Source organism: Cajanus cajan, chromosome 5 (genome assembly GCF_000230855.2).
Source record: "Cajanus cajan strain Asha chromosome 5, NIPB_CcT2T_4, whole genome shotgun sequence".
Taxonomy (NCBI): domain Eukaryota; kingdom Viridiplantae; phylum Streptophyta; class Magnoliopsida; order Fabales; family Fabaceae; genus Cajanus; species Cajanus cajan.
This window is the reverse complement of record NC_138521.1, coordinates 6,714,166-6,779,660: the sequence shown is the minus strand read 5'-3', so window position 1 is coordinate 6,779,660 and position 65,495 is coordinate 6,714,166. Positions and strand designations below refer to the sequence as shown.

The 65,495-nt window shown below is 30.6% G+C and overlaps 4 protein-coding genes and 1 pseudogene across 9 annotated transcripts in view; all 5 read left to right on the top strand.

Moving 5' to 3' along the window:
* The window catches only part of LOC109809427 (SAUR-like auxin-responsive protein family), an 805-nt gene extending 795 nt beyond the window's left edge, over positions 1 to 10 (top strand). The window contains exon 1 of the mRNA XM_020372735.3: positions 1 to 10. This exon is cut by the window's left edge and continues 795 nt beyond it. The gene's annotated coding sequence lies outside the window, so the exon portion shown is untranslated.
* Positions 11 to 14,007: 13,997 nt separating this feature from the next.
* LOC109809619 (putative complex I intermediate-associated protein 30) lies at positions 14,008 to 16,698 on the top strand. Its single transcript, XM_020372976.3, has 6 exons — positions 14,008 to 14,183; positions 14,252 to 14,365; positions 14,469 to 14,614; positions 14,922 to 15,002; positions 15,112 to 15,210; positions 16,412 to 16,698. The coding sequence occupies exons 1-6, from the start codon at positions 14,132 to 14,134 to the stop codon at positions 16,598 to 16,600; spliced, it is 681 nt and encodes a 226-aa protein (XP_020228565.1). The 5' UTR covers positions 14,008 to 14,131; the 3' UTR covers positions 16,601 to 16,698.
* Positions 16,699 to 28,264: 11,566 nt separating this feature from the next.
* LOC109809460 (uncharacterized) lies at positions 28,265 to 31,652 on the top strand (annotated as a pseudogene). Its single transcript, XR_014433859.1, has 6 exons — positions 28,265 to 28,726; positions 28,835 to 28,928; positions 29,086 to 29,153; positions 29,927 to 29,983; positions 30,540 to 30,776; positions 31,292 to 31,652. The product of XR_014433859.1 is annotated as an uncharacterized LOC109809460 (transcript).
* A 23,753-nt stretch (positions 31,653 to 55,405) lies between these two features.
* On the top strand, positions 55,406 to 58,089 carry LOC109792215 (large ribosomal subunit protein uL23). 4 transcript variants are annotated; one of them, XM_083074845.1, is made up of 5 exons: positions 55,406 to 55,560; positions 55,988 to 56,039; positions 56,442 to 56,530; positions 57,206 to 57,572; positions 57,862 to 58,089. In XM_083074845.1, exons 3-5 carry the CDS (start codon positions 56,515 to 56,517, stop codon positions 57,944 to 57,946), a joined length of 468 nt encoding a protein of 155 aa, XP_082930971.1. In that variant the 5' UTR covers positions 55,406 to 55,560; positions 55,988 to 56,039; positions 56,442 to 56,514; the 3' UTR covers positions 57,947 to 58,089. The 4 variants fall into 4 exon arrangements, with proteins under 4 accessions (XP_082930971.1, XP_082930970.1, XP_082930972.1 ...); XM_083074844.1 differs by having other exon boundaries at positions 55,407 to 55,560; positions 56,462 to 56,530; XM_083074846.1 differs by lacking the exon at positions 55,406 to 55,560 and having other exon boundaries at positions 55,570 to 56,039.
* Positions 58,090 to 61,128: 3,039 nt separating this feature from the next.
* Positions 61,129 to 62,354, top strand: LOC109809467 (Dormancy/auxin associated family protein). 2 transcript variants are annotated; one of them, XM_020372794.3, is made up of 3 exons: positions 61,129 to 61,567; positions 61,700 to 61,771; positions 61,927 to 62,354. In XM_020372794.3, exons 1-3 carry the CDS (start codon positions 61,339 to 61,341, stop codon positions 61,929 to 61,931), a joined length of 306 nt encoding a protein of 101 aa, XP_020228383.1. In that variant the 5' UTR covers positions 61,129 to 61,338; the 3' UTR covers positions 61,932 to 62,354. The 2 variants fall into 2 exon arrangements, with proteins under 2 accessions (XP_020228383.1, XP_020228382.1); XM_020372793.3 differs by having other exon boundaries at positions 61,133 to 61,567; positions 61,700 to 61,790.
* Positions 62,355 to 65,495: the final 3,141 nt, after the last annotated feature.

Below are 65,495 nucleotides of genomic sequence, written 5' to 3'. Positions count from 1 at the left end.
TGTTTCTGAATTTGTGAGATTGTACTATCTGAAATTAGAAAATTTTTAAATAGTCTTTATAACTTAAATCATTATAATCTCTAACAAGCACTAATCGACCTGAAATTCTTGGGATTGATTTAAGATTGATTTCTATTAATATTAAAATAATTTTGGATCAATAAAAATCATGATTAATGAATATATATTAATTTTTAATTATTAATTTTAAAACTACATAAAATGTCCGAAATAAAAATTATTATTAACAGTAGAGATTAATGCAATTAATAATAAATTTCAATTTCAATAATTTATTAGACAATGTCTCACAATTTAAGGACTAAAATATGAGTTTAAGGTCTAAAATATGGGTTTATTCAAAAATTATCTTAGGAGTGTACCAATAATTTCATCATGATTAAGGAAGGAAATAGTTCAAACTTTAAATAATGACCTATACCTATATAATATTTGGTCTAATGACCTATTTAAAAAGTCAGATTTAGGTTTTTAAGAAAAGTTTATTTGGTTAAGAAGACTAAACTTAAGTTTATAAAAAAGTTTTTTACATTTAATAAATTAATTTATTTATCGATATAATATAACAACAATTAATATACATATTACATTATTAACAATATAATTAAATAAATAAATTTATAATACAAAAAATTAAATCATCAATATTTTTACTATACTTAAAACGTTTTAGTTCTCTATTTATAAGAAATAAAAAAATTAAAAATAAAGACTCTAGGGTCACATCTTCATCTATTTTTTTTTCTTTGTTCTTTATAATTAATTATTTAAAATATTTCAAATGAGATATGAATAATAAATCATAAATAAAAATTAATATTACATTATTGTTAATTTCTACATTTAAGATTAACTTTCTTTTCCACAGTTAAGTTTTATTTTTAGTTTATAACAATTATTTATTACAATGAATATATTATTCTATTTTTATATCTATGTATTATATTTTATTATTTTATAGTATAAATAACAAATTATATTTTTATTTTAATTTAAATTATAATTTTAATCTTTTATCTTATTTTTAAATTTATTTTTATTTTTATCCATTATTCATTTTGATTGTTTATCTTTTATGTTTGAATCAATTTAGTCCTTTTGAAACAATGATTAATTTTAATTTTATGGCATCAATTCAAAACTTGAAACTTGTAACATTAAATTCATCTATACGAAAATTATAAAATATAATTGATGTTTAAATTTAAAAAGATTATAAATATAATAAAAATTGTGTAAAAAATATATCTTATGAAAAACTAAAAAATAATATAAAATAAAATTTTAAAAATTTTATCATATTTATAACATATTTGAAAAATTTAATTACATTTAATAGTTTTTATGTAAGTGAATCTTATGAGACAAATTTTAATTTTTAAATAAGTCAAAAAATGAAAAAGACTAAATTAATATAATTTTAGAAGATAAAATATTAAAATATACAGTTTAAACAATAAATGATCAAAATAAATGTAAAAAATAAGATAATTTTTTTTTAAATTTATAACAATTAAAAAAATTCTATTAACTTGTTATATAAATTAATTTATTGTGATAATTTTTAATTTTTATTTTAAAAGATGATGAACTCATAAATTGAGCCCTTTAACAAGCAGGGTATCCAAAGTCAGAAATTTCAATCTGTCATTTAATTAGTCAAGTCCTACTCAACCTAGAAGTGTGTTGTTCATAGTTGGTCAGCTCAAATAGACCCTCTGAGTCTGAACCCTAAACCCAAATTCACAGCTGTAACTTATACAAAAATTTATTATTTTTTAATTCGTGACGTGTTAGTATTTGAAGTGTGTCATGTCGAAGATTGGTGAGAGAGTGCGGCAAATGATATTAGAGGTAGGCTTTTGGTACCAATAGGCAATAATCCCCTCTGCTAGTGCTGCTTGCTTGGGGGCAAAGAGAGGATCATTAGATTTAGACCACTTACTTTTTACTGATCATCGTGGCTGTTAGTTGAGTAACTGTAATTATGGTAATTATTAGAATGTTTTTTCAATTTTTAATGAAAGTGGTCGATGTTAAGAGCAATTAAGTTTATGTTCATTTCTATCTATTCTTCTTTTAATACATATATGTTTTGCTTCTCATAATGTATATAATATCTTTTATCTTACCAAATTTTTTTAAAGATACAATTATTATAGTGCTGTGGGATACAATGAATAAAGAACTTCTTTCAAACTTATGAATAGAGTTTGAATTATAATATAAATTTTTTTTTATAAATTTTGATATAATAATTATTTCAAAAAAATTATATCTAAAATAATGTTTAATTAATTAATAATATAAGCATCAAAATTAAACTCACAAATAAATATTCATGATCTATATCTAAAAGTGTTTACTCCAGCAGATTAACTTAAATTATGATGTACTGCAACATTCAAACCGAATATATTTGAACCACTTTTCTCCAACCTGTGATCCAAATTCCAAAACAAAAAGTGAAATAAATTATATTTGCGGATGGCAAGGAAAGAAAGAAAAGTGGGATTGATCTTTAGCTCAAACATTAATAGATGTCCCCAAGATCTGATACATTTAATTGGATCGACCAAAGACAATGATGTTTGACCTTAATTTTTTTGTCATGAATCGTATTTGACCATACATTGAGAATATGATTCAAAGATTGAAAGTATTGGACAATGAGGACTTGTCTTGAATTCAACTGTACATCAATATCCAATAATATAAAAACATGGTGATTAGTGTTTTTCCTTTTTTGTTGGACGTGAACATGGGGATTAATGACAAACAAGAAAAATGAACTACTACACGCAAGCATAAGTGCTTTTGATGTTTAATTAATTGTACAAAATAATAGTGTTTAAGATGAGACACTAACAAAGATCTATAACGAAATTACAGGATCTAGTCCTCCTAGTTCGGTAGGAATTAGTGTTGTACCATTTGTGGTCTTTATTTTTCATATCTTTTGCTTATGAAATGGAGATGTTTTGTTGTTTTAAATTGGCTTCCTTAGTTAATACTCAAAACTTTTGTTCCCATCTCTTTAAAAAATTTACTCCTTACAAGAATCAGTTAAGAATTATTATTGAATATAATCTCACACAGAAACATGATTTCGTACAAATTTTATTATTGGAGTATTCTAACATAGAATAAGAATCATTCTTATCCAATAACTTTTAAGAACAAGTTCTTAATAATAACAAGAGTATTTTAATTTTTAACAAAATAATTTTAAGTAAAAATAAAAAACAGTGGGATAACTTATTATAAGTAACTAAGAACTAAGTTAAATTCATCTATCGGAGAATAAAATAAAAAAATTAATTTTAAGTAACATTAAAAGTCACAAAAAAAAAGAAATCTAAAATGAATTTTATTACCATAGACACTATTATAGATAGAAGTGAATGCTTCAATGTATATATCTCCCGATAATTCTAATAAACTTTGTAGGTGTATAAAAAATTTGGAAAATTCAAATTTTACTTTGGTTATAATTACATTTAAAATTCAAAATTAAGTAACATATATTTTCTCAACATTTTCTCTGAAATTCTAGCTGGAGTTGAATTAATTTATTTATTTATAGTTTATTTTACTTTTGGTGTGTGCATATATAATCCAGAACATTCATTCTCTTGTTCATTAATTTTGTGTCTTGCAGAACAGAACTTTATTCACAACACAACTGTAAATGCATCCAAGCTAGCCTGTCTTACTTGTCGACAGAAAAGGCCAAGAGGAGTAGAGTATCACAGTTTCTGTTTCTTTTTCTTTTTCTTTTTTATTCTTTTCATTTCATCCATTGTCATATGTTATGGTGGGCCTAGCTTCGCCCACTGTTTCACACATATATGCATATATATTTTTATTTATACAAAAAATATGAATGTTTTTAAATTTAGTCATATTTAAAAAATCAATAAGGATGACTATATTTTTGTTTGAAATACTTTGAACGGATAATAAAGAATTTTCCATTATCCAAATTGTCATGCACTGAAAAATGAAAATAAGAAAATAGAAGTTGTGTCCATACACGATTCTTTCTTTTATTTGTGGAATGTTGTAATTTTATAAACACTAAAATATTGTGGTATGAGACTCACGGCCATACGACATCAAAAGTTGAGTCATATAAATGTTGATAAGATTTGGTCACAGATTTGAGCCTACTAGTTGTGTAAGAGGTGATATGTGTAGGACATCAAATTTGTACAACATTATTGTCACAACTGCAAATAGATGATACACATTGCTTTATTTAAAATTAACGCCAAATAAAATTGTTTTTTTTTATGCATATTATATGTGTAAGTACGTAATATTTTGTTTGTATGTCATGGAAGGAAGAATCAACTAGGAACATGTTGAAAGAGTACAAACCAAGTGGGAAATGATAGCTGTTATAGCGGAAAATTGTAACTCATACCCAATTTTATTCTAATGGAATACATTATAAGAAACTTCAAGAAACTCAATTTTATATTTTTTAACTTTGACTTAATTATGTACAGTTGCTTGACTCTCACTAGGTTTAAAATATTGTTTTTGAATGGTAAAGAACAATTATTTATTGAAGGGATTGAAGAAAAAAAATTGAGTAACTTTCATCTGGAATTGCTCCAACAAGAAAGTTGCTTCAAACATCTGAAACTTCATTGAAACACCTCCGTAAGCATCTCCTAGTGGAGATGCTCTTAATTATAACTTTACATTTATGTAGTTAATAATTAGTGGATTCAACTCGCATAACTATCAAATATTATGCTATGTTAAACTTGCAATTTATAACTAATTAACCCCCTTTTCCTTTGATTTAAATGTAACACTTCTTACAAAAGGGATATAATCTTGACATGTGACTCTACTGCTCATTTAAGTCTCTTCGCTTCTACTAATTTGGACTTGAGATCGAATATAATTTTTGTTGTAATTTATATCTTTTCTACGAACTTACGTTAAAAATGAGTAAACGATTTACAATCTTACTAGAAATTTTTAAAGACGTTAGTAGCTCTGGTCTTTTATTATTAAGAACAAAAGAATCTAGTTAATTATTATTTGAATAAAGTGTGTTGCTTAAACAATTTCAATTAGCTCCTCTTATTGTTAAAGAAAAAATAATAACTATTTATGTAAAACTACATGTTTATTAGTTATTATTAATTTTGTTGAATTATATGTTGTGGTGATATTGTTGTTTATGTGTTGAGTAACTATGAAAAATTTGGAATTCTCCGAGTTTAGGAAAAGATACATAAGATTTCTTTTAAGAATTGAACTTTAGAAGTTCATTCTTAAGAAATCTTAGAGGATAGTAGAGAGAGAAACTCTAAGAATTCTTCTTTTTCTTTCTAGTCTTCTCGAGTGTGTAGAAGATCATAGTGAGCAACGACTTGGTGATTCAAGGCTATTAAAGTTGAGAATCCAAGTGGGTGTTGTGTGGTGTAGAGCTTCTTGGAGTTAGCTTAGAACCTGTCTCATTCTTCCTCTTCTTCCTTTGATTCTTGTTGATTTTGAGGTAAAGGAAGCTAGAACTATAGTTCTTGCTAAATTTTGAAGTTGCTTATGGGTTTTGTTCCTTAAATTTGTGGTTGTGTGATTGATTTGTAAGTTGAATTGAGCATGTGGTGCATTTGGAGTTCTTTTGAGTATGTTGGAGAAAATTGGTGATTTTTGAGAATCTGATGTTACATGTTGTTTTTTATGATTGGATTTGAGTTGTGTATGGTGCTTATGAATGTTTTAGTACATTGCATGTTGGAGTTTCAGAGTTTCAAGTGTGAATGGACCAAATTTGTGAATTTTCTAAGTGTAGATTTCACCGTCATCTCGAGCTCAATTTCATGGTGTTGGACGTGACATTGGCTAGAGATTCTTTACCTCACTGACGCCCTACCTATAATAGGGTCAAACGTGGGTTTAGCCATGCTAAGCGTGATTGCAATAGAGGCTCTCTGCCTCATTCATGCCAAGCACAGGTTGAGTAGCATTGAGTGTGGACGAGCCTGAGAGTTCTTTACCTTAATGACACCAGGCATGGAAAGATTGGAGTCGGGCATGGGTTTCCTTATGAAAATGTGTTATTTTCTTAATGAAATGTTGAACATGTATGTGGTAGTTGTATCTATTACATGTTGTATGAGGATATGCATTACTAGTTATTTATACATTGATATATGATAATGCACATTGATGATTAACTTGTTGAAATGTTGAGGTGATGGCGTTGAGAATGCTTGAGGCATTAGGATGTGTTGATCAACTTAGGACTAGTGGAGAGAGTATTTTAGAAAATTGGGTATTGTGAGGATATTATTGTAATGTTCTATGAGTCTAGTTGTTGAAAACCTTTCTTGAGTAATTGACTCTTGAAGTGGTAGTTGAGTACCATCTATAAGTGATCATAGTATAAGGATCAGGTCGAGCTATATTGATTATAAGTGATCATTGTTGATTTGTATAAGGGTTAGGTCAAACTATACATGTATAAATTGACCAATCAAGTAAGGTACAAGGTCGAGGGTCAAAATTTCTAATTAAGTACTAGCAAGGGCGTAGTATTTGGATAATAGTTGGTGGGCTAATCTCATAAGACGTTTAGTTATGTATGCTAACGTCGTGATAAGTTTACACCCAAGTTATTCTAACCTACGAGAATATCAGACTTTTCTAATTTAAGTGGTGAAATTCAAGAAAATCATGTTGTTGTGATTTTTATTCAATTTGACTGTTGATCTAGTAGGTCTAAAAAGATCGCATTGTTGTTGGTTCAGTAGGGTTAAATAACTTAAATTGTTCACATTCTTTATAAGAGATCTCTTAGTTGAGTGTGTAACAACACATGTAGTTGAAATGTTATGCATATATTGTCTTGATTTGTAGTATTGTTCATATGCTATGCAGATTTGTTGTTGAATGGGATGGTTATGGTGTAATTTGAAATTTGTTGTCATGTGATTAAGTTGTTTACCTTATAAGGTTGTGGAATGTCATGTTGATGTGTTATTGTTGTATTAATAAGGTTGTTAGCCATATTTGTTGTGTTTGTGTGGTTTACATGATGATGTTGGTAGTATAGATGCATTTACTTTTATACCTATTATATTATTCTTTGGATACTAACTAGGGACGACAAATGGATGAAATGAATAATTTTTTAGCTAGATCATAAGAAATTGGATAAAAATAATTCATTAATTCATTTAGATCCATTAAAAATTTACATAAAAACCCAATCCATTTAAAGTGAAAAATCCACCAAATCCATCTATTAACAATTTTTTCATGGATGAATATTTAATCCATCCATAAAAGTAATGTTTTAAAAATTACATAATTTTTATTTTTTGAAATATTTTATTTCTCTATCTTTTTTTATATAAGTTGTTACATTCTTATATAATCTTCTAAAATTCACAAAAGTTTTTTTTTCATGTCAAAATATTCTTTTAAAATCTTAATCCAATAAACATCTCATACGTAATCCAATAGATTCTAAAAAAGTGGTGATTGAATCACTAACCATTCGTAAAATTAAATGGATGGAATGGATCTGATCCATTATTTATTTTTATTGTAATGGATAGATTAGATGAATTTACTTATAGATAGATTAGATAGAGGATGAATAAATGGATTAATTTGTCACCCATAATAGTATAATACTAACTTATCCTTACATGTTTCCTTATAATTAGATTGTGATAATTATACTTGATATGAGAGTAGAACATGAATAAGTTGTAGGTGGAACTTGTGTTGAGGCCATGTTGGTGATGGCGGTATTGATCTTTTTGAGCTATCTTCGTAACTTATTTAGTTGTGTTACTTGATCGACAACTATAATTTTTCATACTTTAGTACCAGATTATTATATATATATATATATATATATATATATATTTTGGTTAGATGCTTTCAATTATTGTTATCTTTTACTTATGTATATATTATAATATGTATATCTAAGTACTATATATGCTAATCTTAAATAATTGTATTTATATTTTTCATTATTAGTAGTTAAATTGTTAAGTGTAGAGATTATAATGAGTTGTTGTAATTTAAATTGGAACGAATCATTATCTTGATTCATTAGAAATTGGATAGTAATTTTTTTTTATTGAGTTATGCACTTACTTAAAGATAAATAAATCTCAATTAAAAAAATTATAAATCATTCTAAATTTAATAATTTTTTATATGAATAAAATAAAAATTCAACACCGTGATCATAGTTACATATTCCACGAATCATTTATGTTTTAAAAGTTTTTCTTACACACTTTGGTTGTAAATTTGAGCCCCGGCCCCTCTACCTCTAGTATATTGTGGATTCTCTCCCTTTCAAATACTGTATGTTTTTATTCTTTCATGAATTTATTTAAAGTTTATTTAAATGAATTAATTAAGATATTTAATATTATATATTTGATATTTTCTCACTATAAACCTATAAATACACAATAATAAGACTCCATTAATTAAAAGTTTAAAAACACGCATCCATCATCTACGCACTATTAAAATTTAACTAAATAAAGAATGAGTATAATTATAATATGATATCAGTCTAAAAATTGTTATATTTACAGATAAATATAAATTAATTTAAATGTAATTTTAAAATAATTATTACAAAAGTTAAATTTTAATTATACATAACAGTTTATAATTAGATGGAAAAAAATTCTTACACCATTAATATATTTTAATTAAATTCATGAAAGAAGTATACTTTGATATTTACATTAAAAATCATTATCCTACTTTACATTAGGATTGAATGGTATTTTGATGAGTGTATAGGAATGAAAATACGTTAGGCAACTCGATAGAGATTTATGATTTAGTTACATAATGTTTAAGTTAGGCTAATTTTTTTAAAATTATATGTCATATTAAGATTTTTATTACTGTTTATATATATTTTTTTAAAAGTTAGGCTTTAAACCATTAAAAAAAACCTATTAAATCTACTTGACTGGTCTATCAAAATAAAAATACATGTAAATATTTATCATTATAATTATATCAAATTTAGTATAATATATTAAAATTATACATTTATTTTTTAAAAAATACTAAGCATGTTAGTTTATACAAAAGTGTAGCTTATAAGTTTCCAGAAAGATAAATTTGTATCTTATTTAATTTTTTTTATTACAAAATAAGATTTAAAATAAATTATGTCATATTAAACCAAACACTTGTTCATAATAATGTAACTGCATATGATTAATTTCTTTATCTACTTGCTCCACTCTTCTTTCACTAAATATTGGAGGCCTATAGTAAATAACGTGATTGTTTGGTGGTGGTGAATCGAGAATTTGAAGAATTATCATTAGTAGAAAGTGGTGGTAGATACATAAAAATATAAAGATTTTGAGAATTTGTACTAGAAGTGGACAGAGGTAATGATAGGTTTTGCAAATAATTAATCTTTGCAAATTATATCTATTTGGATCCATGTGCAAGAATACTTAAAAAAACAAAATAGAGATAAGATAATAATAGAAGAGAGAAAATTGATTGAATAGTGACCATTTTATAGAGAAGATTTTTTTTTGGTGCCGTTGGAAACTAATGTTCGTATTGCAGTGTTAATTTTCCAATGTATTGCAACAATTATTTTCCAACGTTCATATTGCAAAATTCAATTAATTTAATTTTTTAATAAAAAAATTATTAACGATTACTTCAACGTCTCTTTTATCTATTTTTAGACTCCATTTTCATTCTCCACTTTCATTCAGGCTGGGCGGGGGATAAGGGAAATTAGGGAGAGGCGCACGAAGAGACATGCGCAGAGGCGAGCTCGAGGTGGGAGGAGGTCAGCTAAGGGATCAACGGTGCACGGAGGAATGCAAAGGCCGACTCAGGGACTGTGATGCACAGAGAGGCGCGTGCCGAGGTGGACAGAGGCACGCTAGTTCCTTCTCATCTTCATTTTCGTTTCATAATTTTCTTTTCTTTATGGGAGATGAAATCTTCATTTTTCTTCTCAATAAACCTATTTTGGAAATCAATTTTTTCTCTTTTTTTTTTTTTTTAAGCAACAGAGCTTCTGTAAACAACATTGTTAGGATTTAAAGAACCCACTTTGCTACCTAGATTATTCCCAATGCAAAGTTTTAAAAAGAAATGATGAGATAATTTTAAGAAACGGATAAACAATTCCTGTTAGAGATGCTCTAACGTACTTATGACATTTATTTTTATATTAATTTATTATAAAGTAAACTTTTAAATAAGTTTGTAAGTTAGACAATTTTTATGTTGGTCAAACAAAGTTTTTAGAAAAGATTTATTACAGATAAATATGTCAAAATCTAACTTAACCTAATTTATTTAAGTCTTATTGATAAGTCATTGACTCTATCTTGTGTATTGTATTTCACACAATCTTATTTTGTAATCACCATTTTTTACCCTTTCATTATGTTAAAGACTATATATTATTCATAATAATGTAACTATTGATAGTGTAAAAGATTTTTACATATGATTAATTAGAATTAAATACAAGATTTCTAGTTTAAGTAGTTAACATCTACATCAAGTCATCTAGTTATAATCACCACTTAAGATACAAGATAACCAATCCTAAAGACACAAGAATAATTTAAATTCTAGCAATATCTATTTCCATATCTAAAAAAAAGAATGTAAATAAAAAAAGGCAGTCCCACAATAATAAAAAGAATAGTTTCCTTAATCAAGTTTGGTTTCACCCTCCTCTTACTTACAATCTAGCCATTATTGGACTTTCTGATCAACCACTCTTCAAAGTGTTGTGCTTCAAATGGGATCCTCAGAACCCCCTCATTCCTAAACCCATATTCCTCTTCAGACCTACCCAACAGCTCGCAGAAATATGCATCACCAAGTGCTCTGATGGGAACCATAAACCGCTTGCATGTATCATCACTTTTGCCAACACAGATTGGAACATAACCTTTGGGCACCAATAGAGTGCCCTTATCCTTTTTCCTTAACTTGTTTTCTTTAACTCCCATTGCCAAACCCCTTTCTATATTTCAGAGTCAAATGTACCCGTGAGGTACGTGATGATGTACTTTCTTCATTATATTATATGGTCCATGTCTTATAAAATAAAGTTGATTTTGAAATTTAGTTCGTTTTCCTATGACGATGATACTGATGGTAATGAGTTTTACTTTGTGCGAGTTGCATCGATGCTGAATGCCGTAACAACAATGTTGGCAGCTATGCTTATTTTGTTTTAAGTTGTTTCTTATAATTTTGCTACATTGGTAAATGGATTTTTAATAACAGTTTAACATTCTTTTATACAGTCACAAAATTTCCACAACCTTCCTAATAAACTTATTTAGATTTTTTTTAATGAAGCGACCTTATAATACAGTAATATACTTCGTTATTCTATCCAATCCAAATATAGTTCCTTATAAAAGATTTTACCTAGTACACACAGAGTACTAATCTTTGAGGTAATTAGTTGGCCGAAGAGTGGAATTTTGTCTTTTTCTTAAAAATATAAAAATATATTTTTTGATATATACCAGAATCTCCTACGTACTAACACAAACTTTTAGCATACTATAGGTACACATTTTTAATATATAAGATTGTATTTAATGCTATTAACTTTATATATGTTATATGATAACATATATTTATATATGTATTTTAAATATTATTTTATAGTTAAAATAAAGTGATATGAATTATTAAATAATTTTAAAATACTAAAATTTTATATGTTTAATCTAATGAATAATATCATTAAATATAACGATTATATTAACTTAATTTGTATTTCATAAAAAATATTAAAGGTATTATTTAGCTAATTTGATACTATGAGAAGGGTTCAAACGATATCGATATAATTTTTACTAAGTATTACACTGCTTAATAACTTTATATTAAATATGAATTTTATAAATTTAGTGTTAGATTGAAAATTTTTAACTCTTAGATTATATATACAAAATTTTATATTAATCTAAGATAATTTGATACTTTATTCTTATAAAACAAAATTGCCGTAATATATATATACATTTCAAAATATAATAAAATATGAACACTTTGATTACCTTTAAGTTGTTCAATTTTTATAAAATTTGATATATACATATAAAGTGATATGAACTTTTAATCTAATGGTTGAATTTATAAAATTCACATTTAATATAAAGTTATTGAGCGGTGTAATATTTAGTAAAAGTTATACCGGTGTCGTTTGAACCATCCCCTCTTTCTCTCTCTCTCTCTCTCTCTCTCTCTCTCTCTATATATATATATATATATATATATATATATATATATATATATATATATATATATATGAGATTCATTAATTCTAGAAGTAAGCTTATATAAACTTATTTTATTCAATAATTTATGTTTTACATCAAATTTCAACGATTTACTTGTTGAATTAAAAGTTCTTAACGCATAAGTCAAGTTTTCAAATTTTTAGAAAATTTAAAAATTATTTGATATTTTGTTTCATTAATTCAAATTAATGTATAAAATGTTTTTATAATTATTTGTTAATTTAAATTATTGAAATGAAATATGAAATAGTTTTCAAATTTTTTTAAAATTTACAAGCTTGATCTATTTATTAAAAACTTTTAATTAATTTAATTGTTGATTCTGAAAGTTGGATGTAAAACATGAGTTATTAAATAGAATAAGTTTAAGTAGATTTATTCTTAAAGTAAGTAGATCCCTTCTATATATACTAATGGGCCGAGACACTTTCGTACCTCTATTGCACTTGGTCTTTAAACCTCAAGGTCTTAAATTCGAGTTTTGTATTTATAAACATAGTTAATTTTTAATATTATTTTTATTATTTCAAATTAAAGAGTAAAATATTCTAAAAAAATATGTACACTAAATCAAATTATCGTCTTTATATATATATATATATATATATATATATTATATATATATATATATATATATATATATATATCGCCTTTGTAACATATATCTATAATAAAATAAATAATTATGATATATATTTGGTGTAAAAATAAAATAAATTATTTTATATATAATTAAGAATATTCTTAATATTTTTAAATTATAAGTGTGCACGAATTCTTCGTGTTTGTTTCATTATTAAATGATACTCATTTAATTATTGGTAGATTTTATCTGTAGATATTTGTAAGTACAAGGTTTTTTTTGACATCTCTAAACTTAAAAGTTGAGTACTAATCACATAAAACTTGTTTGTTTAATTTGTTTTAGAAAAAAATGTTTTTTTTTAATAAAATAAACAATTTTCTATTTTTTTAGTGTGTGTGCCTAAACTATTTGTTTTGTTTTTTTTTTTTAAGAAATAAATTCTTTGCTATTTTCTATTTTCTATCATGGTCATCCGTAGACTCAATAAATGCCATCCAACTTCCAACCCTATTTTGATAATCAAAATATGTCAATAAATATCTCTCAAGTAATTAGTTGTATCAAGCATGGTTGCTAATCAACTATAACACTTTGTTTAAATCGGTGAATTTAGGGGAGAGAAAAATAGAAATTAGAGAATCTGGAGAAAATGTACAACATTGATTATTTGAATTAATGATGATTATAAGGGGAAAAGAAATTTTTAGAGTTTAGAATTTATATGGAGAAAAAATATCCTCACTCAATGAAAGATATTTGGTTAAAGAAAAAAGTGTCAGAAGACTTATAAAAAACGATTTTTTATTATATTTTCTATCCTATTTTACTCTCTTACTTATCATATATTTTTAATTGAATTTGATGTTTTTAAACAGTTAATCAAACATTATTATTAATGTGACTTTTTATTCATTTATTATAAAAATTAATAATTTATGATAAGTGATGATTTGTAATTAGATAAGTGTAAAATGTGTTTCACCTATTTTTACATTTAATTTTTGTAATTGTTTTTGGTCGATAATGTTTTTTTTTCATTGTATTACACAAAATTTTTGGGTGTGTAAAGTTGGGCCAGGAAATCCAAAGAAGCCCAAAAGAGAAGGCCATGCCCCTTAGGCCCATCTAGTGATATGGTTGATGGCTGAGGCTGTCACCGCTTGTTGGGGGTGGCGCTGGACAGAGAGAGATGTCGAGATTGCGAAGATTGTTCCAAGCTTCTGTTGATGCCACTAAGAGAGGTACCTTCTATTTGTTCTTCTATCTCATTCATTCTCTCTCTAACTCTTTCTGTGCATTGGAACAAAAGCTATATCCGGTAATCTTGATGAATTGATGCCACCACCTGAAAGACCCATATTCAGCTTCAATTCCAAGCAAGAGCTAAGCAAGTGGCATTTGTATTCTGATTCTGAATTTGGAGGTGGGGTGCTTTGCTTCATGTTCCTACTTCCTTGGTAGAAGTAAAGTTTGGATTTTTCATTGTTTTAGTTTTCGGGGTTTTTAATTTTTTGGGTGTTACCCAGGTTTGTCCTCTGCGTCTCTGCAGATAACAGAATCGGAAAATGGAGGAACTTCTGGAATCTTCTCCGGGAACCTCTCTCTCGATGTCTGTGAGGGCTCTAAATGGAACATCACTCGGAGTGGCTTCTGTGGAATGCGCTCAAAAAAGGTTGCTTTTTTAAAAAACAAGCATGTTGGATTTAATTAATGTGATTATTGGTGCTTAATTTTGTTTTTGATATTACATAATTTAACTAAAATGTAGTGACTGTATAAAGGCTTTTTACGATGTCATCTAATTGTAGTGATTGTTATCTTTGAAATATGATAATATTGTTTAGTTTTGTACTATCTTAAAAATCATAGCTAGGGTGATTTCTATTTAGTTGATAGAGTAAAAATGTTTTCAATGACAGTGTACAAAAATTGAATTCTATGTTAAATATGTTGTCTTTATACAATTCTTTGCTTTGCAGTTTGATGGCTTTATTGATTTGGATTCATATGATACTATTGCTATGAAACTTAAAGGCGATGGAAGAAGTTACATATCTACTGTGAGTGCACTTTTTCGTATTGTCAGTTCCTCAAAGTTAAGATAGGAAATCTAGAGGGCCTAAATTTCATTTATGGGGTATACTTGTGAGTGGGATGATTTTGGTGCAGATCTACACGGAAAATTGGGTCAATTCGCCTGGACAGATGGAAGATAATTCATGGCAAGCTTTTGTTTATGTTCCTGAAGGCAACTGGTACATTACAAAGGTAAGTTCTATTTGCGTCTCACTTCTTGCAACCTAATGACTCATGATTGACTTGGCTTTCATAATGTGTTGTGCAAACTTGTTATTTTGTAGGATGTCTGCTCAATAATTGAGTGACATGTACAATGCCCTGTTGTATAGTAGTTATGTTATGACTGTTTTTCCGGCCATAGAATGTTTTAGTAGTTGTGCCATATTAAATGTCGAAAACTAGTTACCTTGATGTGAAAGGCTTTCCATTAGGAAAATAAGGACTAACACAACTTATATAAGATGCAACGAAAGTTCATGCGCGTTGCCCCTGTACCTTTCCATCTACTTCCTTAGTTCCTTAGAAGTCTTAACACTGCAATGTTTATGAAAGGTGTAGGTATGATTATGAATAGTATAACATTTTGCTTTGATTATACAAATCTATAGAGCATTAACAGTTTAACACTTCAATAGGCATTATAATAGGAAGCCAGGGAAGTATTACACTCTTCAATATAATAGTCATGTTTGTGTCATATAAATCATAACCATGTCAGACCATATGTTAGACATTTCACATGCACTTCATATACTTCTAACTGTATTCCCAATTTTATTTGTAGTTCTATTTTTAAAATTTGCCATGTTCCTATTTTCTAGTAGTGTCATATATGTGCTTTGTATGAGGCACCTTTTGTGCATAAGAAACACGTTGCATGTTTCCGTGGATCTTATGCTTAACATTGGAATTCCTGTGTTGCTTTTATTCAGAACCACTTTTGTCAATTTTATCATCTGTCATGGTTGCTACTCATGAAAGTATCAACATTGTTATATGTTAGTGAATAAAGAAGGTCTTGTTGGGCTCTGATCTTTTACTATTTGAAATTGAGTGGACAGCATATCAACAAAAAAAAAAAAAAAATTTGCTAGGTTTTGTACCTAGTGGATTTCCGGTTATGGTTTTATAATTGGTCCCAGCCCAGGTAAAGGAGAAGGGTTATGTTAGTTCCTCAGTAGCCAGCATAAAACTTGTCGATATACTAAACATGGATCACTCATGGTCTTTAACTGAGTCCAATGACGTCCTGTGATCCATATACCCGAATTATCTAGTGGCCTAGTTGGATAATGCTTTTGTTCTTCTTGTTTGCAAGTTGTAACTAGCTGATGTTGCATATCAACATAAGTGATGGGTATGATATGTTGTATTAATTTTGATTGACCAGATTCCTCTAGCTCGATATTTACCTACATGGAGAGGGAACGTTATAGATGCACAAATGGAAATGAATCCATCCCGTGTTTTGGGCATGTCTCTATCTGTCAATGCTGAGGGTGGTGTCCCAGGTGCTAGATCTGGACCAGGTGATTTCAGAGTTGAACTTGATTGGATCAAGGCCTTAAGGACAGAATGAAGTATTGGTTACACATAAAAATCATGAATTTTGCTCTTCTTTTTGTAATAATGATGTATCACTTTATGATCCATAAAGGAAAATATAATTGGTAGTTATCCCAGTGTCTATACTCTTTTGGTATTAATGAGTGCTATAGTAGGGCCAATAGTTGAAGCACTTGCAGAAACTAAATTCTTTTCATCATGTTCATAGCAGAAGAATCAAGACTTATTGTCATATTGAAAATATTGCAGACATTGAATTTAGTGGGGTGAATTTGATAGAAATGTGCATTATTAGTAACCTTGTAATAGGGCCAAATTTCATTATCAAATTATCTTGCTACTCTGGTTTGCGAAATTAGCTGTTGCCTTCGGCAAAAGTGAGGGGTTCTAAAGGGGATTATACATGTAAAATGCTATAATATATAACTTTTTTGAAATTGGGGCAGAAGATTTTATTTTCCTTTTTGAAATATATGCCACTACCTACTCCTTATTATCTTGATAGGCCGGTGGGACGTTGATTTTTTCTATGACTAATCTCATGCATTTTTCAGCACAACAAGTATCTATCACGTCACCGTGCTATCAGTCGCAATGACTGAATATCTCAAATCTCAAATCAAGATAAAACTAAAAAATTCTAAGGTGATACTGTTTGATTAGATCGGAATACACTTTCTAATAACAATCACACTCCAGTTCAATATGATTTTCTTTCGATTTAAATTTACGAACAACTGTATTTAAACTGTTGGCTCGATTTGGTTTAAAATTTTGATTATGCTACATATTTTATAAAAAAAATTATATACTTAAATTAATTAATATACAATATTATTATTTATATATAAAAAGCCATGTATTTAAATAATCTATTTATCATATGATAGATAAAAAAAATCTATTTATCAAATCTAGAGATGACAAAAAAATTCATTGTGGATAAAATTTGTTAAAAATAATAAATGAGTAGAGTATGGATTTTTTTTTATCCATTATTGAATAGAATGAGATGGGTATAGTAATATGTGAGTATTAGTTAAGTAAAATTAGATAAGTATTTACATATGTATGTTGCATTTTTTAGTATTATTTTGAAAATTTAAAAAAAAAATAGTGTTAAAAAATTAATGTTAATTGTTTATCTTTAATATTTCAATAAAATTAACTTATACAAACCTAAATTTTGTATTTTTAAAAAAAATTAAAAATTTTAAATATTCATTGATATTTACAAATATTTATAAAATTTACAAGTAGTCACTTAATGGATACCTAAATGAGTATGAAGCAAATATTGGGTAGATTTTTATTCAATGAGACAAAAATGGTGTCTTTTTACCCACTCTCACAGAGTTTCATTATCATCCCTAATCAAATTGATTTATAAGTCAAATTAGGTATATTAAATATAGTTCATAAATCAAATTTAGTAAATTAATTATTAAAAAAATGTTAAGGTAGTTCAGTTTATTGTCGGTCTTATTGTTTGATCTTATATTCAATACTAATATTAAAATTATTCTTAGAAAAGGATTTTTTTTAATATAACTCACTTAACTTACGCGTTTAATAATGAATTGGGTTTTTATGATAGGGTTTGGACAGGGTTTTTATGGCTGTCAAAATCTTTGGAACAAAAATACGCAAACAAATCACTGGAATTGGGTTAGTAGTCGAGGTTTGGATGGTTTGCATGTAGTCATTTGTTGATGTTTAAAATCTCTTATTATCATTATAAATAAATAAAGAAATAAAAACTACACATAAGCTTTCATCTTCAATGCATTCATTAATTTTATACAGAAAGTCGATTTTTATCAATTTAACTGTTAAAATCTATTTTTTTTATCAATTTTATCGATTTCTTTTCTTCTAAAAAAATAAAATAAAACTGTTAAACTGTAAATATTTATTTGTAAAATTCAAACAATAATAAGAAATTGATTAACTGTGTGTTTGTATCAGCGTCAAAACGTAGTTTTTCATGCTTGAATGGAAGGAAAAAATAGCAACTTCTCCGTAAATTGATACTTAGACGTGGAGAGAGATGAAGAACTTGCGTTTAAAAATTGAAACCAAACACAAACTAAATATGGTTCTTATTTGAATGTTTCAAAAATACATATAATATATCGTGTTAATCCTAATGTATATTAATAAAGTATTAAATAATTTTAAATAAACAAATGATTTTATAGATATAATTTACAAGATAAAAAATAATTTAATAATAGTTTTTAAAACAAAATTATTCAATATTGCTAGAATCATTTTAACTTAGTCAACCCTCTTTCTCTATATATATATTGATTTATAAAAGGAAATCAGTCAACAGCACTTGTAGAATTTACTTTCAAGTAAAGCAAAACTAAGATCAAGTTGTGTTTAATTTTGAACTTTGGAATTGAAAGGGACTTGGTGAATTGATTCTTATACTAATAATAAAGGTCACACTAATGCCACTTGATAGTAAATTTTATACTCTTGCTGCAACTTACTATTTTGGATTATTTTAATGTTATTTCCATTCTTTGATTTGAATCATTACAAAAGTTGGAAATGTGATTAAAGTTTATGGGGCCACAAAGTAAGTAAAGAAAAATGGTTGCATCATGGCTGCGTTAAACTGGCAATTGGTGTCTCTCACTCTCAGAATGCAACTTGTGAAATAGTTGCATTTGCCATAGTAGTTATTGTCTTGTTGATATTTTGGTCAACTTTAGGCACCTAAATAAAATAATAATAAAATAAAAACATGTTGGGCAAATGTAGTGGCCCACAAACTTTTAATCGATTAATTATAAGACGAGGAGATGAGATGGGAATTTTATGGACGTCGTGGACAAATGCCTTCCAACAACATTAGCCAGGAAAGGATAGGGTTTTTCTTTTCCTTCCAAATATGATAACCTAATTTTGGAAAGAAAAAAACAGTGAGACCACTATATACAGGAATGTGTGTCTTTTTATTTGAATAATTGTTAGTGCATTGTAATATTTTTTTTAATGTAAAATGATTCATTTTTATCATTTAAATATAAAAAAAAAATTAATTTTAACGAAAAATAGTCATTCAACCCATTAACATATACAATAATTTCCATCGAATGTGTGAATAAACTATTGAAAGGCTATTTTAACTTTATTGTTTTAACTCCATAAATATTTGAAAGAGTTTTTCATTCGAAAAATCTAATCTAAATTGAATAAAATTGTTTCTATTAAAAGATACATGTAAATTGTAATTTGTATATTAAAAAGAATATTTTCACTTAGTATATAGATAACTTTATTTATTAATTAATTTTTTATTTTAAATATCAAAGTACATATTAATATTTATTTAACATTATTTATAGTACAATTTAACCATTATATAAAAAGCATAAAAGGATGAAATTGATTACATATAAAATATGAGGAATTCTTTTTAAATGGCATAACTTGAAGAATCTAACATAAATGGATTTTGTTAGATTTGTATTTTGTTTGTTCTGCCATGAATATTTTTAATATACCGGACTAAAAATCAATCTTGTTTGACTCAATAAATTTCTGTACATAACAAGAACCAAACACGAATTTTTCACTAGATATAAATATATTTGTATATCAAAAAGTTTTTGGTGAAATTTTTTTACTTACACGTATTTTTTTTTTTAACTTTTGTATATAATATTATATATATTTTTTAGAATCTTTTTCATTTAATGAAAATAACTACACTCTCTCTAATCATAAAAACATATTTCCATATTCTCTTTTCTTTTAAATTTAATTTGAATATTTAAAAAAAAAACCCTTGAAATTAAGTTATATATATATATATAATACACACCGACGCACACGTTGATCTAAGACTACATTAGAGTACAATTAATTTTAACTTTCTATATTTTTTTTATATCATTCTTTAACTTTTTATGTTAGATCAAATGATCAAAATCAACTAATTTAAATTCTATATAAGATCATGTTAAGTAATAAATTTTAACTATTTTTCCTTATATAAATTTCGATATCTACTCTTTTCACCACGTATACTTTTATTGTTTTCTATCATGTAATGTCATCTTTTTATATTTACATCTTCTTAATAAGGGGTTGCCCCAACCTTTTGAGCACCAAATTTTGACCGACTCAAAGGGCTAGGTTTCTCCATAATTATGTGGACAAAAATGTTTGTTGGCCACTTGAATCTTCGTCTATTTCTCCTCCTCCTAATACAGCCACGAACACGTTAGTTTGCTTCTTACATAATTAATTTGGAAATCCCAAATTCTAGTTTGGTTTCATCTATATTTAATAAATTTGGCAAATTAAGTTAAAATTTTAAATTATGGTTTGAGTATCTAACAATAAAGTATTTCTTTTGTTAAGTTGAAACATGATATACAAATTAACATCAAACATTCCATACGAAGTCAATTGAGAACTCAATATAAAGGTTGAAATTGAAAAAGTATTTAGCAACATAACAAAGTATAATTGAATAACACTCTCTTTATCTTTCCGCCAAGTATATATTCATGAAAAAATATAGCCAAACAAATAGTATATGCTGCAAATACATTTTGTTCTCTAAAGTAGCAATAAATTCACTAATTCAAGTTGAGTGAGAGTACACCCAATTAAAACCAACAGAAGCTAATCCAACCATTAATCGAGATATAGTGGGGAATATATTCGTACAAAAATATTAGATTTTTTTAAAGATAATTATGAAGAAGTAGCAATTATTTATGATCGAAAACAGTAACAAATCTCTTTTAGAAATTGTAAGTATATATAAAATAAATATCTCATTCTAAACATAATTTATTTCAATGATAATAATTCAAATCCTAAATCCTAAGTATCTTAATTAAAAACTTAAATCGTTATGACTCGTATCAATTAATCTCGCTTTAAAAAGCATTAAATTAACAACAATTAATATGGTAAGAAAAAAAGGGTTCACATAAACTTGGTATTACGTACTATTTTGATATAGGTGGTAGGCAGTGGATGCAAGCAATGGCTAAGAGTGGTCCACGTACGACCCACATACGAGTGAACCTGGAAGGTGCTGCAGCAGGAGAAAGGAGAATAATAACAGAAAGAAGAGATAATTCAGAGAGAAAGCAAATACTTTTTTCTATTCTTTTCCTTTTTCCATACAGTAAAGTGCTATATATGCACGAATGGCAATTTGCCTTGCAGTACAATCATTAGCTAATAACAAAAGGATATTCTCAATCAATCCTTCCTAACGGAATTCTTCTTTGTGCGTGGGTCAGGGCACGTGGTCACATAATCCTCCAAATGCTGAGGTGGACGTCTCACCCTTCTTGCATGTGCCTCTGGTGCATTCAGTGCTTGCGTAGTAGTGCTCTCAGTGGGTTCAACAGCACTAGGACTTGTATTCCTTACATCCCCTCCAGGTTCAAGAAACACCTTGTCCTCAAGGTGAAACTGAGATTGCAAGATGGTCCAAGGTTCCCAAGTGGCCTCCTCAAGTGGTAAGCCCTGCCAGTGGACTAAGACAAGAACTGCAGGCGGACTAGAAGAATTATCCCATTTCCAATCGAGAATAGCAGCAGGTTCCAGTATGGGGTGATTGTCCTCAATTACCGGGGGTAAGGAGAGAGGAGGGGAGGGCAGGGGACCCTTATGCGGACGCAGGAGGCTAACGTGGAACACGTTATGTATTCGCGCGGAAGGGGGGAGCTCAACTTCATAAGCAACGGAACCAATTTTCCTCGAAATTTTGAAAGGTCCAAAGAATCGCTTCATAAGTTTGACAGAATGAGTCGCAGTGACAGAAGTTTGCCTGCGTGGACGCAAACGGATATAGACCCAGTCACCCACAGCAAAATGTAGCTCCCGGCGAGACTTGTCAGCCCATTTCTTCATTGTCTCTTGAGCTTTTTTAAGATTAGACTCCAGCTTGTGCAGTATTGCAGCACGGGTAGCAAGCTCAGATTGAACTGCAGCATTAGAAGTATCTTCAGGGAGAATGGGAGGCATAAGGGGTGGTTTGCGACCATAGAGCACTTCAAACGGAGAAAAACCAGTGGAAGCATTGACCGACGTATTGAAACTCCATTCGGCCCATGATAAGAACTTGCCCCAAAGAGAAGGTTTGTGGTGAACGAAACAACGAAGGTACTGCTGTAGAACCTTGTTTGCCACCTCAGTTTGACCATCGGTTTGAGGATGGTAGGCTGTGGAAAGACGAAGCTTGGTGCCACTTAACCGGAAAAGCTCTTGCCAGAACTGACTGAGGAAAATTGGGTCGCGATCAGAGATGAGACTGAGGGGGAGGCCGTGGTGTTTGCAAACAACATCAACAAATAACTGAGCCACTAAACCTGCTGAAAAGGATTTGGGCAACATGCCAAAATGGGCACCCTTGGAGAATCTGTCAACAACAACTAGTATAGTGGTAAAGCCCTTATAAGGAGGAAGGCCCACAACGAAATCGAGGGACAAGTCTTCCCAACAACGCGAAGGAGGAGGTATGGGTTGCAGTAGACCCGATGGCTTCTGCGTTGGTATCTTTGTTTGTTGACAGGGTTGACATTGCTCCACAAAGCGTTGGACATCCTTGCGAATACTGGGCCAATAGAAATTGGCAGAGAGCTTGCTAAGGGTGCGAGAGACCCCGGTATGGCCAGCCATGGGAGTAGAATGGAACTCATGGAGGAGGAGGGGAATGAGGGAGCAAGAAGACGGCAACCATGTTTTCCCTTTGTAGGTAATGAGGCCTTCACGAAGGGAAAAATGTGGGAAGTCAGAAGGTGCTGCAGAGATATTATCCCTCAATTCCTTGAATTCCACGTTATCTGCCAAGGAAGATTTCAAATCCTGCAAGAAATCAGAATGAGTGACAGATAAAACCAGCAATGAATCTGCACTATTGTCAAGGAAGGTTTCTCGCCGAGAAAGAGCATCAGCAGCCAAGTTGGATTTTCCTGGTTTATACTGAATCTCGAAATCAAAGCCCAATAATTTGAATAAGTACTGCTGCTGTTCTGGAGTGAGCACCGTCTGGGTGAGTAGCTCCTTAATAGAGCGTTGATCTGTCTGTATAATAAAATGACGACCAAGGAGATATTGGCGCCATTTCTGCACTGCAGAAGTAATTGCACATAACTCACGAATGTAGGTGGAGGAGTTGCGCAACTTCGGACAGAATTGTTTGCTGAAATAAGCAACCGGATGTCCATTCTGTGAAAGGACTGCACCCATACCTGCACCAGAAGCGTCAGTTTGAATAACAAATAATAAGTCAAATTTGGGAATTGCTAGAACAGGGGCAGCAATGAGGGCCGACTTAAGGCGATCAAAAGCCTCTTGTGCTTTATCAGTCCAAAGGAAACAATCCTTCTTCAAGAGGTCAGTAAGGGGATGGGCAATAGTAGAGTACCCCGAGACAAAACGCCTGTAAAACCCTGTAAGTCCCAAAAAACCCCGAAGGGATTTTAATGTGGAAGGACGGGGCCAAGTGCGAACAGAATCAAGCTTCTCCGGATCAGGTTCCACACCCTTGGCCGAGACTACATGACCCAAATATTGAATTGATTGGAGACCCACACAACACTTGCTGCCCTTGAGGCGAAAGTAGTGTGAGAGCAGTAACTGAAATGTAGTTTCCAGGTGGAGAACATGGTCTTGCAGAGTCGGACTATAGACCAAAATATCATCGAAAAAGACGATGATGAAACGACGGAGATGAGGCCGGAACATGTCATTCATTGTAGCCTGGAATGTGGAGGGAGCATTACACAACCCGAAAGGCATGACCCGAAATTCGAAATGGCCGTTATGGGTTCGAAATGCAGTCTTTTCGGAGTCATGAGGTCTCATCAAAATCTGGTGAAAACCGGAGAAGAGGTCCAGCTTTGAAAACCAAGAAGCATGGCCCAACTCATCAATAAGTTCATCAACTGTTGGGATAGGGAATTTATCTTTCACAGTCACCGTATTGAGGGCCCTATAATCGACGCAAAAGCGCCATGTTCCATCCTTCTTTTTGACCAAGAGGACGGGAGATGAATAGGGACTGGTACTGGGTTTGATAAAACCGGAGTCTAACATTTTCTTCACTTGCGACTCAATTTCCTGCTTCTGAAAATGTGGGTATCGATAGGGCCGTACAGAAATAGGAGCAGTATTGGGTTGTAATGTGATGGAGTGGTCAGTGGGCCGAGGAGGGGGAAGGGAGGTTGGGGCGGTGAAAAGGGAAGCATACTTGTGGATGAGGGATTGTAATGGTGGCTGGGAAGAGGAAGGGAGAAGGGTAGCAGTGGTGGGTGGGGGTGGTTCAGTATGGAGGGGGGAGGGTGAAAAGTCTAAAGAGAGTTGGAAAAGGGCTTCGACTCGATTAGTGGTTTGTAATCGGCGAAGCTGGTGGGCTGTTATAGGTGAAGGATTTGGGCCGCTGTCCCCCTGTAATTCAACCATATTCCCTTGCCACATGAACCTCATGAAGGGCCCGTTATAATCCATCACAAAAGGGCTGACCATGGAGAGCCAATGAGCTCCCAAAACTACATCTGTACCTGATAATTCCAAAGGGTACAGATCCACCGAGAATTGTTGCTGGTCTATGGAGAGTTGAACTTGTGGACAAAAGGAAGAGCAAGGTAGGAATTCTCCATTTCCCACCATGACTCGTAATGGGCTCAGTGTGGGCTTGGAGCATAGATGAAGGAATTGGGCAACCCTGCTCTGGATGAAATTGTGTGTTGCACCACTATCCACAAGGATTTGGACCGCATAACCCTGGATGGATCCGGTGACCCGAAACGTGCGTGGGGTCCAGTGACCAGAAAAAGCGTGTAAACTGATCAACCCAGCCTCTTGTTGGACCTCGTCGGTGATTGGATCCTCATCAGTGGCCGTAAATTCACTCTGTTCCTCAGAATCAAAGGTGGTGAGAAGGAGGAATTGGGGTTTGCAACGATGGCCTCTAGTGTATCGTTCATCGCAATTAAAACAGAGGTTCTTGTCCCTCCGAGCTTGCATCTCAGCTTCAGTAAGACGTTTAATAGGCAGCCGGGTTGGTGGTGTAGGGAGAAGAGGGGGAAGTTGTTTGAGGGGGGTAGGTGAAGAGGGCGGTGGAGAGGGTGGGGAAGGAAGGTGAGTACGGCCAAAACGGTTAGGGGTGAGCTGTGAGGATCGGTACTTATCATCATGGAGTTTAGCCAAGGCTATGGCACTGGGAAGATCCGGTGGCTGCTGAGCGGTGACCTCGCGGCGGAGGTTAGGGCGTAGACCGGAGAGAAAACAGCTGAGATAGAAACTCTGTGGAAAGTCGGAGATTCTGTTGGCCAAAGTCTCGAACTCCGAAAGATAATCGAGGAGGCTGTTCGTTTGAGTGAGCTTACAAAGGGAAGCAATGGGATCGTCAAATTTGGAGGGGGCAAAGCGGAGCTCTAGGGCCCGCAGGAATGCCTCCCAGGAAGTAAGCAACCCATTGCTGAACATCCACTGGTACCATGAAAGAGCTGAGCCTTCTAAGTAGAAGGATGAAATTTGGATACGTTGGTCAGGGGGGGTTTGGTGGTAGTCAAAAAATTGGGTGACCTTAAAAATCCACCCAAGGGCCTCAGAGCCATTAAAAGTAGGGAGGTCAAATTTGACAGGTTTGGTAGAAGGGGATGGGTGATGGTGGTTCTGGTTTTCAAGAATGGAGGTGCGATTGGCTAGGTCATGGATGGTATGGGACAGGTTAGCATGGGAAAGGAAGAGCTGCTCCAATTGTAGGTTGAGTTTGGTAAGCTCCCCTGAAGGAGAGGTAGGGTCGGTCATGGTGAGTAGGAAGCAATGAAAGCACCAAATGGAAGGTGCTGCAGCAGGAGAAAGGAGAATAATAACAGAAAGAAGAGATAATTCAGAGAGAAAGCAAATACTTTTTTCTATTCTTTTCCTTTTTCCATACAGTAAAGTGCTATATATGCACGAATGGCAATTTGCCTTGCAGTACAATCATTAGCTAATAACAAAAGGATATTCTCAATCAATCCTTCCTAACGGAATTCTTCTTTGTGCGTGGGTCAGGGCACGTGGTCACATAATCCTCCAAATGCTGAGGTGGACGTCTCACCCTTCTTGCATGTGCCTCTGGTGCATTCAGTGCTTGCGTAGTAGTGCTCTCAGTGGGTTCAACAGCACTAGGACTTGTATTCCTTACAGAACCTTTTCCTTCTAGTTGCAAGACAGTGTCTGCTATCTTCTTTAACTGAGTGTGATGAACATGCATGGTGGTATCTGGTTCAGAATTGAGATTATAGTGGTCTTGTGTCACCGTGTGGCACGTGATTTCGAGGGGGTTCTAGTTCTATAAGGCGATGCATGGGGACCACCACCCTAAAGATGTGTGTATCCAAGAACAAAGCAAAGCAAAGCAAAGGAGTAAGTCAGTGCCATAACTCTTGTGGTTCAACACTTGCTGGTCCCACCGGATCATACATCATGTCAACTTCATTACATCACATGCATATGCCTCACCCTCTTATAACCCAATTCTTCAAAATATCACTCCCTCTCGTTTAACTTTATTTATACTTATATATATAAAGGTATCTGGTGTTTTCCTTCTTTCACTTTTTTTTTTTTTACTTCAATTCGCTCTCTTTAGTTGAGGTTCTAAATCTAGATTGCCATCAGTAATTCATTTTTTTTTAAATAGACTACATATACCCATCACATGAAATATTTGAGTTAGAAAAAAATATGCTATGAATGGAAAGTTTAAAACAATTCCAAATTAGTTATTTTACGATATAATAATTCAACTATTAAATAAACCAATAAACATGTTGAATACATAATTTAATTAGTTATTTTTTATTAATTAAAAAAATTACAAAAACGACAATAAAATTTAAGATTAGAACTTTAGCACATATTACTCTTACCTCACTGTTAGGTAAAAATTAATTGATTATTTAAGAAACACTTGGAAGAACTTATTGGATAAAATTATAAAAGTGGCTTACAATTTTTCTTATACATTATTTTCTGTTTATTTAATATATTCTGTAAGGAAACCCATTAAAATAGTTTTTAAATAATTTGAATAATTACATTAAATATTTAGGAGAAATTATATTTTTGGATTATGGTTAATTCGAACTAGAAGATACAAATTTAGGTGACAAAATTAAACGAACATGTGTAAAAAAGGTTATATATATATATATATATATTTTTTTTTTAAACCTTGCATAGCATGCAATGGATGCTGACGACTTTTGTGTTGTTCCCACTTGGAAGGTCTAAATCCATAATTTTCAGTGCCTAGCCCATGTCACTTTATTCGTTTGATAAAGATTAGTAAATTTCAAATTTTCAATACATATTTTTTCCGCAAACATTACCTATTTCCAAAAGTGAGCTCCACAACCTTTTTTCTCTTTCTGTATTATTATAAGACAATGACAATTGAGTCTGAGTCTGAGCAATCAATTCTCCAAGCTGTTAAAGAGCCTGATAAAAAAGTGGGACCCACACTTTCACATTCAGAAAGAACCTTCTGGACACACCATCCTACGAAATATCTACGCCACCCCAGAATCTCAGCCCTACATCACCTCCCCTAATCCCTATACCTTAGTCAAAACCACACCTTGGTTTAATTATTAAAAAACCATACTTTAATAATACCAAAATCAAATTAAATAAACTATATAAGGTGCAGGGTTCGGTTCTGGAGTCTTCATGAGGCCCTTTTTCGCTCTTCAACTTTCACTCCACGGAATCGAAACCAAGTGCCAAGTTCCGTGTCCCTATTCACAATCAAAAACATGTAGTACCAAACCCAAATTCTCATCCAAGTTTCATAATACTGTATACTATATAATATAATAATTGTAATAATATTGTGATATGTGTGATTTTGGTGTCCTTTTTTTTTTATGTTAAGGTTGTACGGAGTTTGTGTGTTTGTTGACCTAGGTTGATTCAATTCGTCGACAAGAAACCTTAGTTTCATATTTCATTGGTTGTGAAGAGTTTCCCTTTGTTGTTGTTGGGAATAACAATGGCTAATGAAGGAAACAAAAGCAATGACTTCTATACGATCCTTGGTTTGAACAAGGAGTGCACCGAATCGGAGTTAAAGAATGCTTATAGGAAACTTGCAAAGGTTAGAATTGAACATCTAAATGCTTCTTTTTTCTTCTCATTGTTCTCAAAATTTGCCCTTAATTTGAATTACATAATTAAAAAAAAGATATTTTTTTTTATGGGGTAGAAATGGCACCCGGATCGTTGTTCAGCGTCTGGAAATTCTGAGTTAGTGGAAGAAGCTAAGAAGAAATTTCAGGAAATTGGGGAAGCCTATTCTGGTAATGCCTTCGAGTGTTTCCATGATTGAACACTGACCCATGATTCTCTTGCTCATTTTCTCCTCAAAATTGAAGAAAAGTTGGAATTTTTGCTTTTACTTGTGATTTCATTTCTGTGCTGGTTATTTGGTCTAAATGGTGTTTTTCTCCGTGACAGTCTTATCTGACGCCAACAAAAGGTTAATGTACGACGTAGGAGTCTACGACAGTGATGACGACGAAAACGTAAGTCACTCACACCATCTTATACAGTTAGCATGCCCTTCTGCTCTTTCCTCTGTTTCATTACCTTGAAGAGACGCTTGACCCTCTTCTTGTATATTTGTTTTGAAGATAATATTCTTACTCTCTGGTTTAAGGTTAAATCTTGTTTTTTCATTTATTTAAGGGCAAATTTTATCTCATTCAACTAATCAGTAAATGATGTTTTTATAATAATTACATAAAAAAATCACATCAACAATAATTTTTTTAAAATTTTTTATGTATAGAATAGGTGAATGAAGATTAGAAGAGTCGTTTTATTTTGTCAAATCATATTTAAAATCTGCATATGAGATTTGAACCGTTGAATTTTCACCATTTGATAATAATAATAATAGTTCATGGTTGTGTGAATGCATGAATGAAGGAAATCCAGGTCGCTTTGTCATGAAGTCTTGTCACGTTTCTGTTTTTTGCACCGTCCATTTTTCTTTTCCCTACTTCATTGTGTAAAGAGGTATCTTCTAGGGGTTAATAAGAATCTGATTTGTCCTACAAATGCTTGGCTCTATTCATTGGGATTGCCACAAAGGCATAAGCTTTCTTATGAGTCAAGTCAATTGGTGTGTCACAAATCACATGGGCATGTTGCTTAAAGAATTCAACAAGAGGGGAATAATTCGAAGAATCGAGTTTGATTTTGGGGGGATTGAATCTTGTTCCCACCAAACGGTGGAGTGTTCGTGATCCAATTATTTGGTTGAACTAATCTAACAAAGAATTTGCTTTTGCAGGGCATGGGGGACTTCTTGGACGAAATGTTAACAATGATGAGTCAGTCCAAATCAAATGTGAGTCATCTAGTTAGTGGTGTGTTGGGGTGATAAAGCTATTCAATAACAATGTTGTTTTATATATTTTTTTAGAGGATAAAGTTAGACATAAACATAGTGTCTGCTTTTGTCAAATACTATGTAGTTTATTATAGATTTCTCATTGTCTTGAGTGGACCATCACAGGGTCACGAATCAACCTTTTACTTTTTTAGAATTGGAACCGAACTGCGTATTTTGTTGCTCCAAAATGCTAAGAAAATTGGAAGGCTATTATTGAAGTTTCTTGTTTGACCAAAATAATAATAATAATGATAAAATTTCTTGCTGTATACCAAAATAATATTTAGTTGATGCCAGTTAACCGACAACTTTTAACGTTCTTGCCTAAATTATAACAAACAAAACTTTGAATAACAACTTGTTTTCCATATTGGTCGATTAAAATTAACTCTTCATATTCTTCTTGGAATATTTGTAACTATAGGTCTTAACAGTTTGCTAGTTTTAAAGGTTGGTGCTAGAAGTTTCTTGGGGCAAAAGACAATTGATGAATTTATGTGTAATATAACAGGAAAATGGAGACGAAAGTTTTGAGGAGTTGCAACAGCTGTTTGAAGACATGTTTCAAGCAGATATTGGATTGGATGGAAGCCCCTCTCTTGCTGCTGCTGATTGCTCTACTACATCTGCTTACATGACTTACAGTGAAAGTTCTAGTTCAAATAAACGCAACTCCACTGAGATGAATTTTGGGAAGGCAAAGGATTCTTCTGTCCTTGATGCCAGTTACCAGAATTTCTGTTTTGGGGTTAGTATATACTGCATATTTAATATTTTTCATTTGACATACAATATATCATCCATGACATACATAATGAGTATGAAATATGAAGTGTTACACACCAGTGCATAGACATTAAACTCGAAGGATCTGCATGATCTGTTCGGGGTATGTAGCTTTATGCCAAGATAGAGTTAATTAGTTAAGGGAAAAGATAATTTAATTATATTGAATCTTTCAATAGAGTCTTTTAATCAGTGGTCTCTTTTATGTTGTTCATGTCATCAAGGTCGGTCATGTAAACTATCATTATCAATGAGTGAGGATACAAAACAATGGAGTTAGAGTATGTGAAAGTGGTAAGTGATTCCCTCTGATCTTCTGCTTATGCAATGTCATTTATCTCAGGTTCTTTGGCTGGTAATGAAGTGTTTTGTGAATGTTCCAATTCATGTGCATCAAACATTACATGGCATATTTCATGCATTATGATGAGAGTTTAAGTTGACTCGGTATTTTCTTGATCTTTGGTGTGAAGACAGGTGAATCAACTCCAAGATATAATGAACGGAAAGGGGGGAATTCCAGAAGGAGGAGGTAGCAGTAGACAGAGAAATGGCAGAAAGCAGAAAATGTCCTATGGCCATGACGTTTCATCAAATAATACCCTGGAATTTCCACAAAGTAATGAACTTGTACAACTAAAAATTTAGCGAGGAAAGGGCTAGGGAAGAACATAGTTTATACAAAAATTAGTTCAAGGCCATTGTAACTTCCTGCCATGCCGCGCAAAAATCAATGGTAGTGGCACCTTCAATCTCTTGTACCATGGTTGCAATTGTACACTCACTCTAGTATTTTAAATTGAAATCAATTGAGGACCCATTTAAGCCTCTTCATTTATGCAAATTGCCACTATTTCATATCTAGATAATTAGTTCAAAAGTGCAATGCTAACCATTCATTACAGTGATAATGTTCACTTGGATTTGAAAGGAATATTCTTCTTGTTTAGCCTAAAGTAGACAAGGGAAAGAAAGGAAAAGGAGAATAATGACACAAGACCGAAACTAATTCACTATGATATTTGACTAATTCATAGTTTCATTGATGTAGATGCATTCTGCTTTCTCACTTTCCTTAAAAGATATTTTCCATGCACCATGAAAACAAGTGGAACTGATGAAAAGATGAATCCAAGCGAAGAAAAATGGAAGGTGGTGGATATTAATTCTATAAATGGAGCGGCCCTACAGCACGTGGGGACCCCGCGTGCAATGGAAACTTGAGCAGGGTACCAAAATATTGTCCAATCGAAATAATGCAGATATTCAGATAGACACTTCTAGTTCACTTTTGGTTTTGAAAGCATTTTGGGAGCAAGTAGCCAAATATTTTCATTGCCAGTGTTGTGATTTGGGGGGTCCTTACGCACAATAATTGGTTGGCTTTTGTTGCACAAGTTGTGTAACTTGTGCTTAACATGGAATATGGATGTGTGCATAATTCCTAAGTATTTGAGCAAAAAGGGAAACCACGACACCGTCAACTTGTAGTTCTCAACTTGTAGTGTTGTCATCCTCGGTAATTGGTATTTGGTAGTTGTTACTTAATGCTATGTTCTGGATTTGTCCAATGAGGGACTTCACATTTTAACTCAAGAATCCCTATTTCAACAAAGAAAAACCATGTTTGAAGAGGGTTTCTTATTTAGTTATTTATTTTTGGAATAATTATGTATGAAATATCTACTAATTTTGTTAATGAGTAATCTTTATCAAAAAAATTGATTGATCTTTTTTAAAAGAGTCTTTTCTATAAAATTATAATTTTTTTATTCACAAAACTCGAACAACGTAAGACTTTACTTTTAAAAGACAAATTTCAGTTTTACTTAAACATATGATTTATTGGTAATTGTTTTGATATGAAACTTCTTCTGAAAAAGACCTAGTAGTTTCAATCCACAATAATCAATGAGTATAAAAATTAATTTTTTTTCTTAGACTCAGGAGTGTATATATATATATATATATATATAACTTTGAATGATATTATGTTTATATATAAAAACTTAAGTGATATTATAAACATGAATCTCTTACTTCTTGCAATAATTATGTAAATTACATTACATTCTTATTATGTTATATTCTTATTAACATTAATCGGCATATTGTCTTCACTTAATTGTAAGGGAATAGTTTAGAAGTCGACCAAGTTTTGTTTTGTGGTGTATTTGACAAGTCGGTTAGTTATCAATTGGAGGATTTACTTAATTCGCTTGGTTGACGAGAAATTAATATAGTACACAGTCTTCAAACTTGATTATTGAAGACATACATAATCTTTCTAACTAAAGTATCAAAAGTGTAAATAGTTTAAGTAATCGACCTAATCGATTGTTAAAAGATGAGTACGACAAAGTAATTTTGTAAGATTTTGATTTAAGTAAAATAATTCTTTATTTAAAAAAATTAAATGAGTAGTAATATAGAATTACAATAAAAAATTAAAAATAATAAATAAATAAGTACCAACAAGTAATCCAAGTTATAACAGAGGAGCAATAGTTGCACTTTGCAAAAGGTAATCATCCGTACGGACACAACCCACAAGTTGAATGCCAGCTACATTAATTGGTGGTGCCAATTTGCTAGAAAATGATCGACCCCAGCAAGAGTGGTTGCTATTAAGAATGGCCTTTTATGCAATAGACCCATTACAAGATATTACTCAAAAAGGTTTTATTTTTTTAATTTCTGTCAGGTAATTTTTAAGGCAACTTGTGTGTACTTCAATTAAATGATGACAAAATTTACTACACTCTCGCTTTTCGAAGGGTTTTGGTACCTTACGTGAACCAATAATTTAAAGACATTTCATTTAAGTGTGCTTAAATTTGAAATTATAAAATTTTGTTATTAAGTCTTTTTTTTTTTCAAGCTGAAGTCCAAGTGGTGTACCATGTACCATGAATCTTTACAATTAAATGCATCTAATCTAATAGCTTATTATACACACTAAATTTTCAAATTTTTTTATTAAAATAATTTTAAAAAAAATAATTTACCCAAAAAAATTCTATATACGCAACTTCCACACTTTGATTTTCAGGTTTAGAACGGCCCGTTCTGAGATGAAAAAACAACACATGAAGAATAGACAAAAACGGCTCGTTCCAAATCCAGAACGGCCCGTTCCAGATTCAGAAATAAGACATGTCCAGTTAGACCAGAATGGACCGTTCTGAAATCAGCACGGCCCGTTCCAGATTCAGAAATAAGACATGTCCAGTTAAACCAGAACGGGCCGTTCTAAAATCGGAACGGCCTGTTCCAGATTCAGAAATAAGACATCTTAGTTAAAACCCTAGGCCCACCATACTCATTGGGCTCACTAAGCTCTGAAGCAATTAAAAGCCCAAAGGCCCATGAAGCCCAAAATTAGGCTCAATAAGCTTAAAACCCAAAAGTCTTATACTAAGAAGAACCCTAGGCCCACCAAACTCATTGGGCTCACTAAGCTCTGAAGCAATCAAAAGCCCAAAGGGCCATAAAGCACAAAATTAGGCCCAATAAGCTTAAAAACCAAAAAGTTTTATACCAAGGCCCATAATACAAGACTAAACAATATAAACTCCTATACTACCAAATATATGAGAAATGTGGTCATCTATGTAAAGTCCAAGTAAAGAGAATCTTAGGCCCACCAAACCCATTGGGCTCACTAAGCTCTGAAGCAATCAAAAGCCCAAAGGCCCATAAAGCCCAAAATTAGGCCCAAAAAGTTTTATACTAAGGCCCATAATACAAGACCAAACAATATAAACTCCTATATTACCAAATATACTACCCATTGAGCTTACTAAGCTCTGAAGCAATCAAAAGCCCAAAGGCACATGAAGCTCAAAATTAGGTCCAATAAGCTTAAAACCCAAAAAGTCTTATACTAAGAAGAACCATAGGCCCACAAAACTCATTGGGCTCACTAAGCTCTGAAGTAATCAAAAGCCCAAAGGCCCATGAAGCACAAAATTAGGCCCAATAAGCTTAAAACCCAAAAAGTTTTATACTAAGGCCCATAATACAAGACCAAACAATATAAACTCCTATACTACCAAATATATGAGAAAGGTGGTCATCTATGTAAAGTCCAAGTAAAGAGAATCCTAAGCCCACCAAACCCTTTGGGCTCACTAAGCTCTAAAGCAATCAAAAGCCCAAAGGCCCATAAAGCCCAAAATTAGGCCCAATAAGCTTAAAACCCAAAAAGTCTTATACTAAGGTCCATAATACAAGACCAAACAATATAAACTCCTATAGTACCAAATATACTACCCATTGGGCTTACTAAGCTCTGAAGCAATCAAAAGCCCAAAGGCCCATGAAGCATAAAATTAGGCCCAATAAGCTTAAAACCCAAAAAGTTTTATACTAAGGCCCATAATACAAGACCAAACAATATAAACTTTTATACTACCAAATATATGAGAAAGGTGGTCATCTATGTAAAGTCCTAGTAAAGAGAATCCTAGGCCCACCAAACCCATTGGGCTCACTAAGCTCTGAAGCAATCAAAAACCCAAAGGCCCACAAAGTCAAAAATTAGGCCCAATAAGCTTAAAACGCAAAGAGTCTTATACTAAGGCCCATAATACAAGACCAAACAATATAAACTCCTATATTACCAAATATACTACCCATTGGGCTCACTAAGCTCTGAAGCAATCAAAAGCCCAAAAGCCCATGAAGCCCAAAATTAGGCTCAATAAGCTTAAAACCCAAAAAATCTTATACTAAGAAGAACCGTAGGCCCACCAAACTCATTGGGCTCACTAAGCTCTGAAGTAATCAAAAGTCCAAAGGCCCATGAAGCACAAAATTAGGCCCAATAAGCTTAAAACCCAAAAAGTTTTATACTAAGGCCCATAATACAAGACCAAACAATATAAACTCCTATACTACCAAATATATGAGAAAGGTGGTCATCTATGTAAAGTCCAAGTAAAGAGAATCTTAAGCCCACCAAACCCATTGGGCTCACTAAGCTTTGAAGCAATCAAAAGCCCAAAGGCCCATAAAACCCAAAATTAGGCCCAATAAGCTTAAAACCCAAAAAGTCTTATACTAAGGTCCATAATACAAGACCAAACAATATAAACTCCTATATTACCAAATATATTACCCATTGGGCTCACTAAGCTCTAAAGCAATCAAAAGCCCAAAGGCCCATGAAGCCCAAAATTAGGCCTAATAAGCTTAAAACCCAAAAATTCTTATACTAAGGAGAACCCTAGGCCCACCAAACCCATTGGGCTCCCTAAGCTCTGAAGCAATCAAAAGCCCAAAGGTCCATGAAGCCAAAATTAGGCCCAATAAGCTTAAAACTCAAAAAGTCTTATACTAAGGCCCATAATACAAGACCAAACAATATAAACTCCTATACTACCAAATATATGAGAAAGGTGGTCATCCATGTAAAGCCCAAGTAAAGAGAACCTTAGGCCCACCAATCCCATTGGGCTCACTAAGCTCTGAAGCAATCAAAAGCCCAAAGACCCATGAAGCCCAAAACTAGGCCCAATAAACTTAAAACCGAAAAAGTCTTATACTAAGGCCCATAATACAAGACAAAACACAATATAAACTCCTATACTACCAAATATATGAGAAAGGGTATCAAGATGTATCTACTTATCTAAATGTATCTACTTGTCAATGCTTCATCAATTAAGAAATACACAGTGAAATGTGTTTAGGGTTTAGGGTTTAGGATTTATGTTGATCTGTGATAATAGTCATAACATAGATAGAAAATAGATGGAATTGACCATGTACCATTGCATGTATTCTTGTGTGTGAAACAATGAGTTTTGTATTGGATGACCCATCTATGTGTGCTCACGTTTATTTTCATATGTTGACCTATCTGTCCAGAACGGGCCGTTCCGAAATCAGAACGACCCGTTCTGGTTTAACTGGTCATGTATTTTTTTGATACTGGAACGGGCCGTTCTAAAATCGGAACGGCCTGTTCCAGTTTCAAAAAAAAAGCTCATGACCAGTTAAACCAGAACGGGCCGTTCTGATTTAGGAACGACCCGTTTTGATTCATTCGTCATGTGTTATTTTTTCGTCCAGAACGGCCCGTTCTGATCCATTCTTCATGTGTTATTATTTTATTGGGAACGGGTCGTTCTTATTTCAGAACGGCCCGTTCTGAACCTGAATAACAGTTGCGTCATTACATTGGGACATGTGTTTTTTTGTAATTTTTTTTAAAAAAATAATTTTTTAATAAAAAATTCAGAAACTTTAATCTTGTGTGATAGGGTATATGATACATTACTTGTATAAGTGGTCCATCCAAGAATTTACCTAACACTTAGGACTATTTTACAATTTTTAAAAATTTAAGTGACTTGGCTTACTTAACCATTAAAATTATGCCACATAGGAAAGGTTCCAAAACCCACTAAAATGCAAGGGTTCCGGAGAGTTTCTCTTAAATGATTTCTTTATTATGGTCAAAGACAGCTCATTCACGTTGAGATTATTCATAAGATTTTGCTTGTAGCTGGGATATAAGTAGATGACATAGTTTTGATAAAAAAAAAAGTGATTGTATGATTAATTATTCACAGACTACAGGCTCAACTAACACTAAAACAAACCGTTGGGTTGTGATTAAAGTTAAGTTTGAATAAATATGTTAAATTTCATTTTTTTTAGTTGGATTCATAAATTTAATTTGCAGTATAAAAGAAAAGGCTAGATCATAATGAATTAAATGCTCTCCTTGGACAATTTTTTTCGTATATTTTATGTGTAGCCACTCGAAATAGCATGTAATGTGACAATTTAATATGATCATAATATTTTCCGGTGAAATTTGTGCTACTAGTTTGTTTTTCAATTGCAAAAAAGTCAAAATTCTTTTTTTTTCTTTTAATATGGAGCTAATCTTCTAAACCAAAAACTACAAAAATAAAATAATAAAAAATATATATATATATATATATTAGAAATATTTGCTAATAAAGTTACTAAATCCTAACTGAGAGAGAACTAAAGACTTGACGTCTAATAAATCCAACTCCTTCTTAGATAACACATTAGCTACTTGATTGACCTCTTTAAGAATGTGTTTACAACTCACAAGACAAATATCTTACATCATGTTAACTACTTTATTGCAAAGGGGTAGCAAGCATAAATCTTATTACATCTTTCATTTAAGAATTAAATCGCAATGACCCAATCTAACTCCACATATACATCCTTAAGAATACTTTTATCACTTGCAAACTTAAGCCCATAATAGATATCACATAGCTCAACTTACATTTTTTAACATATCTCAATCTTACAAGAAAAAACCATAATAAAGGCATCATTATGATCTCTAATGATATGTCTACTAGTCACTCCTTATTCAACTATCACAACTCCATCATAATTGATTTTAACAACACCCTTAGGAGGAAATGACCAAGAAACGTGTAGGTTAGCAAGTTTAGTCATGTAAAGAGGTCCCATAACTAAGAAGGAAGAAAAAGCAGGAGTGATTCATGTAGTTCTAGCTCACACCTGAATGACCTCTTCATCAATATTGGGACTAACATTGTTAAAAACATTATTTCACATGTGCCAAATGTTGTCCATAGTAATAGCAAACATGATATCTCATCCTTTAGATAAATTCCCGCCAACTCAACCATTCCGTTGTAAAAGAATTCACTAAGAAGTCTCTCATTAACAACTTTATTTCATATCTCCTTTGTCATCGTGTAATCCCTAAGAGCATGTATCATTGTTTTAAACTCAGTATAGTAGATTGTATGGACAAGATGTTAGAGGAAAATACGTGCACGCTCCAAATCTCTCCACGTCCATAAAAACTGGAACATCTTTTAACGAAAATTTTCATTTGCAAGACATAGTAATTCATACCTTTTTTGTAAAGAAAAATTTCTATTAAAAGTATTACACCAAACCAACACGTTGGGAATATACCTAAATATTTTTAGGAGAATAAATTAGTTTTTTTCTAAGAATATTTTATTTATATTTCAAATATTTAGATTTAATCTGTTTTGATTATTTTAGGATTTGTTTCCTTATTTTTAAAATAGGATAATGTCAATATTTTATTTTTTATAACAAATTTTCTCTATAAATAGATACTTATGAATAAAATTAGATTATACTCCTCTGATAAAAATAACTCTTATAAAATATCCCCTTAGACAAATACCAAAAAATAACCCCATCAAACGTCATTATCAACACCTAGAAACAAGGAAGGAAAGCTTAAAATAGCATCACAAGCAACAATAGGCAACAAATGTTTAATACTACTTAATTTTATTTTTGGTGTTAATCAACATATTCAACCACTCTTTTATTGATTTCTTAAGAAAGTATTAGATATGTTATATTTTACATGTACATTTTAGAAAATAACATTAAATAAGATATAAAATTTTTATTTTGATTTATATTATTTTTTTATTGCTTATTATGACAAATATTATTTTTTATTTTATTTATGACGGATGACTAAAATATTTAAGAATTTGATAAAGGTAAAGGCGATAAAATGAATAAAAGGAATAAAGGTGTTATTAAACTTTCTAAAATGGTGTTTGGTACAACAAATCTTTTATTCCTAATTAATTTAATTTCCAATAAAAAATAAGATTATTAGGAAATTTTATAAAATCTATTTGATTATATCTTAAATTAATATAATAAATAATTAATTATAATGAAAAATGTCCTACTCAATTAAATTTATAATTTTCACATTATTGTTATGTGTAAGTTAAAAACAAAATTATTTAATAATTTTTTAATAATTAATATTGTACTTGTAGGGAAAAAAATACTCGTCCAAAGTTCTCGTCCATAACAGATGTTCAAAGCTTGTGTATATATCCTTAAGAATGAACATACCTTAACGAAGGTGAAATGTAGATGTATATATAAGAGAAAAGATGTTACCATTAATTGATAAGGTATTTAAGCGCATTCAACCATAGAAGAAAGTGCTTGGCATGCCAGGAAATGCTCAATTTGATGAGTACTACCTACTTGACTTGTGAATTAGTGCTCAGATCAGCCTCATGAAAACCTTCATTCCCTGAGGAGGTTCTACCACGTGGAAAACGATCTTTAATGGAATTTTAGTTTTAACTGATCATAACCATGAAACTACCAATTTTGCTTGGTGGGCCTAGAATGTCTGACTTATCAATTTATCTGGCAAATTATTAGGGACCCATGTAGCCCATATTGGATTAATAATATTATGGACCGGAGCAATAAAGCTTTTTGAAGTGGCTCATTTCATACCTGAGAAGCCCACTTAATATGTAGACAATGGAGCATTCTTCCAAAATTAGGATGAGGTCAACAAGTTCTCGGCATGAGAGTCTAGAACTTATCTGATATAGTTGTGAAAATATTTTATTTTCACCAGTAAAGGTGAAAAAGTTTATTATTACTAATTCATAAATTAATATTTTAGAAATTATTTTTAATAAATGTAATAAACCTTTATTATTGTATTATTTTACCATTGATGTTAAAAGTAGGCTCATGATATATACACCTGTTTTTTTAATTGCACCTCCTTTATTTTTTTTTTTAAAATCTAAAATACTCAAAAAAAAATTTATTCCTTAATTCTTTAATTTTACACCTCTAACTTTTAATTTACTACTTTCTTCTTCTTTTCCATACTTATTCCTTCTCGCTTTTAGTTTTTAGATGCACCTTCTTGTCTTCTTTCAATTTCTCATCTATTTCAATAGGTAGTTTTAGTTCACTCAATTTTTACATTACTCTTTTCTCCCCTCACCTCTTTCACTTTTTCACATGCACCCAAACCGTAGGACTGGTACGCGACATTGTAGGTATGTGCAGCTTCCTCAATAGTTTTTATCGAACTAGATGCACATTTTTTTCTTCTAACCCTTCCTCTCCTTTCACATCTCCAAAAACCTTACCATTAAATTTACTGTTATTTCAATTTTGAAATTGTGTTTTTTACATACTTCCAAAAAAATTATTTTCTGGAATAGTAAATTTAGTATTCCAGAAAGTACTTTCCAGAAGTATGTAAAATGACACACTTTCCGAAATACTAAATTTATTATTCTAAAAACAATTTTCAAGAATTATGTAACATTAATATTTCAGAAAATGCTTTTCGAAATAGTAAAATTAATGTTTTGGAAAGTACTTTTCGGAATAGTAAAATTAGGATTCCGAAAAGTACTTTTCGAAACAATATTAAAAATTTAATTTTGAGAAATGCTTTTAGTAACGCTAATTTTACTATTTCATAAAGTATTTTATGGAATGCTAAAATTACTTGATTTTGTGTTTTCTAGGCATATAAATGGAAGAAGTACTCAAAGAAAAAATACACACTTGACTCGACACTTTCGATACTGTTAAGAAAGTCACATGTGTATGTAATATTGTTGAAAACCAATTCTACATTTCAAGTGTATGTGAAAACTAAAATAGGGGGAGAAAGAAGATAATAATGAGAAAACTAAAAGAGTAAGGGGGAAGAGGGTAATGTAAAATTGAAATAATTAAAATTACCTACTGAATGATAAGGAGATACATGTGAAAACTGAAAAGAGGAGAGAAGGAGATGTGTGAAAAAGAAGAAAAAAGTGTTAAATTAAATATTAGGTTCATAAAATTAAATTTTTTTTAAAAAGAGGGATATTTTAAATTTTTAATTATTTTTTTTAAAAGAAAGAGGTGTTCTTATTAAAAAAAAAATGTATATATAATGAGCCTAAAAGTAAGAGGCCGTTTTTAAATTTTAAGTAGTTTAAAACACAGGCTCCCCATCAACAATAAAGCACAAGCTTCGCACACAATTGGACTTTGAGCCCACAGAAGCCTTAGGATAGCCCATTTAAGATTTTATATAGATAATTTAATGGTTTTTCAAGTTCTCATAGGGAATTGCTATTGTTACCAAAATTTTTATTTCAATTCTTAATCTTTTTAGATACTTTATGTATTTTCTTATGGAGATACTTTTACTGAACTAGATAGAACCAATGAAAGCATATTTTCATTGAATTGCCAATCCAGGGGAAAAAAACATTTTCAATATTAATTAAAATAATTATGATTGAATTTTCAGTTATCATTTCTTGACCTAAACTATTGGGTTATAAAATAGATCACTTTCACAATTTTAAAAATAGGTTCCAGTCGAATCGGTTGGACTGGACCTAGTTATGCATTGGGTCCAAACTTTGTATCGAATCAATTGTATAATCGATGTAAATCAATAAAATTTGGCTAACTTTTTGGTTTAACCAGTGATGAGCGAGCTTTTGGGAAATATCGATTCACAAACTTTTTGTTTTCAAAATTTGCTGCACGTTGTTATGTGCTTGACTTTTCCATATTTTTTTTTTAAAATTTCACACACTATCCCATGATGTGCTTACACTTCCCATGCTCATGAAGTAACTAGAGCAACTCTAATGGGAGTTCCCATAAAATAACTCAAGTTCCAGTTTCTTGTTATTGGATGATTCTGACGTGATAACATGAGTTGCTTGAAGAAGAGAGAGATATTTCCCCAAACAACAGTTGCTTACCAAATTTCAAGCAGATCTTATTAAACATATTTGGAAATGTTTCAGAAATAATAATGATGAAAATTAATTTCATATAATGTTTATGTATTTACTATTGCTTTATTTTATTTTTAATATATACTTATTGTGTATTTTTTCTCGTAATTTATTTTCTTTCATTGTAGTGCAATTATCTTCCCGGTTTCTTACCATTGGAATAAATTTGTGTTTAAGTTGCTTAATGCTGACATGACACTTTGGGGACCACTTTTTTTTATTTTATTTTTCAATGCATAAAGCAACTCAAATGAGTTACTTCCATTGAAGATGCCCTTAATATTTTTGCCAACAGTTAAGTAATTCTTGTTTTTCACAATTGCGGTGTCCTTTATAGGGATGACAAATAGAAGGGAACGAGTATAAACTTATCTATACTGGTCATTGTCTCTATTCCTATAAATCTGTTCTTATTTTTATATTTGATGGATATTAAATTTGCATTCTTATTCCCGTACATATTAGATATTAAGTATACTCAGATTAATTTTTTTTACAAAAAAAAATATTAAAATTTAAAAATTTTAATATAAAACAATAATTACAAAATTACACTAATTAAATTTATTTGACATAAATTAAAAATAGAGTAAGAAATTGCAAACTTTAAGTAAATTTTTTTTAAAAATTAAATACTTATAAATTTTAAGTAGGTATGGATACGGGACAGTATGTATAGACTCATGTCCATCCTTGTACTTGATTTAATGAATCGAATATTACTCGTACTTATATCCATGTCCGATCAAATCGAACATCCCTTATTAAAGTCAGGACGAGTTAAGACATTACTCAGATTTACTTGTCATCCCTAATCCTTTGCCCAAATGCACTATGCAATGTGAAATATGATAACTAATGTATTAAATTTTTAAAGGATAAGCAACTACTAAACCAACAAATATAATTGAAAAATGTATGATTTAAATATTTTAATTTAAAATTACATATTTAATTGTTATACATAAACTCTTGATTGCTTTCTCATATACTTTTTTTTTTATATCAAGATATACATAAACTCTTGATTGCTTTCTCATACTTTTTTTTTATATCAAGATGTGACTTAAACTTAATGTAATGTAATTATTTAATATTTTAAGTAATCATTAAATCATTAAACCAATATATTTTATTATTATATAATTGACTTAAATAATTTATATAGTATTTTTTTTTAACAACAAAGAAATAATTTATATAATGAAATGGTACAAGAGCACTCATCCTGTATACAAGTTTAATTTATATAGTATGTTTTAATTTAAAGTTATATATTAATTTATACAGTTGAACCAATTTATAATTTGATTGTTTTATCAGTATTATATTCACTACAATTTTTGGAAACTTCTTTAAGATATGATAGAAATTTTATTAGAATTTATAAATATAAAATATATATAACATGAATATTTTTTTTAAAAAAAATTAATAAATACCAAATCATGTAATTTAATTAATGATCTATCGATTCAACTTTGAGCCGCTATATAACATCTAAAATGATTTGATGGCAATTCTAATTTTTATAACATTACTTTTAACACTAAAATGGAACGACAGAAATCCAAAACCTCACTTCTTCTTCTTCTTCTTCTTTTTTTTTTATAGCCTTTTTAACTAGTTTTTCTTTTTGGTTGACTGTCCTTGTCTGGACCAGTTAAAAGCCCAACTTGGTTGTGAAGATGGAACAACCTAAGGAGTTTACAGCCCAACAAGTTGAATATTCCTAATGGCTGATGATAAACACACCTCCATTTTTATATAAATATACTCCATCTTTTTAAATATATTAAATCCCTAAATTACCCTTAATATTTTTTGGAACTTATAATTTTCAAATTTGTACCTCTCTTGTTCTTTATTTTCCTCGCACCTCCCTTCTTCTTTCTTTTTCGGACACCTCCCTTCTTCTTTCTTTTCCACCCCTGTCTTCTTCTCTTCTTCGTCACTTTCTTCTCCGACCTCTCTACCTTCTCTTCTACCCTTTTTAATTTTTGCAATATCTTTTTCCTTTTTTGTTTTGTTCAGGAAAGTACTTTATAGAATAGTAAAGTTTTTGTTCAGAAAAGTACTTTCCGGAATAATAAAGTTTTTGTTCTAAAAAATATTTTCTATAAGAGTAAATTCTTATTTCGGAAAGTATTTTCTGAAAATATTTTGGTACATAATTTCGAAAATTACTTTCTAGAATACTAAAGTTACTGTTCCGGAAAGTTCTTTCCGGAATTATATAAGAAACACACTTCCAAAAAATGCTTTCTTGAACAATAATTTTACTATTCCGGAAAGTACTTTCTAGAATGCTAAAATTAACATTTCAAATCTTATTTTCTGGAAGTATGACAAATTTAACTTACGTGTTTCTTTATCTCCGTCGTCCACCACCGTTGTCTACGATCGAAATAGGTTAATTATATATTCTTGTTGTCCATAAGTAATGTTAAATAAGTTAAAAAAATTATAAATATATTGTAATTTATTATATTAATTTGTACCGTTTATTGAATATAGAGAATAATGAAGATTGAATGAAAAATTAGGGTTTAAGAAAGAATAAAGTAGAAAGTGAAAAATAGAATTTAAAAGATAAAATATAAAATATGATTATGTTGATTGTAAAAGAAGAAAAATCAAGAATGAAAAACGAAAAAGAATAAAATTATCAAAGAATGACTAGAGTAATGAAAAAGGAGAATGAGAAAAAGAATAAGAAAGAAGAAGAAGAATGATGAAAGAAGGAGGTGAATAAAAAAAAATTTAAAAATAAAACTTAAAATAAGAATTTAGTTAGAATGATATTTTAGAAATTTTATTTTAAAAAAAAAGAGATTGAAGGTGTATTTATAAAAGATAGGAGGTGTATATATCATCATCCATTCCTAATTTAGCTCACCTAACAAGTGGGTTAGAATGGACTAGCCCAATATGAAAATCTTGTTTTGCATGCCGACACTTATCGATTTAAAATTATGAATTTAATTAAAATATATTAACAATATAGAATTTTTACACAATCAAACAATTTTGATTTTTATATGTTGAAAATTGATTGAATTTTATGATAATTTCCTTAACAATATGCTTAAAATATTATATTATTAGTTAATAATGTAAAAAAATTTACTCTAAAAATGATTATAGTATATCAAAATTATACTCTAAAATGTTTTTTTTCAGACGTTAATTTAGTCGACTGATAAATTTTCAATTTTAGTAATGACCAATAATATTTATCCGAGTCTTTCTACATAAATATAATTTTCCAATTAAATCATAATTAGTATTTTTAAGCTTTTCAGTTGATGTATCGTTGGCTAGTCCATTAATTTATTATAAGATGTTGATCAATAATTAAGGACAAGATCGATTGATTTTGAAAATAAGCTTAAATAGTATTTTTAAAAATATATATATATACTAGTGGAAAAGAGATATTTTATGTCTTTTCATTTTTTAAATTAAAAAAAATAGTTAACTAGGTGATTTGTGTAATGACTTGATAAGTCACTACACTTGCTATTAATACAAGTAGTAACTAATATCTTATACATAGCAGAGAATTAAGCACATGCATCAGAATTAAAATTTATAACACAATTAGTAACTAATATCTTATACGTAGAAGGCGTATACAAAATATAATATTAAGAGTAAAATAAACCTGAGTGTCGGTCAATATCTATATAATACACAACTACATTAAAGTAGTCATCAACAAAATCTAGCTACCTCCAGCGTGACTAGCCTCCAATTACACAAGGCATCCTACTAATCCTATCATGTTTATGATCATCATAGTTTCAACCACAAGAAAAACACAAGGTAAGCCTGTGAAAATAATTTGACATAACAACTTATAAAAACATCATTATATTAAAATATTTCAACTTACAACAGGACAACATCATCATCATAGCAACTTAACATCTCATAGCATGTCCATCATATCAACATATATACACAGAGATAGATCTACGTTAATGATAGTGGGGCACTTGCCCCCTCTAAATTTCTTTTCATTCTTTTTTTTTATATAAGATATTAATTATTTTATAAAATATATATTATTAATTATATTTTAATTATCTTGGTATATCTAATATAATAAATATATTAATATTTTTTATATTTTATTTTATTGTTTAATTATTTTTATTTTGTGACAACATTATCTTAATTTTTTATGAAAAAAGATTTACTTACTCCAAGAGTAAGTCTCGATAGATTTACTCTACTCAATAAATAATGTTCTATATCAAATTTTTTAAAAATCAATTGTTAAAATTAAAAGGTTTTCATGTATAGATCGAGTTTATAAATTTTTTAAAAAATTAAAAATCATTTGATATTTCGTTAAATAGATTCAAAATAACATATAAAATATTTTTTTTATTATCCATTAATTTAAATTAATGAAATAATTAATGAAATGGAGTATCTAATACTTTTAATTTTTTAAAATTTTATAAATTTAATCTATACATTAAAGACTTTTAATTGAACGGTTGAATACTTGATGTAAAATATGAATTATTGAGTTAAAAAAGTTTATCAAAATTTATTCTTAGAATAAGTAGATCCTCCTTATTTTTTATTATTATAATATACTGTATTTTTTGGTTAAAAGAATTATTTTTTTTTACTCATTAAAGATGTCATAATTTAGTTTACTAATGCAGGTTATTTTTCAATTTTTATTTTATTTTTTAACCCTTTGATCATGTATATGTATATTGTGTGTTGGTAGGAGAGGATCCATATTAAGAGGAATGAGATAATTGTCACATGGTTTTTTTTAACTTATATATATTTAAATAAATATATTTATTCTTATGAAAAAAATAGACATTGCACTCATAAGGTATTTTTTGTTTTAAATGAGTGTAGAAATTTAGAAGATACTAAAATAAAATAAATTAATAATTTTATTATTTTTATCTTACTAAATTTTACCACATTATTCCTTTAATCTTAAATAAGTTACAAAAAAAATATAAAGTGACACTTAAATATAATGTTAGACAGAACGAGAAAAAGGAAAAATTATCACTCTATTTATAAAATAATTGTAATTTATAAAAATAAGGTATTTTAAAAGTTTTACCATAAAAATACATTTTCCAAAATCTTATTATATTTTTAGTAAAAATAATATAGAATATTTTATTGTCATCACTTAACAAATTTTTTGGATCTGTCATTGTATATACATATACGTCATTTAATGGGTTGTCACACATATCAACTACGAAGACCTCCTACATCTTATGATAAGCAGTTTAAGTGGCTTGACCTTACCGAATTACAACGACTGGTATGATACCATAAACAACAGCTGACACTGAGGCAAAAAACAATGGCTAACATAAGTTAGATTGATTTCTTAGGTTTTATCGCTTAAATAAGGAAGTAAGGTTCTATGTCAGGATAGAACAACTTAGGTTTAAGCCTACCATGACATTAATCTACAATAATATTCCACTTATGTGATTAGCTCAATGACTACCCTGCAAATATCACAACTCTCCAATACTAGGTTAGAGACTAAGTCCCTAACCTAGTACTTTACTCGATCGGTCACTTTATACACGTGTGTCTCAACCTTACTCACACACGAATACAACACAGAACCTAAAGGAGACAACTAAAAAATAATTTACCCATTTAAAGGCCAACTTACCTACTAAAGGGTTTCAATTGGGCTTTTAAAGCACTGCAACGTATATCCATACAATGGGATATTAAGTTCAAAAACATTTTTAACTCTTTTTTGGTTTCTATGTATCATAACTAAGACATGTATCTAACCCACATATCTATAGCTTATCAACTTTAACAACATAGAACATTGAACTTTCAACTTTACAACATATTAACCTAAACAACGTAAACATCATACATCCTTGCAACATTCACAACTCTAATTGAATAACATCAAAATTCAACTTAAGTAACTAATTCAACTTACAACTTTGCAACATATTCAACTTACTACATATCAACACATATAACATCTTACAATACCACATATACAACTTATTCATCATTCATCAATTGTTAAACAACTTTAACAACCAGGTTTTTATCATACAATTTGTGCTCGGCATCACTCATTTGGCGCTCGGGCCATTGATGTAGGGTACTCCCTCTCTCGCCCACGTCCGATGTCGCACCACTCGTGCCCGACATGTATAAGGCAAAGAGTGCCCCCACACTCTTATGCTTGGCGTGGCAACACCCACACTTAACCCCAATAAGGTTGAGAATTCTGTACCTAACTTGGGCCCGATGTCGCACAATCTAGTGCCTGACTTGAACCCAAGTAGAGACAAGTCTCTCTCTTCACACCCAATGTTAACAATCTTACACCTGGCATGATTGAGACAAAAGCCTCTCTTTAAAGTGTCACCTGGTACCTTAAAGGTGCGCTCAACACGATATCAAATTCTACACTTGTACAGAATTCGATTTCGACCAATCTCTAGAAAAATAGCATATCCCAATAGCATGCAACACAATAAACAACATTTATATAGCCTATACAACACAATTTCATCATCAGAATCAACATGCAACTACAATTCAATCAAGAATCAAGCATAAACCTCCATAAACACCCTTTGAACCACAAACCCACAAAAACCCTCTCAACTTCATCATTTAAACACTCAACACTTTTAATTAATTAATTCCAATCATTACAACCACAAAATGCATACTTAAATTTGAAATCACAGTCTCCTTTACCTCTTGGAAAAAAATTCACAAGAGGAGAAGAGAAGGAACTCTGTGCGACTTTGAATTGAATCTTCCACTTCCTTAAGCTTGGATTCTAGCACACAACTACTAGAATGAACTAAGAAAATTGTAGAAAAGAAAAGTTCACTACTAGAAAATTGCAAAATAGCGACCGAAATTTATCAGTCGCTATTTAGCGACTGATTTAGCGACCGTTTATGAAAAATCAAAATAGCGACCGATTTAGCGACCAAAATAAGTCATCGCTAGAAAATCGGTCGCTATTTCGGTCGCTAAATAAGAAATTTTAATTTTGCGACGGAATTAAATTCGGTCGCTATTTCGGTCGCTAAATTATAAATTTTGAATTTTTTTAGCGACGAAACTAAATTCGGTCTCTATTTCAGTCGCTAAATTATAAATTTTGAACTTTTTTAGCGACGAAATTTAATTCGGTCGCTAAATAATAGTTAAAATTAGCGACGAAATTGAATTCGGTCGCTAAATAGTAGTTAAATTTAGCGACGAAATTTAATTTGGTCGCTATTTCGGTCGCTAAATTATAAATTTTTGATTTTTTTTAGCGACGGAATTAAATTTGATCTTTATTTCGGTCGCTAAATTATAAATTTTGAACTTTTTAGCGACGAAATTTAATTCGGTCGCTAAATATTAGTTAAAATTAGCGACAGAATTGAAATCGGTCGCTAAATAATAGTTAAATTTAGCGACAAAATAGAATTCGGTCGCTATTTCGGTTGCTATTTCGGTCGCTAACTTATAAATTTTGATTTTTTTTAGTGACAAAATTTAATTCGGTCGCTAAATAGTAGTTAAATTTAGCGACGGAATTGAGTTCGGTCGCTATTTCAGTCGCTAAATTATAAATTTTGATTTTTTTTAGCGACGAAATTTAATTCGGTCGCTAAATAGTAGTTAAATTTAGCGACGGAATTGAATTCGATCGCTAAATAGTAGTTAAATTTAGCGACGGAATTGAATTCGGTCTCTAAGTATTAGTTAAAATTAGCGACGGAATTGAATTCGGTCCCTAAGTATTAGTTAAAATTAGCGACGGAATTGAATTTGGTCGCTATTTCGGTCGCTAAATTATAAATTTTGATTTTTTTAGCGACAAAATTTAATTCGGTCGCTAAATAATAGTTAAAATTAGCGATGAAATTGAATTCGGTCTCTATTTTGATCGCTAAATTAGAAATTTTGATTTTTTAGCGACGAAATTGAATTCGGTCGCTAAATATTAGTTAAAATTAGCGACAGAATTGAATTCGGTCGCTAAATAGTAGTTAAATTTAGCGACAGAATTTAATTCGGTCGCTAAACCAAAATTTTTTGATTTTTTTAGCAACGAAATTAAATTCGGTCGCTAAATATTAGTTAAAATTAGTGACGGAATTGAATTCGATCTCTAAATCAAAAATTTTATTTTTTTAGTGACAGAATTAAATTCAATCGCTAAATATTAGTTACAATTAGTGATGTAATTCTATTCGGTTGCTAATTTTAGATAATATATACAGAATCTTATATGAATTCAAGCTGATTTGATACTTTATTCTAGTAAAACAAAATTGACGTAATATATTCATTTCAAATAAAATATGAGCACTTTGATTACTTTTAAGTTATTGATTAATTTTAACAAAAATTGATATAAACATATAAAGTGATATGAACTTTCAATCTATCAGTTGGATTTACAAAATTCATATTTAATATAAATTTATTGAACGGTGTAATACTTAGTATAAAAGTTATACCAGTGTTATTATAACCCTTCTCATTTTAAAATATATAAATTATTACTTAAACTTTTAAATTTATAATAAATAATTTAAATTGTATCATAAAATTAATTTTAAATAGAAATAAGTAGATTTTTAATTATAAAAGTAAGTATATATATAAATAAAAATTAATTAAATATAATATAATTATTATTAGTAGTAATATAATTATTATATATATTATTATATATTTATAACGGTCCGGATATACCAAAATGATAAGGATCCAAAAATAATATAAGTATGAGATTGGATAGTTGAGGATGACTTAAATGAATTAATTTGTACTACTTATACTAACAACATGCATTAGCTTTTCGGTAGCTTATCTCATAAGAACTTCACAGTTAAGCGTGCTTGACTTGGAGTAATATAGGGATGAGTGACCTTCTGGGAAGTTTCCAAAAATTGTGTAATTAAGGACATAACATGCTACAAACTTAAGTATTGTGAAATAAAATCTTTAAGAGGCCAAATATGAGTGGTTCATAGAGACCAAATTTGCGAAGTCTATAAAATTTAATAAAATAAAAAATAAATATTTAGCAACCGATTTAGAGACCGATTTATTCGGTCACTAATTTGGTCTCATATACTTCAGCGGCCAAAATCATCTCAACCATTTAGCTACCGAATTAGCGACCGAAAATTTCGGTCGCTATTTAGCGACCGAATTAGCGACCAAAAATTTTGGTCGCTAAATAAATAGCTTAGCGACCAGGGTTTTAGCGACTGATTAAATTCGGTCGCTAAGGTAAATAGCGACCGATTTTTGCAATTTAGCGACCGATTTTGGTGGTCGCTAAATTGCATATTTTTTGTAGTGGTTCTAGTAAGAATCAAAAAAGAATGAAGGGAGAAGAACGAGAGGAACTCTCTCTAGCTTATCTCTAAAGTTCTTGAAAACTTAAGTTTTGAGCTTACTTTTAAAAAAAATTCCTTTTATATCTTTTCTGAGCTGACTCTACTTATTAGTAGTCTAGCCTTCCAGAGATCAACTTGCTCTCATGATAATATGGTCCAAGTTCTCAACAACAACTATCAAATAAAATAATAGGATTATGAATTGATAGTGTTACAATTTGTAAGTAATTATTTAAAGAATATAAGAGGTTGTAACACGAAAGGTTAAAAAAGTTTTAATTTTCTAATTTTTGTTAACAATTAAGAAGTAGAATAGTCTAATAAAAACTAAATATTAAAATAGTAATTATTAAGACAAGTATTTCCTCTCTATATATTAGTGGAGTTAAAACATTTTGTGCATTTGTGTATTTTATTTTAACAAAACATAAAATTAATAATAAAAAATAAGTTCCTTTTTAATACACATATTTTAACAATTATAATACAAAGAGAGTTGACTCAATTTATATTTTTGTGTTTACACATTAAAATAGTTTTAGTTAAAGGAGAATTGTGATTATTAAAAGGCGTGTGAAAATAACAAACAAAGAAAATTTATAATTATTAAAGAGTAAACATGTCTTAAGAAAAATCGATCCTCATTGTCTTTATTATAAATTATAGATTAACAAGAAAGAAGCATTTTTTGTATCTTTCTATTTTTTAAAAATTAAAATAAATAAAAAGTGAATTAATTGAGTGGATAGAATGGTTGGGAGTGGTTATTTAAAAAGGATGAGAGGTTGTAATGTGGATTACTAAAGAAAACTCTTGATTTTCCAATTTTCTCCATTTTATTCTTAGTAATTAGGGAGTAGAATGATCTAATAAAAAGTGGGGACCAAAACATTTATCAAGGAAGTATTACCTTAATTTTAGTATAGATTCTTAGACATTATGGATTAGAATGGTCTAACAAAAAGTGAAGACCAAAACATTCATCTAGGGAAATATTTCCTTTATATTTAGTAGAGATATAGATATACTAGAGAGAAAAGAAACACATCATATCTTTTAAAATTTATTTTTAAAATAAAATAAAATAATAATAATGAAGTGAGTGGTTATTAAAAGAAAATGATAGTCATAAAAAAGTCTTCATTTTTAATTTAATTTTCTTAATAATCGAAAAGTACGATGATCTAATAAACGATGGAGACCAAAACTGATTATTAAAGGAAGTATTTTCTTTATATATTAGTATAGGTATAATATGTCCTTTATATATTAATTAGTATGTGTTTTCGTGCGATGCACAAGAAAAATTAGTTGTGGAGTAAAATAAATGATTATAATGAAAATTTTAAAAAAATTAGAAAAATACCAAGAGAGAGAATGAGAGAGTTAACTATTAAGTTTGTTGCATAACAGGGCTGCATCATAACTGTACCTTCTGGTGTTTCTACATATAACTCAGCACCCTGTGCAAGAATGGATCTGCCTTTTTCAAAGTCAAAGTCTAAATCATTGTTGTCTTCAAGGGGCAAGATAGGAACTCCCCCATTCAATCTGTTCTTGCATCTTGATCTTACTTTAAGTGTGGCTGCTCCTTTTAATGCTGCAGTTGGCAACAGTTTTTGGTCAACAAAGGACATAAAGCATGGTGCATGGACGCCAAACGAAATCAGAATTATGAAAAAGACATGTTTTCCCTCAATTGCATGTTTTCCCCTTTTTAAAACTTAACTCATATATTCTATAAAAACATTGAACCGTACTTCCCTTTTTAAAACTTAACTCATATATTCTAAATTATTTTCTGGTTTGGACGTTATTTGATCTCTCATATGTTTCTCTTTGTATTTGGTTGGTCCCCACCTCTTTTCTTTTAACATTGCTATCATATATTAATGTCATTGATTATTTCACCTAAATATTTTTCGTTTATCATTTCAGCAAACTGGTGATGCAAATAAGCCTGAGTTTCCTTTGGGTACAAGAGGATCATCCGGTGCCAACAACATTTAGTGTGTTTATGATTTTTTTAGGATGAAACTATATTTAGTCTATTATGGATTTTGAGTAATTATGGATTTGAAGTTGTAATTACATTTTAGTTTAAATTACTTTTATGTTACAATGGTGATTTTGAGAATGGGACGTTTTATACATGATATATATATATAGAAGAGGGGTCCTTTTACTCCAGGAGTAAGTCTACCTAGACTTACTTCATTCAATAACTCATGTTCTACATCAAATTTCAACGATCCAACCGTTCAATTTAAAGTTTTTAATGCATAAATCAAATATGCAAATTTTTAGAAAATTTGAAAATCATTTGATACTTCATTTTATTAGTTCAAATTGACGGATAATCATAAAATTATTTTATACATTGATTCGAATTAATGAAATGAAGTATCAAATGATTTTCAAATTTTCTAAAAATTTACAGATTTGATTTATGCATTAAGAACTGAGCGTGAGTGAGCTTTGTGGGGCCACCATCGGATAATACTCATAGTTTTCGCTGCAGGAGAAGGGGTAAACTGTGGTCCTTTGTTTGAGGGGAGGATTGTTGGGATGCAAGCAAAGTCCCACATCGTTTAAACAAAAGGATGGACATGGGTTTATATACACACAATTGTCTCCATTGGACATGGGTTTATATACACACAATTGTCTCCATTGGTTAAGAAGCCTTTTGGGTGATGTCTAAAAGCAAATCCGTGAGGGCTTGGGCCCAAAACGGATAATATCTCACCAATGTTGAGACATGTGATGTGTGGTAACCCCCCTAGGTTCTCAACAAGAACTTTAAATTAAATTATTAGATCAATAAAATTTGATATACAATATGAGTTATTGAACAGAGTAAGTCTAGGTAGACTTACTCCTAAAATAAAATGATCCCTCCTCATATATATATATATATATATATGAGCACTTTGGTAAAAGTTTGTCATGTCTTTTGTCACAATTAAAATATTTGAAAGAAATTCACAAATAAATATTGTTGACACAAAAATATAAGCACCTCAAATGGTGACATACATTGTCATGTACATGGATTTCTAATTACTAAATAAATTATTGTATTTAGGGGATTAGAAATAATACAAGCAAAATAAGGTAGTAACCCTACAAAATAAATAATGCCCGCGAAGGACAGGTTTAAAACCTCTACAACATAATCGCCATAAATTGAAGAGGATATAACCCCCACACAAAAAATAATGGTAAAAAGCACTAGTGCAAAAATTGGATTTAAAATCGGACTTTTAAGATCGGTTACAAGGTAACCGATCTTAAAAGTGACGCGGTGACAGTTTTGTAAATAATATGAACATTTTTAAGATCGGTTAAAATTTAACCGATCTTAAAAGTACTTTTAAGATCGGTTATTTAAGAACCGATCTTAAAAGGTATACATTTAAAACCGGTTCAAATATAACCGATTTTAAAAAATATTTTTAAAATCATTTACATTTTAACTGATTTTAAATCATGTCTCTTTTACTACTTTTAAGATCGGTTATGTAGGAACCAATTTTGTATGTAACATACCAAATCGGTTCCTGGATAACCGATCTTAAATATCCTATAACTAAGCTATGATAATCGATTTTCCTTTCTATGTTCCTTTTTACGTTTCTACAATTTCGGCCTCCACTATCAATTTCGTTCGTCCAGGTTCACAAAGAGGCAGCTATCTATTCGACTTCAGGTTCGTTTTTAAGCTTGTTGTTGCCCTTTCCTTCATTCGTGCTTAGGGTTTCTACCCATTCACGATGGCTTTCACTAAAACCTTGCAAACGCGAATGTTTTTATTTGGTTGCGGCGAGGGAGTATATGTGACCCTCACTAGAGCTTCGTTTTTGTTGATGAAAGCTTCTGTTGGTCTTCTTCTTCCTCCATCGTCGCAACGCAACTACCACTTTTTCTTTTTTTCTTTTCTTTTTTTTTCTTCTGTTAATTGTCAATGGAGTGGAGTGAGAGGAGCGAGACTGAGGAGTGCTTTTTTGATTTGGTGTGGGCGCGGAAATGATGTGCCTCGCTGAGAAGAGGAGTGAACCTTAATTTTTTGAAAAGGCCTCTCTCACTGTGACTGTGCTTTCTTTCACTGCCTTTTTTCTCTTGCGTTCATCAAACAGGAATTAACGCAAAACAACAAGAGCAGCTTATGTTGTATTCTTATTGAATAAGGTATATATTTCAATTTATATTTGCTTTTTAGTTACTCTCAATCTTTGAAATGCTCTGTTTGAACTAACGCAAAACATAACAGGGCAGGGATAGTTTTATCTCATAAATAATAAAAAACCGTATCATATATCAAATCAATACCAATTTCATAGTATTTTGTCCCTGTTCTCTCCCTCTAAACCTAAAACCTTATCATTTCAATCATAAACATAAATGCAGGAGTATAAGGAAACATTTTTTTTGTATTAATTTATTTATTCAAAAATTTATTTTAAATTTATGCATAAATTAATTTTAAGCATATACAATTTTTTTTTATTCATTTGTTTTTATAAAACATGTTGGGCAAAGCATCTCACATCTATTAGCCTCCCTGAAAACGTGAGCTACTGTATTCAACAGTTGACACATTGTTTGGACAGGGTTCATCCATCAAAGCTTTCTGCTGTCTTACTTTTGTAGGTGAGTGACTGCAATGGCTCCTGCTAAAGGTGAGTCTTGCATTATTTACTTAATGTCCATTTCTTTAATATTATTTATCTATCTAGCTGTTCATGTATGTAATGTTGATATTTGTGTTTTATTTGCTGAAAAAATTGGATGCTAGTAATGATATGCTTTGTGCTAAGTGTACAAAAGATATCCCGATTGCTGATGTTGGTTACTTGGTCCGTCCATATGGTGCGTATGGTAAATGCAGTGTAGTTTTTTGGTTCTGTTTTCCTACCCTACCCTCCTTTGATTATAGGGCTCTTGAATTTCAGTGTGTGCTTAAGAACTGAATGGATATGTATGCCCAATTTAAAAAATGGGTGAAGAATATATTCTTTGTCATGTATACTATTGTGTTTGCAGTGGTTGTTCTTTGCTGAGATTTTGACAAATGATGGTGCTACATGTTGAGTTCTGTAGTATTGGACATGATTGCATAAGTATCTTGTGTTCCTTGCTATTAAATTTGCAATACCTTCCCGAGTATTATCTTAAGAAATGCCCTAGTTTTCTTTGCCAATTTATGATTGAAACTGATCACCTTTTTTGCTTGTTTGATATTCTTGTTGGTTTAGTGAATTGTTATATATGCATCATGTTATCAGCTAATGTGGAGAAAAAAGAATGCTTGATTCATGCTAACAGTGGAATTACTTTTATTTTCTCTTGGGCAGTGGACAATGCTAAAAAGGCTGATCCCAAAGCTCAGGCCTTAAAGACAGCCAAGGCTATGAAATCAGGTGGCCAAGTTTTTAAAAAGAAAGCTAAGAAGATCAGGACATCAGTTACGTTTCACAGGCCAAAGACATTGAAGAAGGAAAGAAACCCCAAGTACCCTCGTATTAGTGCACCTCCAAGGAACAAGCTGGACCATTATCAAATTCTTAAATTTCCATTGACTACTGAGCCTGCGATGAAGAAAATTGAGGATAACAACACGCTGGTTTTTATTGTTGACCTCCGTGCGGACAAAAAGAAAATTAAAGATGCTGTGAAGAAGATGTATGACATTCAGGCCAAGAAAGTTAACACTTTGATCAGGTAATGCTAATGACTATGTATATAGATTTGCTTCATGTAAATTTGAATTATTGGAAAACAATCGAATTCATATAAGACTAGTTGTTTAACTTACAGTGGTTACTGGAAAGTATTTTCATGTGTCTTCAGAAGTATATTCACAATAACGATGTAATGATGAATCAACTAAAACTATATAATGAAGTTATGTTGTTGTGTTTGCTATTTTATGAGTATTGCATATATTATTATATTAAGTAGTGATGTTTATTTGGTGCTTTTACCAACCTGGTTATTTTCTTTATTGCAGGCCGGATGGAACCAAGAAAGCCTATGTTAGATTGACTTCAGATTACGATGCCTTGGATGTAGCCAACAAGATTGGTATCATTTAAGTTGTATTCTTGATTTGAGTAAAGTCAATTATTCATTTTTAAGATAGTTGTTCTACATGTCCAGAGTTAGGACTCCTGATCTATCCATATGTATTAACTATTGTTCGTTCAATTTTGAGAATATATTTATGAATTTACTTAAACTAGTATAATATGTGATCAAGTGTTCACTCATTTAGTTTTTAAGTCCAGAGCTATTAATAGTGAATTTAGTTCTATTCCTTATGAATTTACTTTTACAGAAAAAAAATCACTACTTTTAAAACAAGTCAAACATACAAAAAAAAATCACTACTTTTAAGATCGGTTATAAAACAACCGATCTTTATAAAACAACCGATCTTAAAAGTCTTGACTTTTAAAATCGGTTATGAAACAACCGATTTTAAAAGTCTAACTTTTAAGATCGGTTATGAAACAACCGATCTTAAAAGTCAAGACTTTTAAGATCGGTTATAAGATAACCGATTTTAAAAGTCTATTTTTAAAATCGGTTAATAACCGATTTTAAAAGTTCACCTTTTTTAAATCGGCTCTTTTAAAATCGGTTCCACAACCAATTTTAAAAGTAAAAAATAACCGATTTTAAAAGCCTTTTTTCCACTAGTGAAGGGAGATTTTAAATCCCCACAACAAAACCACTGCAAATAAAGGAAGTTTGAAACCTCTGCAAAATAATAGTCAACAATTCCACACAAAAAAATCCCACAATATAAATATAATCAGGTGTCGGAGATCACTGTAAACCTCTGCAAAAAGGTTGTGATGAATATATTTATGGAGGTCTTAAAAACCTTCACAGATTAATTTGCAAAAGGTAAAAATTTCCGCAAATCAAAATAAAAACCTCCACAAAATAGTTTTTTTTCTTGTAGTGACAATAATATTTTATCTGAAAATCCTCAACATATTATTAACTTTTTTATAATGTATCATTTTATTCATCAATTTTGTTTGTTTGACCCTATTGAAAAGAAGAGAAGTGTAAGAGAATCAATTTTATTAGAGTTTGTATTACTTCCTAAAATCATTAAAAAAAAACTATTTAATGTTTTACATTCATTATTAAAAAAAAAACAATAATAGATTATTTCTCTCCACAATATAAAATAAGCTGCTACTGTAACATTGGTAACAATAGGTTATTGTGGCTGTCTATATCATAATTACCAAACTAAGTACCTTATTGGTGGCAACAACGACCCTAAAATCTTAAGGGATTCATTGTCATACATAAAAACACAGAAAATATAAGTCTAAGGTGGGGTCCTTTAAGATGAGAGACATCTACGAGTAAAGCCGGAAGTGACCGACACTTAAGTTTACTCTATTATGATGTTAACAACATACCCAATATATTACAAGATAACCACGACCAAGAAAACAAGAGAGAAAAAAGATCCATCTTTTAATAATGACTTAGTGCAAGAAAACAACTTAGGAGTAGTATATGAAAAGTCTTCGATATTACATAATCGAATGCACGCCTTTTTTTTCTTTTTATCATGAAAAATTAACATCGGACAATAATGAGGCTGTAAAAATTAATACAAGGTATATAGTATCAAAACATAATTCTTTTTTATCATCATTTGCAATTTTTTTTTGAAAATAATTAGTATATCACAATTTGTACAATATTAGCTCCCCATTATTGATTAAATAATAAATAACGTGATAGAAAATATAGATAAAAAATGATATTGTAAATTTTTTTAATCTCATAATCAATAATTATAAATTAATTCTTTTTGAAACCTAATTACTAAAACTTTGTCTTCTCTCAACAAGTTTATTCATTTCTCTGTATATAAAAAAACAAGTTTATTCATAGTTTCATAGACATGATCAAGATTCAAATTCACAGGATACTTAAAAAAAATTCAATTATCATATTAATTAAAATAAACCTTATAGTTTTCTTTATGAGTTTACTTACTAAAAAAGCACATTAGATTTTAGAATTGTTTAGGGATATGGTAAGATTATGGCGCAGAGGTAGGATGGAGTGATCCCTGATTTGGTGGGAACTTATCCAATTGACTTGTAGGTGTGACTTAAGGGTGTGTTTGGATGAGGAATTTTACAAATTCAAGAAATTTTAAATTCTTGGTATTTGAATTACTTTGATTTCAATTTCTATCATTCTTAAAATATTTTGTTTGGATGAGTCAATTCAAATTTCTTAAATTTTAAATTGTTAAGTTGAATATGATAATTTGATTCCATCATAGTAAAACTAATTTTAAAAATATATTTATATGTTGAGATTTTTAAATTAAATTTTATAAAAATAAATATTAATTCATTTTTAAATATTTAAAAATTTTAAAAATTAATATTAGATAATATTTAATAATTTTAAAAATTAATATAAGATAATATTTAATAATTTTAAAAATATTTTTGAATATTCAATAATTAAAAGAATAAAGAGATAAGATAAAATATATAGGTGAAATAAGAAAAACAAATATGAGGAATTTCAAATTATCCCATTTTTTGGAGAATTTGAAATTTTACTATTTTAAGGAATTTCACAAATGTTTGGATTTCAAATTCTTTGTAAATTCCTCATCCAAACAAAGCATTTTACCTCAAGAAATTTGAAATTCTTCAAATAAATAAATTACCCTATCAAAATTTCTCATCCAAACACATCATAAATGTTGAGTTGAAAATGAAACCATCTCTTTCTACTTTCACTCACTCACTCACTCACTCTTATTAATTCTCATCTCCTTCCAATAATTTTGGGTCTAATTAAGTTGGTGGCTCGCTACCAGCTCTCTTCCTCGGCTCACTAATGTGATTTAATTAATCCATGTTGCAATTTACAATTTCACAAATATATTCTACTATTTTATTAGCCTATCCAAATGCATGTGATAAAGTCAATAATAACCAACATATGCTACACGTCTCAAGAGTTTTTTTATTATTTTATAATAATTTGACAACTGAATTCTTCTAAAAAAGAAAGATGAGACAGGTGATGAAATGAAATATATATAGGAAATGGAAAAATGAAAATATGCAAAATTAGTTTGAGGCAATTGAATAGTGGCTGAAAAGAAAGGCGTATAAGGCGGAGCTAAGTTTACACGCCAACATAGCTGTCTGTCGATAATTAAACTAATCAACTCTTCGTCCTCATCCTCTTCCTTCTATCCTCGTCATTATAAGTATCCCTCACACTCCAACACAAAAAAAATATAAAAATAAAAATAAAAGTAAAATAATAATAATAAATAAATAAACTTTGTTTCTTCTTTTCTCTGTCGTCTCTTCGTTTCGTTCCCTCCATCTTTCATCTCTGTGTTGCAAGCTGCGACAACAAGTAAACAAGGCATAATATATAGTTGTTATTATTATTACATACATATATTATTATGGGTTTTCTTGACAAACTTTGGGACGAAACGTTGGCGGGTCCCACACCGGAAACGGGTCTGGGCAAGCTCCGAAAGTATAACTCCTTCCCCGCCGGTGGCGCCGCCGCCCGCTCAGCGCCGCCGCCCGACGTGCCGATTAGTCGCAGCATCACCATTGTTCGAGCACCTTGCGGTCTCGGAACAACCGGTTCTGCTTCTTCTTCTGCGCCTACCACCCCTAAAACTCGTAACACTTCTCTCTCTCTCTATATATATATATATATATACATATAGTACTTTTTTTCTCTCTCTCTCTCTTTGTTGGTTCTTGTGTTCTCATAAATATGATATTAAATTTTGTGAGTATTTCTTTTGGCAGCGGAGACGCCAGGTGGTGATTTCAAGAAGTTCACGAGGAGAAAATCAACGGCGGAGAGTGCCGAGAATAGAAGTCCGACAATCTACGATTGGTTCTCTAATTTTTGTTTTTATTTGTTTTTAGTTTCCACGCCTGTTGAGGATCGCACACATAACATGCCCGTTTTTTCTTTTTCTTTTTCTTCTTTTGTGTCTAACTTTTCTTTTTGTTTCATGGTTTGGTCGCAGGGTGATTATGAGTTCTATGGATCGCTGTTGAGAGGGGAAATGAGATGTTTTGCTTTCAAATTTCAATATCATTCGGCAGAGGCAGAGAGATTTACGTTTTCTGTATATACGCCAACAGATATTCCTATTTCCAAAAGGAATAATCATATCATAATGCATGCAACCTTATTATTATTATATATATGCTATATGGTAACTACCAATAAAATGGCTCAGGTGATATTGCTGCGTCTTTCAGCAGATTCAGCCAACGCTTCATGGGATTCTGGGGATATATATGTAACATAGTAGAAAGCCCGATTCTGTATATATTTGTAAATATGGTTTTATTTTTCTTTCTTTCACTCTTTGGCTCTTGTAAATATATCAATTATGTACCCTCAAATCTCTATCTGTAGAATTCAATGAAGCTTGCTAATTAGAGTCTATTTTGGTATAAGTTTTAGAAGTATGTTTAAAAATTTCTTCGTGAAAATATACTTTTTATTTTCTGTAAAAAATAATTTCTAAATAGTATATATCAAATAGACTCTTAATAATATTGTACTATATCTTGCTGCTTTTGTTACTATTAATGCTTTATTTTACATTTTGCAACACAGCTAGTTTGCATTCTAGGCTATTCTTCCATATTTCATTAGAGAACTAATAGTGTTTGAAAAATTCATGAGGAATATAAAAATTACAACTATTAAAAGCACATGGAATATGAAATCAACTATAAGTAATGCTCATTTCATAAGAATTTCAGCGAAATATCTTCGTATTACATACATATACTTCAAAGGTTGAACATGTATCAGCTATCAATTCAAGTAGATAATTGTTACATGAAAATTTATAACCTCAAGCAACTAATTGACTCAATTCAAAAGACTAAAGAGCAATTTTTATTTGAGGAAAGTAAGGAGTAAATGTAGAGATGACAATCTATTAGAAATTGAGCATTCTATATCATTTTTTGTCAAAATCTAGTGGGTATAGTGACGAAAGCTATGGTGTGACTGCAGTTTTTGGTCTAGGTTGAAGAAGTCTTCACCTTCTCAATCAGATCAGCAACATCTTGAATGGTAGAGATGTTCTCAGCCCCACCTTCTCCAATTGAAATATCAAATTTCTCTTTCAAGGCCATCATTATTTCAACCTGTTCAAATAAAAGACATACCAAAACACATGACAATGCATCTTCTGCATATATTAGTATTGTTAATAGGTGATGTACTTAACAGAATAACAGGTGATGTAGTTAACCACTTACTATCATCCAATCATAAATTATCATAAATGTTAAAATTTGTTGACTTTATAATAATTATCTTAAAAATTACTGATAGTGACTTTTTATTGATTCAATGTGTTCTCACCTGAAATAGCTTAGATGCTGATGTGTTCAGACGAGATTTCCTATCCTTCGCCGTTTCAGATGTTTGGTGGTATGATGCATTCCTCTCCTCTAGGATTGGGGGAGTACTTGTCAAAAAACTCCGACATCAAATTAGTATACTTCATCTTGACATTCTAATGTATTTATATAATACGTACCTCTCTAGTAATCGGATGTTCGTTTCAGATAAGATAATCGCCGTGATTGTTGTGTCATGATTAATTTTCTTGCAACCAAATTATTTTTGTTGGTCAACCCTTGTTACCGATCATGTATCCCAATGTTTATCGATATGTCACATAACCAAACTTGCATCAGCATGTCGTCCTTACCATATTCATTGTCGAGCTTACGTCTCCTGCTCGGGTTGGTACTCATGGTATAACTTTTTTTACATTAATAAAACATGATCTTAAACTTTACTTATTTATTATCATACACTAAAACGTAGCGCTGGAAATTGAAGCCTTACAGTATCAAGAGAAACAGCACCCAAATATGAAAATTTAGTTTGGGGAGTCACGGGCTTCATCAATCGAAAGTTGCTTCACAATTGTGCTTTGGACAATTTGCACAGTTTCTGGTTGTGCCATCAGCCAGTAGATGGAAGACACTAGAGAAGCCAACACGAAATATTATATATTTAATATAAGAAAATGGGTGAAATTATTAGAATGGAGCAAGAGATTAGTGTCAAAGCCACCCGAGAGTGCAAATGACGTTTTTATTGCCCTTTTCAACTGGACTTCATTCACGAGTTTTAGCCCACCAAACTAAACATATTGCTTCCCTACATAAAGTAACAAATGGTATTAAACAATGATGACATTCCCCTCCAAGATAGAAAACTTATTTTGATCAATTAAGTAAACAATATTTGTCTTACAATTGTGGATAGGATCTTCATTTGGCGAGTGGTGGTTGTTCTGACACCAGAATTCAAGGAGAGTGTAGCCAATGAAGTTGACAAAGTGGACACAATAGAAGCCATGACTTGTTTGGGGAAGCACTATGCTAGAAAAATGTAACTCTTAATAGGCAAAAGCTATTTTTAATTTACTATATTCTAAAGTAGATGTTATAATGTTATATGGTTCATGCCATTGAGATTGATTATATATAACGATTTAGCTCCAGCAGCTAATAGCTAGAGTTAGAACCGATGATTCCAAAGGAAAATTGATCATTTACTATATTCTAAAGTAGATGTTATAATGTTATATGGTTCATGCCATTGAGATTGATTATATATAACGATTTAGCTCCAGCAGCTAATAGCTAGAGTTAGAACCGATGATTCCAAAGGAAAATTGATCTGAGCCATAATTTGGCGGAGTGCACTAGAAAATGTGTCTCTTGTACAGATAGAGTATTGATTATTGAATGAACCAGGCCATACTGCTTTATATAATTACGCTAAATACTAAAGGCCAAGAAATTTTCTTTATTTATTGGTGTTTCATGGTGCATGTCGGATCTCCTAATTTGTCAGCTTCAGAACTGATCAACACAGTGTCAATGTGACAAGACAATCCAAAGTCCAAATTTTGACTCCCTTGCCCTTTTCTTTTTAGGCCTTTATCCTCTGAAAGTCACAGTAATCCAAAATAATTCGTGTCAAGTAAGATGAAATTATTTAATCATGAACCATAATTCATCTTTTAAATTGAAACTTGTATAATCATAAATATTAATATTCTCATATAAGTGATAACATTATCTTTTAAGATTTATCTGCATGATACACAAGTTCTTCAAGATATAAGATATTCTTCTTGATGGTAATTAGGACAACAGAATTAGCAAGTTTTTAGTAAGAATAACTCATGAAATTCATATAGTGATAAAGAAGACTAGCAGAGATGTGTGGTAGAGCTCCTATAAAATCTTCTGAAATGTTGTATTTATATATAAAAAAATTGTTTCTTAAAATCATCGAAAACTAAGTCAATAGGTCAATGAGATAAAATAACAACAACTCTTGAAAGACCAAGTTAAAAGAATAAGATAGACTTTTAGTCAAAATGAGCAAGTCAGCAAGACCAAATTTAATTAAAACCAAGTTAAAAGAATAAGATAGACTTAGTCAAAATGAGCAAGTCAGCAAGACCAAATTTAATTAAAATATATTTTAAGATAAAAAAATAAATTAATTATAATAATTTCTAAACCATAATTAAATAAA

Bases quoted from the DNA above. Each gene is read 5' to 3' on its own strand.
- LOC109809467 (XM_020372793.3), top strand. From the start codon at position 61,339: ATGGGTTTTCTTGACAAACTTTGGGACGAAACGTTGGCGGGTCCCACA. The intron at 61,568-61,699 runs GTAACACTTCTC...TTCTTTTGGCAG, and splicing joins GCCTACCACCCCTAAAACTC to CGGAGACGCCAGGTGGTGAT. The intron at 61,791-61,926 runs GTTCTCTAATTT...GTTTGGTCGCAG, and splicing joins AGTCCGACAATCTACGATTG to GGTGATTATGAGTTCTATGG.
- LOC109792215 (XM_083074845.1), top strand. The intron at 57,573-57,861 runs GTAATGCTAATG...TCTTTATTGCAG, and splicing joins AAAGTTAACACTTTGATCAG to GCCGGATGGAACCAAGAAAG.
- LOC109809619 (XM_020372976.3), top strand. From the start codon at position 14,132: ATGTCGAGATTGCGAAGATTGTTCCAAGCTTCTGTTGATGCCACTAAG. The intron at 14,615-14,921 runs GTTGCTTTTTTA...TTTGCTTTGCAG, and splicing joins GTGGAATGCGCTCAAAAAAG to TTTGATGGCTTTATTGATTT. The intron at 15,211-16,411 runs GTAAGTTCTATT...TTGATTGACCAG, and splicing joins GCAACTGGTACATTACAAAG to ATTCCTCTAGCTCGATATTT.